General features: G+C 34.0%; 4 protein-coding genes across 4 annotated transcripts; 2 read left to right on the forward strand and 2 right to left on the reverse strand.

Moving 5' to 3' along the window:
• Positions 1–14,126: 14,126 nt before the first annotated feature.
• On the forward strand, positions 14,127–16,369 carry LOC115978724 (expansin-A1-like). The gene is made up of 4 exons (XM_031100569.1): positions 14,127–14,263; positions 14,422–14,555; positions 14,653–14,965; positions 15,533–16,369. Coding segments are annotated over exons 1-4 (753 nt in total). The 5' UTR covers positions 14,127–14,261; the 3' UTR covers positions 15,837–16,369.
• Positions 16,370–37,765: 21,396 nt separating this feature from the next.
• Positions 37,766–39,944, reverse strand: LOC115981334 (protein FAR1-RELATED SEQUENCE 5-like). Its single transcript, XM_031103484.1, has 2 exons — positions 39,101–39,944; positions 37,766–37,842 (listed from the first exon to the last, which is right to left on the reverse strand). The coding sequence occupies exons 1-2, from the start codon at positions 39,942–39,944 to the stop codon at positions 37,766–37,768; spliced, it is 921 nt and encodes a 306-aa protein (XP_030959344.1).
• Positions 39,945–41,306: 1,362 nt separating this feature from the next.
• LOC115978667 (histone H1-like) lies at positions 41,307–42,111 on the forward strand. The gene is made up of 2 exons (XM_031100505.1): positions 41,307–41,326; positions 41,495–42,111. The coding sequence occupies exon 2, from the start codon at positions 41,495–41,497 to the stop codon at positions 41,816–41,818; it is 324 nt and encodes a 107-aa protein (XP_030956365.1). The 5' UTR covers positions 41,307–41,326; the 3' UTR covers positions 41,819–42,111.
• Positions 42,112–44,001: 1,890 nt separating this feature from the next.
• LOC115981335 (protein FAR1-RELATED SEQUENCE 5-like) lies at positions 44,002–45,529 on the reverse strand. Its single transcript, XM_031103486.1, has 2 exons — positions 44,120–45,529; positions 44,002–44,022 (listed from the first exon to the last, which is right to left on the reverse strand). Exons 1-2 carry the CDS (start codon positions 45,527–45,529, stop codon positions 44,002–44,004), a joined length of 1,431 nt encoding a protein of 476 aa, XP_030959346.1.
• Between the last annotated feature and the right edge of the window lie 26,560 nt (positions 45,530–72,089).

Genomic DNA, 72,089 nt, shown 5'->3' on the forward strand with positions numbered 1-72,089 from the left:
ACCACCTATTGTCAGTATTCTGAGAATGATTAAGTTTCTAAACATGGAGCATGGTGCACGTGGATAATGGATTCATGGTATTAATGTGTGTATGTTATGGTTGTTTCTTGGGATGTACGAGTTCTTAGCACATGTAACTCATGCCATGAATGAAAGAAGCACGCACATGTAGTTGAATCTAGTTTTAGACAACCTCTTGTGCTATATAATACTACACGTAATGGCACCTTTGTTGTTGCTTCTTGTGGATGAAACTTTGAGATACTTCCAATGGAACTCAGTTATGCGTCATGATAGAGGAAAAAAATTAGCTTTTTCCCCTTTCAAAAAAACAATCCAGCATTTTTCCCTATTTCCCAAATTAATTAGGGAAATGCCCCTTTTTTGAAACTCAATTTTCTCAAAATTGAGTTAAACCCTATAGTGACATTTTTAAGGATCCTATAGTGACGTTTTAAAGACTTATAGTGGCGTTTTGTAATCCGATTTCTATTAAGTCGAGTTATAGGTAAAAAAAAGAAAAAAAAATTGCATGTAACTCGACTTCATGGAAATCAGATTACAAAACGCCACAATAGGGCTCTAGAATTTTTTTTTTTTATAACTCGATTTTGAAAAAATCGAGTTTCAAAAGAGGGGCATCTCCCTAATTAGTTTGGAAAATGGAGCAAAATGATAGTTTTTTTTTTTTGAAAGGAGTATTTGCCCATTTTCTCCCATGATATATATTAGTTTATTATGGTGTACATATAGTGAAATATTTCATGCCCGACTGAGAGTGTTAGATTTTTACGCAAATAGAGCAAAGGGGCAATCACAATATTACATTTGGGGTATGTTTGATTGCCCATAAGATGGAGGGATAAGAAGAACACCCTTAAGTCGCTCTCAAAATTGAAACAATTTCATGGCTTATATATGTCATGAACTGTTTGACCTAATAGTTTATGATCATGAAGCTAGATTAAGAATCATTTTGGATTGAATTACTTTTCAGAGCACATTTTCGTTACTCAAAAAGTGATCGAAGAAATTCAAACTCTGAAATTCGGTTTTTGGTTATAATTAATGTGGGTAAAGAATTAAGAATAATTTTAGATCCTTTCAGAATTCATTTTCATTACTCAAAGAAATTCAAACTCTTGAAAATTGGTTTTGGTAATAGATAATGTGGTTAAGGAATTAAGTAAACATTTGGATTGAATTGCTTTTCAGAACTGATTTCCTTACTTGGAAAGTGATTGAAAAGCGATCAAACTCTGAAAATTGAATATTGCTTATAACTAATGTGGTTGAAGGTCACATCGATTAGGTCCTGTTATAAAATATGAACAAGTTTTTTTCTTTTGTAGCAAACGCTTTCATGAAAATGATGGCTAATGCTACAAGATCAACGTTTCCAACTCAATGTCTATGCAAAGTACTCCAATTTTGTGATTTATTTATTATGATATATGATAAAAGGAGTTGAAAAACAAATCCAAATTGAACACAATACTTTATCACATTCTTTACGATATATAAAAGTACAATTGCAGCATCCAAAAAATGTAGCCAGCTTCAGCAATTTCCTCTCATGTGAGCCCTAGGAGAGTGAATTGCTCAAGCAAAATTATGGGGAGAAAATGACATTTACCAATGTTTATTGGTTAAAGACTTAAGATCAATAGGGAGCCTTTAGCTAGTAGTAAATAGATAGTGAGAAATTAAATGTTACCCTAACTAAAAGCTACTCCTATTTCCTCTTCTATGCGAGTGACCCCAAAGGGAAGACACCAAAAGAAATCAATGAAACAAAATCATAATTAAGCTAAAGGTTGTGTGTCATTGATGGATTCCAAAACTTTTAGTTGAATCCAATTTGAAAATTAAAAAAACAAGATCCAATTTAAAATCAAACTACCGATGATTATAGGAAACAATGAAAGAAGTAAGAATCCATGAAAATCATGTAGTAGAGCATGAGTGTCGGCAACATTACTTCTTAATTAGTACTAGTTCTTACTAACCTCCACATTCCCCTAAAGAATATGAATAATCATGACCCAAATCAAGGGTCCTCCTAAAACAATCATTTTTAATCCTCAATTATGCTTTATTCTTTACCCTCTTGATGAATTAATGACAATTTATGCTCCTTTGGAAGATCCTTCACCAAATCAAAACCAAACCCTACAGGTTTTTTTAAAAGCTCCTCACCAAATCCAAAAATAGGTAGTTGGAAGTGCTTTTAGAACATTACTTTTACTGTTTTAGTATTATTCAATTCTGTAAGAAAAAGCATCCAAGAGGTAGTTGCTAGTTAGGTTAGCCACCTAAGGCAGTTAAGGCACAACAAAATCTATCTAAAGATAGAGCTTCACTCCCTTTACTAGGCAACTCTCCTTTGATCACGGGCTTGGATTATATGTTACAGCCACACTCTTTCATGGCGAGTGATACAATCTTTTTATGTATCCTAGAAACAAAAAAACTGTCAAAATTACTTTGAATAACTTATAAATAAATTGATATGACTTAGGTGTTGAGTTAATTGGTCTAAAATGTGATATAAATTTGAAAGTCTAAGATTCAATTCACCATATTATCAGTCTATGGAATTTTCAAAGTGTCTCACTTTTTTTGTAAAATAGAAAGATTGAGTTTTTTTTTTTGGTTCTCCACGATATTTCTTTAAAACTTTCAACTAGAGACTAATTATTGTTTGTAACTGGTAGGCCCATAGCGGAATAAATCGCTGGCTTAGAGAATTTTTTTCAAAGTATTGATGCCTGAATTTGAAATGGGGAGCACCCAATTAAACTTAAGATAGCCACTTTGATACTAAGTACCCAACCACTCAACCAACTCCACTAAGATAAAAATTTCATATTCAATTCATCATATTATCAATCTACCAAATTTTCAAAGCGTCTGACCTTTTCTATTCTTTTTTGGGTAAAATAAGGAGATTGAGTTTCACGCATGGGGGAAAGACTGGTGGGGGTTTAGGATTGGATTTTGAGTTAGTTCTGATACAGGAGGAGGCCAGCTTTGCCTACGCCAAAGAATTCTATGACTTTAATTCTGTGTGTAAAACTAAAAAACTCAGTTTCTGATGGGCTGAAAGGACAGCATCAAAAATCACAACTAATAATATTGTCCTGTGGGTTATTCTTTATGTTGAAAAATGTTGCATGGTGTGGTCAACTTTGTGCCATCCAATTAGGAAGATTTCATGTGTGCTTAAAAGTCATTAGAAGATATAAGCAGGCAATGATGACCACTTTTAACAAAAAAATGGCAATTCACATGGAGGAACAGAGAGAAAAGGAGATAGCTAGAGTGATGGGAAATGTGGGTATGTGACTTATTGATGTTCTAGTAGCTCGTGGGGGTCACAGTAAATTTTCCCTATAATTTCAAGGAGGCAAGGGTTGGACCACAAAATAAAGCTCATAAAACTATGTTGATAATATTGTCATTTCAGTGAGAGTGAAATATTCTTAAATCAAAGGTTAAGATGGTTAATTGAGGACAGCAAATTTTGTCATTTCTAATGTCTTTTTCCTGTCAAATATGGTTGCAAATCTCCCACAACTCTTTTTAAAATTTCCATTATCAACTTTAAGTGCTTGATTATACCCTGCTTTTTAGAGTCATTCTCTTCTTTCTCACCTTGAATTGACATCATGATTTCTCTCCATGTTATTTTGCCAAGGGATTCAAGCCCCTGAGCCCCCCATTAATTTGGAGACTTTGTCACATAAACAAATTAGTAATAATGTTTGTTTGGGATGAATTATTTTCTTTAGTAGGTTAAAATGTTATTTGGAAAATGTAAAGTTAAAAAAAAATTATATAAACTAAATAAATTAGAAATAAGCTATAATTAAGCATTTGTGTAAACATGATTTTTTGTTTACACTAACTAAATTTGAAGAACAAAAGGAGTGCCATTACCCATTAAATATGCTAATATTAATAGTAAAATCCTATCTTTTAGATTTAGCCTTTACATTTTCAAAAAAAAACTATCTAAAAGTTTAGTAAACATAGTGACCGTTTGGATAGAGCTGAAACGCAAGTTTCAGCTCTACGTTTTCCTGCCTTATTTTATTTTTTTTTTTTTCTCTGCACGTGAACAGTAAAAGCACTGTACAGGAGACAAAAAATACTATTTACACACTGTTCACGTACTGTTCACATACTATTCATGGGTCCCACGATACTATTCACACATTTAAAAATTATTTTGCTACAGTGTTTTCAGTTTTCAGTTTCAGCAACAATAAGCTCAATCCAAACGGACCCATAGTAAAAAAAGACCCAATTATTTGCTTAAAATCACTTTTTAATAGTTTTATCTCACTTTTACACAAATAAGTTAGACAAACAATATTTTAAGACAGATTTGATTTTGAGAGGGAAAGAGAGTCCAATGTTTTAAGAGGGAGCTAAAATAAACATGATTAACAACTAATCAAATATAGGACAAGGAGTACTGTCCAAATGAAAGTAGTAATTATTATCAATCTGATTACTACACTAATATATATATATATTTTTATCAAATGTTCAAAGGGGTACAGTGTTCTTTATTCAAAAAGTTACAGTTACCCTAGTGCCTTTCCAATGAAAATTTACCACCAGGCTAAACTCGTATAGGGAGTAGGGACTAGCATTTTCAACCTTCAACTCAAGTACCCAAGAATCCGATTCTCAAAAAAAGTATATTTTTTTTAATATTTACCCAAAGAATCCGAAGAATATATAAATAGAAATATTTTTTTTTTTTTAAAGAAAAGAAAAAGTTGATAATGCAGTCAACAATGGATGTGATTTATCAAAGAGAGAAAATCGACTTTTAGTTACAGAGAATCAAAATCCTGAACATGGGCAGGCCAGTGAATCCCTTGAAACAGTGAAAGGAGGAGACAGAAAAGCTAGGAAAATCAAAAACGGCAATAGCAAAAATTTGGAGAAAAAATTGGCGGTGTAGATTGAATCTTTAAAAAAGTAGGGTACTGACAAAAAAAAAAACACTAGCAAAGAGGAAAGGAACAGTCAACAAAAGCAGTTATGAACTTGGGATGTTTCAAACGACTTGATGGTTATTGGCCGTTAAAGTTGTCACTTGTCAAAGAGGATATATTTGCTAACTAAAAATCATTTCTTTTTAACGTAGAGTCGTAGACTTCATCCCGGTTCTATATTGGAGAATAATATAAGAGGGATGCTTTATCTACAATATTTTTATAATAAATTATGGGTGGTTAGTTGTTATTGATTTAAATTTAAAACTAACACTAAGATTACCTTTTTACCCCAATAATAACAACCAGTAACAACTTGCCATTTAGGATTTGTTGTAAAAATGTTGTAGAAATGTTGTAGACATAGTATTTCTCATAATATAAAGGTTTAACAGTTAAGTAGAAAATTTTGAATCCACACACACTTGTTAAGGATAAGGTTGATAAGATTATACATATAAAAAAGGATAAGGTTGATAAAAAAAGAAAAAAAAAAAAGATAAGGTCGAAATAAAATGATCTATTATAAAGATAAAGATCTCAAAAAAAAAAAAAAAAAATAGGAGCTAGAACAACACGATTACAGATCTCAACTTTAAATGAAAAGGTTAAGACTTTGTAATTCAATAGTCACTTTTTAGTTTTTTCAATAGAACGACATGATTATAAATCTCAACTTTAACCAAGAGAGCTAGGAGTTTGGAGTTTTTTTTTCTGCTTTTACTTGGGTCAGGAGTGCTTGTAATAGTGCTGCTCACCATGTCGCTAGATTTGTTTTAAGTTCTATGTCTTCTGTTTTCTTCAATAAGGATAATCTTTGCCCTGCTGTTTTCTTCAATAAGGATAATCTTTCTCCCGCCTTGTCGGCTCTTTGTAAGGAAGATTATCCCCTTTGCTCCACGTTTTTTTCTTAAATGACTATTTACGTATTCTTGATAAATTATTAATTCAATAGTTATAATGATAAAGAGAGATGATTCAAATTTTAATTCTTCTCATGTAAGAGCTAGAACAATATCATTAAAAAACAATACTTTTTTTGGGATACAATATAGAAATTCTACTATGTGTGTGTGTGAAACTTTCTCCTAAAAACTTGAACTCTGGCTCTTAACGTCTCACCACACAAACACTTATACTTGTAGAGTAGTCAAGGGTCTTCTAGTTGAATTGACACCTCTTCATACATAAAGTATTTCAAGGTTTTAGGAAAAAAATGGTTCAAGCTGCGAGATTAGTAGTATATTGTAATTATCTTTAAAAAAAAAATAATAAATAGTCTTTGACGGCAAAGACTTCTACCATAATATAGTTAATTCATGATTTGTTTTGTATACGTTCATATTTCTTTGTTTAATGATTACACCATCTTACACGGCCCTAATTTCAGGGTTCAATCTTCATTTTAAACAAAGCCAAAAATAATATAGTAGAAATTCTATTATATATGTCTGTGTGTGTGAAACTTTCTCCTAAATACTTAAACTTTGGCTCTTACCGCCACACCACACAAACACTTATATTTGTAAAAAAAGTCAAGAATATTGTAGCTGAATTGACATCTCCTTATACACAAAGTGCTTCAGGATCTTGAGGGGAAAATAGTTTAAGCTGTGAAATTAGTAACATATTTAAATCATCTCTAAAAAAAAAAAAATAGTCTTTGACGGCAAAGACTTCTACTATAATATAGTTAATTCATGATTTGTTTTTGTATACGTTCATATTTCTTTGTTTAATGATTATACCACCTTACGCGGCCGTAATTTCAGGGTTCAATCTTCATTTTAAAATTTAAACAAAGCCAAAAAAAAAAATAATAATAATAAAATTGTTCGTATCCCTTATGCTAGTCAAGTCACCCCACGTGTACTATATCAACAAACTAAGAACGACCTGTAAAATGATAATCATTCATTCATTTGGAAGATAAACTCAAATCATATATGCTCATTTTCAAAGTCTTAATCAAACGCTTGAAATTCCGATTTGAGTGAGAATTTTTTTACAATATTTTTATGTGAGAATTCGCTGGCGAATTGAACTGTAATTTCTAGATGGTCAATTTTTGGAGGTCACTCTCGAGTATCAAGAACTGAATTGACCAATCAGAGAATAAATCAAACCCCGACTTGGAATGAAAGAAATAGCAAAGTATTATCCTCAATCTGATTTGCTTTTTGAAATTTTTGTTGTCTTCTTTGGCTCTGTTTCTATCTTCAGTGTTTAGCTGATGGGTATATATGTTACGAAAGAATCTGTCGCCAAAGAAAAATTCCAAAAGCAAAATCTTATGAGAAGCCAAATGGGTTTTGATTTTTTGAAGTAAAAAGAGAGAAATGCCAAATGGATTGCATGTGCAGCTTGCTACTATAGCCGTCTCTGCCGCTGGTAAAGGGCTTTAAAATCGTTTTTAATTGGCGCACATACATTCAAATTGCTTTTCTTTTCCTTTTTTTTTTAATTTTTTGGTTCAAAAATATATTTGTTTTCAATAAAGTTGACATCTTTACCATAATAAGACAGACATAGCCTTCAATTCCTGTCATTACCATTCAATTCTGCCAAGCCGTTCCTTATTTGTCGACGTAGCACCAAAAATAACCCCATGTAAATTGGTCAAGCAATAACCAAATGTTTGGGAGGTTGATTCATCATTCAATTGGACTATTTATTAAGGAGAAAATATCTGCAAAAAAGAAGAAGAAGAATTAAGTCTTCAATTTGCCCATGTAATTTTTTCCTTCATTTTTTTTTTTTTTTTTGAGACAAAACTTAAGTATAGTTATTGGTTAATTATAATTGGAAAAATTTAGTTACAAAATTGGTTATAAATATTCTACATATTTTGAAAATCTAACCGTTGAATTGAATGTTCTTTACGCTCTTAATACATATGTCAAATTTCGTGTTAATCGGATATTATTTAGTATATGATCTATAAACTTATATTTTATTTATAATTTTAAACTATAAAAATTTGCAATTTAAACAATTTATTGATGACATAGTTATTGATCTTTAATTTTCTAAAATTTTTGCAAGCATGGAAGATATTAAAAAAAAAAATATATATATATATATATATATAAAATCCAATGGTGAATTTGTCAAAATTTACTTCCAATAAAAAATATGTTGGTGTAGCCTTAGTCTATAAACTAAGTTTGTTTTCAAACGTTGCTCTTATATATTTGAAAATATTGACTTGCTAATAGCATGACAACTGGCAAGTGGCAATCATAAGGAGAGAAGTAATTGCGAAGGTTTCGAACAAAGCCTATATCGAAGCAAGACAATCCATTGAGGCAAATATTAAGATTTTCAACAACAATTGGAAGCAAGACAATTGGCATCAAAGTATAAGAAAAAGAATGCCACGTGAAAGTTAATTACCAAGGATCTGCGATAACCGTTAGAGGCCTCAAGTATAAATAGAATACTCAAGAAAAAAATACGACTCTAATATCTCGAATTGCTTAGACAGAAATAGTACACAACTCTACTGTTTGCAAATTGCTTAAATAGAAATAGTATTAAGTATATTGTATTTCCTTTTAGTTTTTAGGATCAATATTGTAAGGCATTTATGCAAGTAGATTGTTTTTACTTTATACTTTATGATGTTTATGAATTTCCATTAGATTCATAGCAAGTTATTAGTTATGCTCTATTTGTTTTGATATAAAATATTTTTTTTTGAATATATTTTTTCATTTTCAGGTGTTTATTTGTAGGAAAAAGTAAAACTAGTAAAATATTTTCCGTTGATCGAAAATTCTTTATAAAAAGTTGTAAAATATTTTATTTTAAAAAATTTGGTAAAACATTTTTTAAAAACACATAGTGGCTTACCCTCCCCATCTGGTCACTAGGTCACCTATCCAATGGCCAGAGATACCTCTCTTGTGACCAGTGCCTCCATTCCACGATCGGTGTCGACGGTTTGGTGTTTGGTGACTCCACTCCACAACTAGTACTAATGATCCGATGTTTGGTGACTCTGCTCTACGACTAGTGTTGATGGTTTAGTGGTCGGTGACTGCTTCGCAATTGGTGCTAGTGGTCGGAGACTCTGCCCTAGCGATAGGTTCTGGAGGTTCAATGGCAAGAGACATCGCATCAGCAATTGCTGCCAGTGGTTCGATGGTCGAAGATATTGCATCGACGACCAATGCTGGAGGTCTAGTAATTGAAGGCGTCTTTTGTCAAATAGTGTTGGCGGTCTGGTCACAGGAAAATACTGCTCAAACAATAATCAGTTTGGTTGTTGGAGCCATCGCTCTGATTGTTGGTTCTAACAGTCCAATCAACGAATCTCTTACACTAATAACTTCAGTGTTAAGCCATCAGTTTTGGTGGTTCATTTGAAAAATTTTACTTATCATACCAAACATTTGAAAATATTTTATTTCAAAACAAATGGAGCGTTAGTAACATATTATTTTACTTTCATAGTTCCATGTACTGCTTGCACCGATTTGCTTTATTAACATCGTCTTTTCGATCTACTCTATTAACATTGTCTTTTAATGTGGCTTTGAATCCTTTCTTGCAACTTAATAATCCAGTAGTTCACTAATTAGGCAATGGTCATCGATATGCTTTCCATCAATAACTATTGCTTGCATTGTCTTTTCAATAATCAATGTACTACAATCTACATTAATAGGTTAGAGTCCTCCTAACTCAAGCATCACTAAACCACATCCCTCTAAAAATTGAAATCAAGTAACTAAAAGCAAGGTCTTGACACTCAAAGCATTCATATTGGGAATGACATATGTCATATGTAGGGAAAATTTAGCATAAAAGCCCAAAACTCCCCACACATCCGGACTTGTAAAAATCAACTATTGCAAAAAAATTTGCAATAGTGCTACAGTGCAATTTTAAAGTAGAATTGCATTGTAGCTCAATTCTTAAAAAAAAAAATATATATATATATATATATTATTCACTTACTTTATCAATTCCCCTCTCTCTCTCACTGAGTTTTTGGGATTTCATTTTTATTTGGGTTTTGGGATATATTATTTTATTGTATAGAAATATTATTTTAATATGTTGTATTATAAAATAAAAGTTGGAATGCTAAATGCTCTTATAAGTTGAAATCTTCATCAAATCAAACAGAGACACCTAGAATAATGGTATCAACCTTACAAAACATCTAGGATGACTTTTGGGGCTTGGTAGCAGTATAAGGGCCGATACTATTTATTTTGCTTAAAACTGAAAATTTATTACTGAAAACACCGTATCAAAATAATTTTTAAGTTATGAATAGTGTCGTGAGACCCAAGATTTATCTAGAAATCTGCGTTTTCATAAGTTTGGCTGGGTTGTGAACAATACCGTGGGACCCAGCCAAAAACTCAAAACACAATATAATTCCTAGGCAAACGCATGCTAAGCCGCATAATTTAGCTTTCTCCTAACTCAACTAAAATTAAAACTAGATAATGACTTTAAGTTCAAGTGAATTACAAATAATAGTGATAATGGACTAGTCAACTCGTTCTCCTTTTCCTTTCTCAAAAAAAAAAAAAAAAAAAAACTCGCTCTCCTTTTGCATTCAGACCGTCAATCTGCATCCGGTTCTCTGCAGCAGCAACTTGTAAGGCTTATAGAAAGGCAGATGCCCCTTTCTAGAGATAGACGCATCGACATCAAGCTTGACAATGCATGTAGGTGGGGTTTGTCGATTTTTAGGTTCATGAACTCTATTCAGTACTCTAGAATCCTCACTAGCAAAAACCAACACATATTCCTTGCCGCTTGAAATTTAGAATGGAGATCGACACCTGAGATAGGTCATCCATATGTCTGCAGCATCCACATTGATATTTTGAAAATGAAAATCATATCAAACAACAATTCTTTTGGTCAATATATGTTACTTCTTCAATTAAATTCAATGGTGTTAGTTGCATTAGTCCTTTGTCAAAGTTTTGTATTGTTTGTTTGTTTTTTAAATGTTCAACTTGCCTTGTTTGATGTGTGTGCTTATTTATTTATTATAGTTATTGCAAATATACTTTGCTTTTGACCTATGCTTGTTAAATTGGGTAAGCACAAGACTATTTTATTTATTTATTTGAGAAGTTAAGACTACTATTACTAGAATTGTAAGGTTAATTCAAAGTTTTGAATTGAATTGAGTTAGACACACCGACTATCTATCAGGCAATGCTTTAGAAGCAATATTTTTTCCACTTACATAATAGTTAATTTCATTAATTGAATTCATATATCATTTATTTGAAAGGAATAAACATTACTCTTAAAATATTGAATAATTTTGCATCAAATCTCAGTCTTGTTCATCCTAATAAGCAAAAGCACAAGACAGAATAAATTACATGCTGTCAATTCAGATATATCATATATATTACTCGATATGGCCGTAAAAGTATTCTGTCTCACATATATCTAAACAAAACCTGATTAAAAGTTAAAAGTATGCTTCTAGTTTCCACCAAAATGTTACTTCCAAGTTTTCCAAGAACTTGGAAACCTTATTCAGTGGGAAACCTTATTCAGAGGGAGAGAAAAGTACCTGCATGGAGTGTTTAAGACTGTCTTAAGCCAGAGTAGATTCCCTAAAAGTATGAGTATAGTCCAAAGTTTACAAAACCAAAAAAAATTCAACTATTGTGTTCTTAATTTGTGTGTTTTGTTCTTAAGTATTTGGCTGTTAATTAATACGATTGGAACACTAATGCCGAGAATCGCGGTAGTATCATCTCGTCAGTCAATTTTTAGAATCCAGGGTTGTCGTTTTCCATGCAGATCTTATCTTTATTCATTATTAATTCTGATTATCCATCAGTGTTTGTCACTATAATGTGCTTAACCATTAATCACCCATTAAACAACTTACGTAATTAAAGAAGTCGTCAGACACAAAATCCAGCTAAGGTACTAGTACAAATTATTGCTTGATGAATCACACGTAGAACCCACACATGGCTTTGATTCTTTTTTTTCATTTTTTATTTGGCCGATCTTAACGCGTAAGAAGTACTTGAAGCTATGAGACTGCTGCGCAAACGCTTCACATGATGTTTAGCAAGAGTTGAACGGTTTGAATAATAACTCTTTAACGAATGTATTTTGCTCATGATAATAGCTCCACTATTTAGTGACTTGAGGTTAACGAGTCCACCGAAACTTTTTTTTTATTCAACAAAAAAAGGGTACTTGAAGCTTGGGGGGAAATTTCCGAATAAATAAAGGGTTTCATTTCAATGAGATTAAAATTTTAATAGAAATAAGAACATAGATAAAAATGTCATCACCCACGTGAAGCAACCTCAACTTTCTCTGTGATTCACTTTCATAGTGTCATTTCCCTGATAAGTGAACGTGTTCAGTTGCATTTGGACCGTTCAGGATAAGAAAATGGACCCACAGAAACAGAGAAGGTTAAGGCTGCCTTGTAGGGTAGGCTGAGAGTTTAAGTTTTGGAACCATGCACATATGGCATTTAATGGGAGATTTTGAAGAAAGAACAACGAAAATTCTTTCTTTTTATGCAAGTCAGAAAATACTACTACCTATTTAATTTGTTTACCAGAAAAGATTCGGATATTAACTATGAACTCTACCCACCATCCTTCCCCAAAGTCCTATCAGACGGCTGTATCATTTTCTCATTTATCACACAAGGTACTATAATGTGGAAATATTGTGCCTCTATAGTCAAATATTTATAGCTTATTCAAATGCTAAACAATTATGCAGAAAATAATTATGTTTCAGAAGCTCAATTATATAAAAGGATTGATAGAGAAAAAAAAAAAAAAAAAAAAAAACTCAAACTCATTTCAAAATTTCGAAGAATAACACTAGAAACTAAAAAGAGTTTCATTCAGTATCCCTGTACACTGGACATGATAACAAATCGATGCATTTTATGTACTTATTTTATTACATTAGACACGATACTCGACCGACACGTAGTCAATTTAAGAACCGTCAATATCTAACATTCGATTCAAGCCATTCTAAGCCCTTTAAAGAGTCTTCAAAATTCTTTAAATAAAATAATGAAAAAGAAAAAAAAGTTAAAGGGGAGATAGAACAAAACTACAAGAGAGGGAAAAGGGTATTTGCGGCAAATGGGGGATGCTTGCATGTGCGTATGGAAGTATATTAGCCATCATAGCCAAAAACCACTATACCCCACTTGGATTTTTTGGATTTAAAAAAAAAAAAAAAAAATTCCCACAGTGAAAGCTACAAATCCACGCGTTTTCGAGCCAGAAAAACTGCCTTTCAAGTGCAACCCCCCAACAAAACCCAAAAGTCACTTGAAAATTTCACTATTACAAAACGGATAATAGCTTAAGACTTAAGAGTATTCACAACATCTCTTTGTTTGTTTGTGTATAATAGGAAAAAAAGAAAAAAAAGGAGAAGAATGGTCGATTGGAATTGATTCAGTTGGTATGGCTCGAACGTTTTGTCTAAAATGTCTAGATTCGAGTCCAGTTGTCAATAGTCCTTCTTACCAAACGATCTATAAGTCCAATGTAAATTCTCTTTGAAGCCTATGATAATTGTATAAATTTACACTGACCTTATTCATTTTACAATTAGTTATTTATGAAGATGATAATTATTTTTTGACTGAATGAAGATGATAATTATTATTTGTGGAGAAAAAAACAATTAAAAAAATTTAAGAAAATTAGGTGGTGTTTGGTAAAGGAGTTTAAGTAATATTATTTGAGTGTTTTTGATATACATGTGGATGAAAAAAATGTGTGAAAAATTGAAAAAATGTGTAAGTGTGTTTAAAATGCTCAAAAAGTTACTCAAAATAGGCTACCAAATAAGCCCTTAATATTTTAATAAAATAATGTAAAATAAACAAAATATATATAAGTGTGTTTGAAATACTCAAAAAGTTGCTCAAAATAAGCTAAGGCCTTTAATATCTTTATAAAATAATATAAAATAAATAATCGCATTTTGAAAAAAAAATGGAAAAAGATTATTATGTTAAAAGTGACAAATTTCTTAAATTCTTTTTTGTGCAAATGCTTTAATATGAAGCGGTTTTTTGTTCCAACACTCTTAAAAGTTGGAGTTAGTTGTGACAGTGGCAAAAATGGTCCCTACCTACCTCCATCCCAAAGTTCTATATAATGGCTGCTACCCATGTCTAATTTCCTTCACTCAACTGCCTAGCATTTCCTCTCTCGCTTGTCTTTCCTCTCAAAGATTCAATTTTTAATGTAATCATCTTGACTCTCTTTAGTCCATTTCATTTCTAACTAAAAGGCTCACTTGAGCTAAAACAACAAACAAAAGCAATGTTGCAGTTTTTTTTTAATATGGTTGTTACAAAGAAAGTTAGTACTAAATGGTTCACTTATTATTACTTTGTTTGTAGGAAAATGGCTTTCACCGGGTTTTTCTTGGTGGGTTTTCTAGCAATGGTCTCATCTGTTCATGGGTATAGTGGTGGAGGTTGGACTAATGCTCATGCTACCTTCTATGGAGGTGGTGATGCTTCTGGGACAATGGGTATGCATTATGTAACCAATAAAGTTCATTTCTTTTAGTACTTAAAAATTTGTGAGGCCAAGTTTTGCTGATGCATTTGTTGGTGAAATTTCTGCAGGTGGAGCTTGTGGCTATGGGAACTTGTATAGCCAAGGGTATGGGACAAACACTGCAGCTTTGAGCACAGCTCTGTTCAACAATGGGTTGAGCTGTGGGTCTTGCTATGAGATCAAGTGTGTGAGTGACCCCAGGTGGTGTTTGCCTGGCTCCATTATGGTTACAGCCACCAACTTCTGCCCACCAAACAATGCTCTTCCTAACAACAATGGGGGTTGGTGCAACCCTCCCCAGCACCACTTTGATCTCTCTCAGCCTGTCTTCCAGCACATTGCCCAATACAAAGCTGGAATAGTGCCTGTGGCTTACAAAAGGTAAGGCTTTTATGATGATTTTAAGCTTAAAAACTTTACCTTTTTCTAAGGAAATGGCAGATCTCTGTCTCTCTGGGGTTTTCAATTGAAAATGACTTTCACACCTCATAGTTATTCCTTGTTTTATGGTCAAGGTTCTGCCTTTGTTTGATTTTGAAAGGGTTTTGCGCCCTTCATAATTTAAACTCAGAAAATACTGTAGTGTTTTTTGTTTTGCTTTGTTTTTTGGAATAAGACTCAGAAAAGAAAGTGTAGCAGCATTTTCCTTGATTTTTTGAGGCAGTAAAAGTTGTTTTTACCCCCCTTGACACAAGTAAAAGTTCAATTTTGGGCACCTTGATGGCCCTAGGGGTTTTGGTAATTTTCTAATTTCCAAAGCAACAAACTATTTTTTTTTTAATTGAAGATATAAGTATAGAACTCAAAGCAACAAGATTTATTTTTTTTATTTTTTGACTTTTTGAGTTTTGGCCTCTTGTGCTTTCATTTTATCATTTATGTAGGTACTGTAATTCTGTAAAATGTTACCTAACAACATTTTTTCTGGTTGGGTTTTTATTTTTGTAGGGTACCCTGTAGTAGAAAGGGAGGCATAAGGTTCACCATCAATGGCCACTCTTACTTCAACCTTGTCCTAGTCACAAACGTTGGTGGTGCTGGTGATGTCCATGCTGTTTCCATCAAAGGGTCCAGAACTGGTTGGCAAGCAATGTCAAGGAACTGGGGTCAGAACTGGCAGAGCAACACTTACCTCAATGGCCAAGCCCTCTCATTCAAGGTCACCACCAGTGATGGCCGTACTGTGGTCTCTAACAATGTTGCTCCAGGTGGTTGGTCCTTTGGGCAGACCTACAGTGGTGCACAATTCTAGACACAGCAAACCCGTTTGTGTCTTTCCTCTTAAGTTTTAGCCTAATAGTTTGCTAAGGATTATATTTATGATTATATAATATTTTACTAAGTACTACCAAATTAGTATACTAGGATATTAGATTTAGTATACTAAATTTGTGGGGTCAGCATATATTGGCCTCTCTTTGGGTCAGAAATGTGAAGGGCTAATTTTAAATGGCTTTTCATCATTTTAATTGGACGAAATTGTTCTTAAGGGTACCCATGGGGGACCCTTTTTGTTCTTGGGGTCTTTTTTTTTTGCTTCTGTTATATGTAGCAGAAGATGGCAGAGGTGGTCTTTTACCACCCGCCAGTACCAGTAGTATTTGAAATAGTTATATCTTTAGGATCAATTTTTGCTTTTTTTGTTCGAAGGTCATTGTAACAGCTTCTGCTGACTAAAAATGTTGTCCTGTGGTTGTTATGTTTGAACCGTATTGGAGATTATTATAAGTGTAAATTTCCATTTTCTACTAGTAATGAGAAGGGTTGCTAGTTTATTTTAATTGATATCTACCATTCTTCTCTTTCTTCTTTGCTTTATTACTTTGAGAAAAATAATTATCTGAAAGTGAATTCAATTTTATAATGCTCTCTCAAGCCACCTAACTAATAATAATAATAAATGATTGTTGGTAGAAGTTCACTTTAATTTTGGGGTACTGTGTCTTCTCAAAAAAAAAAAAAAGGTACCGTACCCCAAGGTAGAAAATCACTTTAAAATTGGGGTATTTGTAAACTTAACCATTCTAGTAAAAAATTCACAATTGTGACCCCAATTGTAACAAACTTTGTAATTTAACTTATGCAAGTAACATGAGCATAAAATTTTAGTTTATTAATTTTATTAGTCAATTGGGTTATGGAATGTAATTTACAAACTTTGTTACACGTATGATGCCAAGTCCAAGTACAAAAGAGAGAGAATAGTATTAGGCTAATATTGTGGAAGGCAAAGAATTTCTGCAAGTTTTCTATTGGGCCAGCCAAAGCCCACAGGCCGAATTTTTCATTTTTTGAGATTCAAATTTAGTGAAGCCTCCCTTCAAAATATGTATTGAGGCCTACTTCAATTTGATTTATACTCTACATAATAACTCATGAATAGATTAAGCAAAGTGAAAATGTCCTCTTTCTTTCATGTTTCTGCTTAAGCATATAACCCAATTACGAGTCCTTAATTCAAAAAAAAAAAATAAATTATAGCTTCTTAATTAGTGGGAAAAACTAGTGGATTAGGAAATGTTGGGCTGGCATATAAAACCAAATTTTTTGTCTATTGGGCCAGCCAAGAAAAGCTTGGGGAAAAGCTCATGGGTTGGAGAAGCAAATGTCTGTCCTAGGCTAGTAGAAGCACCCTTATTAAATCAGTAGCTCAAGCTATTCCAAATTATATCATGTATTCTTTTAGCATGTTAAACAAAGTTTTTGTGACAAGCTTGATGCTCTGTCTAGAAGATTCTGGTTGAAGTCTAAGGAAACAGAAGGCAGATTTCTTACCTAGAGAATAGAGATTATGGGAAAAACTGTGTCATCCCAAATGCACAGGAGGTATAGGCTCTAGAAAAGCTGAAGGTTTCAATAACACTCTGTTAGCCAAGCTTGCTTGGATGATTGCTTCCAAGAGAGACAGCTTATGCTTTAAGTTGCTGAGGGCCGAAATACAAAATTATGCATGAATGGTTTCACAAAGATCCACCCAAGTAATTGGGTTGGGTTGCATGTTTGAAAAAACCCATCTTGATAGTGAATTGGGCTTTACTGGGTTGGTCTTGGGCTCATATTTTAAACAAAATGACTTGACATTTGAGTGTTTTTGGGCCTTCCTTTTGTTTCAGCTATGGGCCCTATTTGAGAGCTTTTTAAGTTTCTTTTTGGATTAGTAATGTTTTCATTTTTTTAAAGCACATCAGAAAAATATGAAAATACAAATAAAAACAATAAAACAAACCTTATAAAACCAAGATCTAAATCCATGATCATCAAACATTGCAATCAACCATCTATGGTTAAAAAAAACCATCAATCATCTCAAACAACCATCAATCGTCTCAAACATACACAAATTGAAAGGGACAAAATCCATCGGATAAAGTGGAATAAGGTGATTTCAGTGGTCAATAGAAAGCACTTTGGTGTAAAAAGGTGCCACGTGTAATAAAAAAGGGTTGGATTAGGTATTATTTTCAGGTGAGATTTTCTCACATCTAACACTTCACCAACCTGAATTTTTTAATTTAGAACGTCAAAATTGATCAACCTCGACTTGGGGTGGGTTTTTTTAGTCATTTTGAATAGCCCTTGAACCTGCATGGTTCATAATTGATTCAAGTTTGGATGGTGTTCAGAATTATGTTCCATTGAAATGCACTGTTTAGGTGGTTTTTTTACCACAAAATTACTTAAGGGTTTTTTGTTTTTATATTTTTTATAATAGTTAAGTTGGAAAGCTTTTATTAATTTTTATTTGGACTTACTGTTGACGTCATTTTTTTACTTATCTATTAACAATTTGCTATGTTAACAAGTGCGAAAAGTTTGGTAAAATTTTTTGTAATAAACTTAAATTTTTTGTATTTATAAACTTTCTATTAGGTTGGGTGGTCTCAAGAGGTGCGGGTGATTATCTGAAGAGGAGAGCATCTAAGATAATTTCTCCAAGAAAACAAGAGAAAGTCTTAAGTACACAAAGAATTTGACAACAAAATTTACATTTGCCGAGGTAGCAGTCTGTAATTGGTGTACCATAAAGTGAAAATGATGTTGACATCGATTATATTTTGCTAACTCAACAAATTGCGAAAAAAAAATTCTAGATTTGCTGTGTTTGTGGCGATGCTGGGAAAACAAAAGAGAGAGACAAAGTATCATCTCGTTGGTAGTATTTGAATAGTTTTGTAGCAGAAGATGGCAGAGGTGGATTTTTACCAGTAGTTTTTGAATTGTTCTTCATTTTTAGGATCATTTTTACTTTTTTTAAGGCCATTGATTCATTGTAACAGCTTCTGCTGTCAAGGAAAGCCTTTTTTGTCCCCAAATCTTGTGCTTTCTGCCTTTCTTCTTACACTGATTTTATTAGTTTCTAATTTTCTATGCAACACAAACACACGAATATATTCTGTTGTCTGTATATATTCTTTCTGATGTACAATGAATTCATAATCGGAGAGTACATAAATCTCCTCTCTAAGATTACTGGAATTAATGAACAGTGTCACTAGCAACTTGCCATCAATCGCATCTCTATAAATTTTAACCTTCTGTGATTCATGTTTGTTCTCTTTGTTGTCCAATTCTATCAGCTGGAATTGTTTCTAACCACTTAGTGCCCCTTAAATACTCATTAAGAACATATGATGCAAAATAAGGCGGCCTTTTCTTTATATGCTCCCAAACTCACATAATTAAAACAGTGCACTAATCTTGAGTAATCCAATTTGCTTATATGACACATAATGAGTCTCAATTTAGTTTGTTTTAAGTTCTCTTTCTTCTTTGCTGATCTTTGACCAGTGCCAGCTCAACTTTTTATTGAATTGTCTTTGCATGTTTTCAGATTTTTGTATCCAACAAGTGGTTTGGTGCTATTATTTTCAGTGGAGTAATGTTAGGGACATATAAAATAACACAATTTTTAGGTTCATAGATGGTAGGATCTTATTTGGAAATAATCATAGTGGTATGGTTACCTTTTCTATAAAAGACGATGTCTGATATAAAGTTCAAATCTAAAGTACTCCCTGGTCATATCACCTTGATTACATGATTTTTTGATTGATGAATATCCCATTTGGGCATTATTTATATATGCATCTTTGTTTTTTTGCCTCATCCAAGACACGTGTGTGCACACACCACACACACATGAATATCAAGGTCGTCAAAATTGGGGTTCTACGTAGAATCGTGAGAGGTAGGTGGGATCGTTGATTGTAAGATCCTACATTATTTGAGAAAAAAATACACATTGATATGTTAAATAATCACATAAATTATACATTTATTGATATAATTACCATACATTACTACATCCATTTGTAAGCATCATTTAAAGAGGCTAAAAACCTCAAAACGTGACACTCTATTGAGATATTTTTTATTTGGGTCCAACTGACACTTTCTCTGCATTAGATTGAAAAACTTGGTCTATTAGGATTTTATTTTTCATTTGGCTCCAACTAAACCTTTTGTCAAGTTAAAGAAGATTACAAGAAACCAAGGTTGTTTGGGATTGTTAGAATCGTACAATTCTACTAATCTTGAATGATCGCAAAGATCCTTGAAAGATCCGAATCATTTTAGGCATGTGGGATCGTAAAATTGTAGGATTGTAGAATCCAGATTGGAATTTTGACAACTATAATGAATATACACTGAATTGATAGTTTTGAGTGAGTGTACATGGGTGAATTTGGGGTGCTCTCATATTAATTTGCGGGTTTGGCTTATCTTTAATATTTTTTTAATTGGAATCTCTTCTATATCACTTACTAACTAATTAAAATGGGAGATTAAAACCCATTACTACTTGTCATTGTATACTTAAAACAAAAAGAAATGTCTAATTAAAAAAATACTCGGTTATCCAAAAAAAAAAAAATACTTGAGATAAGCCGAATTCACCTGCCACTGAACCTGGAATTGACTGACGGTATGGTGAAACCGCCCACCTAATGGGATATTGGGTTGGGTTGCATGTTTAGAAAAAACTAATCTTATAGTGAATTGGGTTTGCTGGGTTGGTTTGGGCCCATTATTTTAAAATAAAATTACTGGCATTTGAGAGTTTTTGGGCCTTTTGTTGACTATGGGTACTAATTTGAGAGCCTTTTAAGTTTCCTGGGCTTAGTAATGTTTTCATTTTTTAAATCACAAGATAGAATATGAAGATACAAATTATTCTATTAACCGGTGTCTTTAGACAACTGTTGTTATACTATCTTAGAAAATTTTTAGTACTACATTTATGGGAAATATAAAAAAATTTCAAAAAAAGTTAGTTTCTATTTTTGAGTAGTTAGTTGCTTTTTAATTTTTTCCAAATTAAAAAAAAAAAAAAAAAAAATTCCAGCCTTGGAAATCTGGGGTGATTATTAAGTGGGCTTTTAAAACTTCCAGCCTTGGAAATTTTGTGGTCGCAGGTTGAGAGACAGCATTTGATTCACAGGCTTAAGTATAGGATCAATCTTTGTAATATCCTCTATTTTAAATTATTTTTTAGAGAGTTGGATGGATACTGTTGTAAGATTTATTTCTTCTCTTTTTCCCTTTTATTTATTTATTTTAATTTTTGGGAGAGAGAGAGAGAGCTGTATGGACTATGGAAACTGTTGTAAGATTCATTTTATGGAGAAATATAGATGGGATGAAAATGATATACGTACCTTTAACATTATTTTTTCTAATATATGGTATGTGACTTGCCTTTAAACAAGCTGAAATTGTGCATATGTTTAGACTTTAGACTGTATCACAAATGTAGTAGCAGTTTTTAGGGACAAAAATTATGTGAGGCAGGGTTTTGTAGTCATCTTTTTCTTCAAAATTCCCATAAGCATTGAAAAATTGAGGAAATTTTATCACCGGATTGAAGATGTGGACTTCCAATACTAAGATCTGGCTCTATTTCTCTAGAGCTAGAAATAAATGTGGAAATGCAATTACCGGCATTCGAGTTTACATTTCCGTAATAATTGTGTCCTATTTGTAAAATTAGTGTTCATTGGATGGTAATTAGATTTTGGAGGGATTTTTGTGCCACATTGTCCCGGTTGGCTTCTCAACAATGGGAGTTGAGCCACATAGGTAGAGGGAAAATGACTACAATCTAATACAGTATTGTTTTTAGTTTTGATGCAGCTCAAATAGTCCCAGAGATGATTCAAGCCAGCAACTTTTCTCTTCCTTCATGTGATAGAACAAGGGTTGCGAGTCCTCAAAGAACATCCTGAAGTCTCCCAACTCTTGGTCGAAACCAAGCGTTGATGCAACACGGCAAGATGGTAGAACTTGTGTATTTGTTATCGCGAGGATGAGAGAGATGAAGTCTTGACAGCTTGGGTCCAGCATATGGCTGCCAATTCCGTAGAAGTTGCTGAGACTTTTTGTTAGTTTTGTTAGACCACACACTTCACTGTAACTTTTGTCACAATTTGATGAATTGATCGATTGTGAATAGTGAATTATTACTTTCACATAAACATATAACTTTTTCTCTAGCACTCACAATTGACTATATTAAAGTTATAGCACAAAAATCAGTTGTTCTAGTACCATAAACTTAGCCACAACTTTTGCCATAAATTTCCTACGTGGCTGATTGTAATTAGTTGTATATCATTTTTATATGGCCTCACCACTCTTTTTTCATCACTCATGGTCAACCAAGTAGAAGAGTTGTGGCTAAGTTTGTGGTACTAGATTTTTTTGTACAAAACTTGTGTGTCCACTTTCTTGGTTTTTACAATTCGTCTTGCGATAGAACGCACATTGAAGGGAAATGGAGATCAGAACCTTAATTCAAGAGTTACAAGGGGTAGTGGGATTTAGACCTTTGATGTCTTTGTTAAAAATACTAAGAGATGCCAACCAGTTAAATTACATGCCATGTGTTTTTCTTAGCAGTAGAGATTCTTACTTCCAGAGATTGGGGATGATGTTCAATGGTTATTAAAAGCCAACCCAAATGTTTCCTGTGAGTTCAATTGGATCCCAAGGTTGTCTTTTAGAGTAAATTATTTATTGGCCTAATGGGGTTTTTCATTTTGCTGGGAGTCTCACCGTTTTGCCTCGGGCTCTTGAGCGTAATTTGCTCAATCTTCAATAGTGCTTTTGTGCCCTGTGTGGACTCTTAGATGTAATCTTTTATGTTCCTACTATTTAATTGAGATATACATATTCTTTTTCTTTTTCTTTTTTTTGATAGGAAGATATTCATATTCTTTGAGCGAAGAAAAGAGAGGTAAGTGTGGAGTTACTTTAGAGGATTGTTTTTTTGTTTCTTTGGTAAAATGTAATTGACTGAAGAGAAGCTCAAAGTGTGATCGAAGAAAACGTATGAGAAAAATCAAAATTTGCAAACTAGAAACTACATCAGGATTATCTACAAACATCGAAAAAACAATTTTTTTTAGTATAATTAATTTTTTTTCCAAATCATTTAAACAACGATCGTGACGTTTTTGTTTGACCAATAGCACTATATCAAACTTAAATCTACAAAGAGCCTTTATATAGAACTCGATTCTCAAGAGTCAAGAGTCGAGTTTCAATTAGAACATGACTCCCCAAAGGTAAGTTTCATGTCAAATCCACTAAAGGTGGAGTGAAACTCAACTCTTAAAGTGTCCAGTCCAGTTCTAAAAAGAGGCTATTTTTCGATGGGTAATTGCTCTTGCACACAACCATAAGCACAAGCAAAATTTGTACTAATATATATATATATATATATATATTTCACGATGTAGGGATAGATATTCCTATTTCTTTGTTACTAAGAGACCATAGACCAATTTCCTCTTATATTTTGGAAGTATTAAATATATCCATAATTCTGAGCTTCGTGTTCTTCCTACCAAGGGACATGTCTCAAATTTCTCAATTACACAAGGCACTTATTAGATCTAATAAGTACATTAAATCTAATAGAATTATTTTGCTAACTAATACAATTATTTTGCTAACTAATACCAATCCAACCCATCTCATGAGTAAAATGTGACCAATTAAGCAACCAACTAAACCAATTGTTGTTATCAAAAAATAAAACAAAACCATCTGTTACAAATAATATTTTGTTGTTGCATTGAAACATATAAATGTTGACTAATTTGACTAACATTGAACTTGATAAAATGAAATGGTTGAATAATTGAAAAATGAGATTATTCTGAAATACAGAAGTAGGTCTATATTTCTTAGTCTCCACATTGGATCAAGAACAGATTCAAAGGGATCAAAATTTAAATTTAAATAGATACTTGAAGTAAAATTAGACTACAATTAGAAAGCCATTTGCATTGACTACTAGAAATGGGTTACTCAGTACCAAAATTTGAAAAAAAAAATTTAAAATAAATACTTGGAGTAAAATTAGACTACAGTTAGAAACTAAGTTAGATTACAATTTAAATTCTAATTATGCTTCAGTTTAATATATTATATATAACAAATTGGTAGGTAAAATTTTCGTTTTGTGTTTATTAATCTATGGTTTAAACTTTGATCCTCAACCTACGACCCATATTCAAAATAGTTCCCAACCTTTTGTCCTGGTGTCAAAATAATCTTTAACCTTGGGTCATGAAAGAAAAAAATTCGAGATGGCAAAAAGAGATTAAACAGTATTTCTTCAATCCCAAATTGTTGGTTATTTTTTAAAAACCCAACTTTTTAAAGAAATACATCATTTAAAGATGGAAGTTCCCAGATTTACCTGTAAACAAAGTTATAAAAAACTTCTACCTTTTAAATAAATAAATAAAAAAGGTTATAAAAGTTTGGATTCCAGCAACAAGTGAATGTTTCACAATTAATGTTGGAATATTCTTTTCAATATATAAAATAAAATCAAGCTAAAAACCATTCTCCTAAAAGCGTTAGCATTAGGGGGTGTAAAACCCAACAAATTGCTATTTTATAACTCAAACCACTAAAAACATGCTTCATCTGGGTTGTTATATGTAAAAAATTATACCATCTAGTTACAATAAGTGTCTACATATACAATTCACTATTCACAGATGTAAGCTTAAAGTCTAATATTTTATTATTCTCACTCTCTCTCTCCCTCTCTCCTCTCTTCTTTGACTCTCCCTCTTCTCTTTATATTCGCTTTTTCTCTCGCTTCTTTGTCTCTTTCTCGGCTATTTTTGGTTGGGTTGAATCATTGGTTGCTAGGTTTAAGTGGTGGGTTGTTTTGGTGGTTGTTGGGATGGGATTGGTGGTGGGTTTCAGTGGTGGTCGTTTGGGTGGTGGCTAGGTTTCAGTTTCAGTATTGAAGTTGAATTGGTGGTTGGATTTTAGAGGTGGGTCCTTTTGGTGGTGACTAGGTTGGCTTTGGTGATGGGTTTCAGTGGTGGGTTTTTCAATGTTTGCTTGGTTGGTTTTGGTGGTGGTTGGGTTGGCTTCGGTGGTGGGTTTTGGTGGTGATTTTTTTAGTGGGTGCTATGTTGGTTTAGGAGGTGGGTTTCTCTAGTGGTTTTTTGTTTTCTCAGTCCGATGGTGGTGGTGATGGATGGCTTTTGGTGGTTGGGTTGAGTTTTAGGTGGTAGGTGGTTACTAACGGTGGTAGGATTGCTAGATTTGGTGGTGATTGCTGGCCGTATGCATTTGATGAAAGAAGAGTGGGAAGAGAGAGAAGTGAGTTGTTTATATTATTTGATGGTGTAATATATATTATTTTAATGAGTTGTATGTAAAAATAAAAATTGAGATGTTAGGTGAGTTGTAAATTAAGATGGTAAAATAGGTAAAATAAGTTTTAAGGGTGTAAAATAGATGTTTTTTAACATCTCCGGATGCAAATGCTTTAATACAATACAAATTCAATTGACTTGCTGTCAAACTTAAATTTATCATTTAAATCAAATCTTAAAAAAAAAAAAAAAAAAAAAAAACCTGACTTTTAGGTGCAATGCATTTATGGTTTTTATTTTCATTTTTTTTTATTTTTTTTATAAATATACTCAACAGGCATGATAGGAAAGTTAGTAAACTTATTATTTATGATTTTGTTGTGAAAGTAAATATTGTGGACATAACAATTCTTTTAAGAAATATTAGCCTCTGAGCACGCGCTCACATGAAGCAAGAGATCAAAACAGAAATTACACAAAGCAAGAGATTAAAACAGAAACCACACGAAGCAAGAGATCAAAACGGAAACCATGAACACCTAGAGAGATCATAAATAGAAACATGAAGCAACAAACCCATGAACCCAATGGTGAACTCATGAGCCTAACCACTAACCCACTAACCCACGAACCCAAGCAACAAACCCATGGACCCAGGCGACAAACCCGCAAGTTTCCAGGTTTGAGTGTTTGACTGTTTTAGTGTTTGTGTTTGAGTGTGTAGGGCTCGATGAGGAAGAAGCTAGGACTAATGGGTAAGGGGTTTCAGTGAGGAAGGGTGGTCGGAGTTTTTGGGTGAGGGTGTGGATTTCGGTGAGGAAGAAGCTTGAAGTGTGTGGGTTTTCGGTGAGGAAGAACTGAGGAAGAAGAAGCTTGTGTTTGGTTGAGGAAGAGGAAGATACTACAAGAAAAAAGATATAATACAACAAGTATTATTGCAAAAAAATAATAATAATAATAATGGAGGTAATATATATACTATTGCATCTCTATGTTGTTTTTTGTTGTAATAGTAACTTAAATTTATTACATCAAAATGAGATTATAGCAATAATTACTATGTTATATCGAAATGTGTTGTTGTAATAGGTAACCCTTATTTTACATTGAGATATGTTGTTGCAATAGATAATCTTTTATTTCACATCGAACTATATTGTTGTAATAGGTTAAATCTTTATTTCACATCAAATTTTGTTGATGTAATAGAGGTGAGTAATTGAGTAGCAAGAAAATTTAGGAAATTGGTGTTTTTTTTTTTTTTTTCATTAATTTCCTCTCTCTCACCCATGTTTATCCTTTTTTTTTTTCTCATCTCAATATTTCTCTCTCATCCACGCATGTCTTTTTTTTTTTTTTTCCTCATCTCAATTTCCCACTTTCTCTCACCACATCTATCTTCCTAATTTTTCTCATCTCAAATTTAACTCACACCCTGTCACACACGCCTATCTCTCTTCTTCTTCTTTTCATCTTAGTTTTCCTCTTTATCTCACCCACCTCTATCTCCTATTTTTTTGCTTTTTTTTTTTTTTTTTAATTTAAAATCTCAAATTCTCTCTCTCTCTCTATCTCATGCCTACCTCTTTTTTTTTTCTCTTTTTTTTCATCTTAGTTTCCCTCTTTCTCTTACCACATTTATCCCCATGTTTTTCTCATCTCAATCTCTCTCTCTCTCTTTTCTTTTTCTTTTTTTTTTTTTCTTTTTTTTTTTTCTCATTTCACTTTCCCTCTTTCTGTTAAGTGTATCTCAAAATTCAAATTTATCTACTAACTACAAAACTTATCTCTCAATTTTCCATCTCACTCTCATATCTACTAACTCTAAATTTTCTCTCTCAAATTTCAGTCCCTCTTAATTCATATTCTCCTTAGAGAGACTCTTTTTCAGTTTAAAAATTCTCTCTAACTTTTAGGTAATCTTTTAGTTCACTTTAAATTTTAATTTGATTTTTCTTTGTTTAATTGCACAGTCTTCAAGTAGTATTGTTGTGTATGTGTTTTTTTTTTTAGAATCACTGATTGTGTATATTGGTGTCATTATGTTGTACATATGATGTTTTTTTAACTTTACACTTATTTTCTTTTCTTTTTTTTCCCCCAAAAATAGGTGGTAAGTTAGTGAAATGGTCGTGAAGCATGCTTGGATAACACCTTCAAGAAGAAACTTTTCTTTCATGTTGTATTAATTTTTTCATACTTTTAGAAACAATGTGTTTGAATGTAAACAAGTTGTGTACATATTTGTATTCTTTGACATATGTATTGAAATGAAGTATTTTGAATTTCATATTTTATGTGTATCTTTAATTTGTTAGTATAGTTCCTAGGTATGATTTTTGAATTGCAAAATAGGTTAATGAAAAAATTATTATTTAAAAATGATTTATTTATTTTTAATTTTTTTTTTTAAATTTGTAATTTTTTAAAAAAAATAAAAAAATCAACCTATTGCAACAAGATTTTCAAAGTAAATTATTGCAATATGTGAAATTTTTTGCAACGAAAATCTAGTGCTGCATAAACCTATTGCCTCAAAGTTTATTACAACGGCTTGCATCGACTTTTTTGTCATTGCAATAACACCTATTACAATGACATTAATTGTTATTGCAACGACTTTGTTCGTTGTATTAAGTCTTTTTTTTTCTTGTAGTATGTGAGGAAATAGTATCAGAGTGTGGTTGTGGATTTGCTTTATGGAACTCGAGCCTCTAAGGCTCAAGTTCCATGTGGATTCTTTCGAGTCTCTTAGGCTTGAGTTCCTACATTGAACTCGAGTCTAAAAGACTTGATATACTAGTTTCCTAAATAGTTTGCAAAAAAAATCCTTTAAAAACTTTTATCTATTAGTTCCCATTGAGCCTCCATGACTATTGGTCGGTGTGAGATGGTCTCAAGGGCGAAGATGGTGACTCCGACAGCTTGGCTTGGATTGGATTTCATGAGGTACTGTGTTGATCTGGGTGTTGCTTAAGGGTGGCTGTTTAGTGTTGGGTATTTGAGATTTCAGTCATGGTGGGTTCTAATATAGGTTCTTTACTGCTGGACCCACATGGAAGAGGATTCGGCAGTGCTTGAGAGACCTGTAGGGAATTGGCATCTAGTGCATATTCAATTACTATCTCATGTAAGAGCATTCACATAGGTTTTTGTACAATTTTTTTTTTAATCTATTTTAATGAGACTATTTTTTTTATGACAAAGTTTAGGTACAAAATTAGTTGTAGTCTAAAATTATAACCTTATTTAATAAAATAAACATTATTACATATTTTGAAAATCTAAGTATTGAATTGCATGTTCTTTACCCTCTTAATACGTATGTCAAATTTTGTTTCAATTAGATATTATTTACCATATGATCTATAAGCTTATATTTTATACATAATTTTAAACTACAAAAACTTACAATTTAAACAATTTATTGATAACATAGCTATTAATTTTTAATTTTCTAGAAATTTTGCAAGTATGGAGAATATAAAAAGAAAATGTAATCCAATAATGGATTTGTCAAAATTCACCTCCAATAAAAAGATATTGAATAAGATTGTAGCGTTAAGTTACAACCAATTTTGTAACTAAATTTTGTCATTTTTTCTATTTTATATACTCACATTTCAAAACATCAACATCATATTATCTATTTTACACTATATTTCATTACAATATTAATTTTTTTGATTTTTTTATTGTTTATCTTTCTTCGCATACAATAACTACCTTCCTTTCTTTCCTTTTTTCATCTCGAGATATGTAAAAAAAGAATAAACAACTTAATACAAAATGAATAATGTCAATGAAAATTACACGGTTACTGTATTGAACTTATAAATTTACACAATTGTACAACGACTGATGTGAGTCATTTTTAGGCAAATATGTATAAATTTTACACAATTTTTTTTATCATACACGAACTGATGTGAATGCTCTAAGGAGCAAAAAATGATAGGCTAATTTTTTTTTTTTTACTTTTTATTTTCTATATTATTAACTCGTACATTTTTTGGTAAATAACTTTTACATCTCATAAGATAAAAACAGGCTTTTTAATTTTTGCTTTTTATTTTTCGCATAAATGTAGTGTGAATTCTCTCTCAAAAGGTTTTTTTTTTTTTTTTTTTTTGTTTGTTGTTGTTGTAACTATTCAAAAAGGAATACGCCTACAATATTTTCACAATAAATCATATATGGCATGTTATTATTGGTTCTAATTTAAACTTACCATTAAAATGACTTTTTTCCACCAATAAGAACGCCAAACAACATTTCACTTATAATCTATTGTAAAAATGTTGTACACGTAACACTAACATTTCCCTTACTTGAAAAGAGGCACGATTCTTCAATCCATGGGTCCTACAATGTGTCTCACACTAGGTGTAATTCTGTAGATTGCAATAATTTCTCCACGTGGAGGGAGAATGTGGTTGAATTGACCGGAATGACCTAGGATTTAGTTGAAGGTGGAACAAGGGCTTCTTGTTCTAGATTGCATGCCAGAAGAGCATTTTCCAGCCATTCCAGCTGGAATAGAACGAAATTCAGAACATTGATCTATATTGGTTTGCAGGTGAGGTTAGTCATTAAATTTGAGGGGATTCCATTTCTCCTAAAATCTACATTATTCTATGATATTTAATTATTTTATTACCATGATTAGAACAGGATACATGAATTCTTCATTGCTAAAGCCATATGGGAAAATCACATACTTTTATCTTTTATAAGCACGAAAAAAAATGTGAATAGTTATAAAGAAATGGCAATAGATTCCAAAATGAAAGCTTGATAGTAAAACTATTAGAGCTAATTAAGACCCCTAATTTTAAAATTACAACTTAATTGTTTTTAATCTACTCAATTAGATGCGGAATAAGAGTAATCAATGCACAATTAACCAGAAATACTACCTAGTGCATGGACATACATAATTAACAATTAAGTATAAAACACAAGGAGGAAGGGAAGAAAGATGCAAACACAAGAAAACACCGTGATGTGTCATCAAAGAGGAAAAATGAAATGCTCGATATAAAAACCTCTCTGTGACCCTCTAAGTTGAATCAATCCACTAGTGAATAAACTGGAGTACAAGGATTACAATTTAGACCCACCAAGCCTAAACTACCCTTTGTACTTAGACCCTTCAAGTCCTAGCTACCAACAAGCTTCACCGAGCCTCTCTTTGATGAGATTTCACCTGAAAAAAATGTATCTGGACCCATTTTGTAGTTTGTGCCAATTAGCATTGTTGAAGTGCCGATTGGCATTTCCCAATTGCCGATCAGCACTTCGAGTTGGGGATTGTACTTAGACGCGTTTTGGACTTCTATTCTTGATGATGATGCAAAAAAATCGTTAGTAAGTCACACAGTCCTCACGTGCCCTAGACAAGACCTACACAACAAAGAAGAAGAAAACCTCACAAAGAATACTGGTGTGGTACCGGCCAAATAGCCTTCGAAGGATACAACTCTAGAGTACCAGAGCTGGACTAAATTATTTGTACCTTGATTTTTAAGGGTTTTGGGTTTTTATAGTAGTGTATAACCGACATTTGTTTCTTGGTGAAGAATATGTTTCCTTGTTGGGAAGATTCTCATAGTGTAGAACCGACCTTTGTTTCTTGGTGAAGAATATGTTTCTTTGTAAGGAAGATTCTCATAAATACACGTATTTTACGGGATCCTTTCCATATAGAGAGATTTTGTTGATTAGGGTTAATCGTAGGGTACAAGATATTTCCATTTGAAGTTTCTTGGAGACCACTTAGGCCACATGGATGCCATGTGGCTTTGCTACCTATCTACCTTGTGCCTGTCTACTTGGAATCCGTCCACCATGGAGAGTCCATCCATCTTCTCTTCCTCTCCGTCTGGGGCGCGATCTTTATTCCGCCCATTGTTTGTCAATACATTTAGACCGTCCCTCTCCTTAGCATCGTTGCTTTCGGTTAGCTTTCTTGAATGGATCCGTCTACCTCAAATTCTATCCCCTTCAGCTGATAAAATTTATCTTTAAAATAATTATTTTAGAGATAAATACCCTAAAAACCTTTATTATCAGTCTAATTTTAACATTATTAGCTTATTTCTTTTATTCCCATGCAAACAATCTTATTTTAACAAAAATAAACCACCAATCACAGAAATTCATTTAATTAATTTTAATTGTTAACCAATCAAAATCAATTTCAATCAAACATATGTGATTAGTGCCACCCAAATGAATGAAAGGAGATCGTTAAAACTTGATCTTATAATACTTTCGATTTGACCGTTTGATTTAAAAACAGAACGTATCATTGTGATCATTAGAACATCAAGATTATTCTCATGATATGTGATGAATGACTAATGAATGAAATGCAATCATCTGTTTTGGGTACCTAGAATGTTTATTTGGTCATCTTCCAAGATTAAATTATGGGTGCAAAATTAAGTGTCTACAACAAGAACACGAGGGTTACGTGGTCAACCTAACGGCCTACATCTATGGAGGAAACCCTAAAAGGCTGCATCTTTAATATATTAAAGTGTAGTACAAATCTTGTGTTACAATGAACATAACATGGGTATATATAGTTGGTTAAACCCTAAACTAGAAGGATTGGGCTTGAGCCTATTACATTGGGCTAACATATCTCTACACCCCCTCTCAAACTCAATGTAGTAGCCCGATGAAACCTTGAGGTTGGATAAGCTTGAAAAGATCTCTTGAAAAAAAAAATGCCTTGAAGAATAGCTTTGAAGAAACCACGAAGATGACCATGAAAAATGCCTTGAAGAAAGCCTTGAAAACCAAAAGGATCGAGCACTATGGAAAAAAAAAAAACCATGCACAATGAAGGAGACATCTAAAAAATGCCGAAGAATGGCTACATAAATGACCAAGAAAGCCTAATAGGGTTGAAGAATGGCTACATTGAAGGTCTAAAGAAGATCAGCGAAGAGAACGTTGTCATGAAGCATGGTTTGCGAGTCTTTGTGCGAAAGTGGGTTAAAAATATATATGAGAAATGGGCCATTTGGGTGATTTAGTAGTTTCAAATAAAGAAACAGAGCCCAAAATTGGAATCTATGCAAAAAACTAAGCAAGATAGTCCCTATTGAAAATTTTCACGCTTGGTCATAGTCAATTAAAAAAGTCAACAATCAAACTCGGTCAAAGTCAATGGTTAGAGTAGTCAAAGGCACCAATTAGATGCTGATGTGATGCTGACTAAGGATTTACATGGCTAATTTAGGGCGTGTGCAGTGTGCTGACGTGAGCATGCATGATGATGTCATTTTGAAGTCAATGAAGGTAGTTGGGGCATGAAGCCAAATGGCACGTGACAGTGCATGTGATACCTAGAAAGCGTGTGAGAATATCGCCAAACTGGAGGTGGTGCGTGTTGAGGCTATGGGCAACCTTATTTTTGGGTGTTGGTCGCCGGAGTCTGTTTAGTACTGCTATGTGGTCAGTTTTGTGAGACAAGGTTTGGATTTGCACATATTTGAGAAGGAGAGGCACAACTTGCTTGAGAGGATCAGGGACACAAAGGCGCTATGGAGGCGATGACATAGCGATGATGGCTGCTATGATAGGCTTGCGAGGTCCTAATATAAAGTCTTCAATCAAAGATTGAGATTGCAAGCAAACAATGCCTAATCTATGAATTTGAAGGCTGAGAGAGCAAGCTTGATTGAGAGATTAGAGACAGACTTTGCTAGATGCCAAGAACAAAGTTTGGCTCTGATACCATGTTAAATATTAGTATTGATACACCGTGTTGAATATACTAGTATAGATACGGAAGGGAAAGCATAGAACACAAAAACACGAGAGTTACGTGATTCAGCCTAATGGCTTACGTCCATAGAGGAAACCCTAAAGGGCTACTTCTTTAATATATTAGAGTGTAGTGCAAATCCTGTGTTACAATTAATATAACATGGCTATATATAGTAGGCTAAACTCTAGACTAGAAGGAATGAGCTTGAGCCTATTACATTAGGCTAATATATCTCAAACAGGTGGGACTTTAATAAGAAATATTGAATCAATTAATCCAATGGTTTATACAAAAGTAGTTTCCATACCTTAGTTTTGTTAGTTAGTAGGAAAGAAAATGATTTTAGTTAGTAGGTTTCTAATGATGAGATTTCATGCTTACTGATTAAAGCATTATTTTGTTAAGAACTAACGGAAGACTAAAATATTTGGCTGTGTTCAAATATATTAGTATGAGAGGTAAGTAATTATGCATAATAGCACAAGTTTTGTTCAGTAGTTTCTTAGAAGTCAAAGTTTTTAATAGTTATATTTTTAAACTTACGTTTCTAAAGTTTATCAAAAGCATTTTTATTTTATCGAAAGATAAAATTTGACTTTTAGATAACATTTTGAACATCTTTATTTTATTTAAAAGATGATTTCTAAACTAAATTATTTTTAGAAAAGAATTGAGTTTCAACATAAGTTTTCTAAAATGGTTCTTATTCTTTAAATTTGTTTAAAACCATCTGATTTCAAATTCATATTCCGACTTTCCGAATGGTATTTGAAAACATTCCTTTTAACAAATTAGGATTTCAGACTTACTCAAGAATTGTAAAATATTTTAAACTCCTCAATTCCTATTCATTTCCTAAGAGAGTCAAGCATCCTCTGATTTATGTTCAATTTGATACTATAATCTTCAATATGCCTCTGTATTTGGAATGATTGTTACAATTAAGTAAATTATTCTACTTGTGTATAAACTTTTCTTTTATGATATGTGACCCATTAAATGTTTTTAAAATTGATTGCATATATGTGTAAGACTGCGCTCACAGGGTTGTATGTGAGACTAAATGTTGAACCCTCGTCAACAAGTGTTAGATGCTAGTATCCGCTCATAGGATTTGTATGTGAGAATATGGGATATGTGTGTATGTGACACTTGATAAATTATTTGTATGAGTTTTTTAATGATTTTGAGATTTAATTACATATGTATTAAGTGGTTCATTATACACTTTTGAAAACTGTTTTTGATATCATTGAGTGGATTTTTGAATTCAAACTACTCATGATCTGCTTAATTTTCTTCCATTGTGTATTGTGTATAATTGCTTACTAAATGTGAGGCTCACCCCCTTAGGCAATAGTACTTTTTAAGCGCTTTGTAAGGTGCATGATAGAGTTTGGGACTTTTTAGGCAACTTTAGTAATGATTGGAATCTTATAATATCTTAATTATTTTTACTTTGCTTTAGATTTTATAGTGTTTGGAATTATTTTTAATTGCAGATATTTAGAAATTATAAGAGATTTATTAAAAGTATTGTTTGTTTGGAGTTTAATATAAATTTATAAATTAATTACATTTATTGAGATTGGGCAGATCGACAAGTCAGTCATTTGGTTACTGACAAGCAGTATGACTTGTGAAAGAAAAAAAAAAAAAAAAAAAAACACAAAAGAAAAAGAAGTCAAAGAAGATGAGAATAAGAGGAGAACCTATATAGAATCGAGAGCACAGAGACAAAGGAAATAAAATAATAATTGCAGTAGGTGATTTGATATGGATTAGGGTCGGTGCAATACCCTATTATTTCTTATAAAAAATTTTATTTTTTCACTTTTTAAATTTATACCTTTAAATTCTTTTCACTTTTTTTTTTTAAAATTTTTTAATCAATAGTTGAAATTAAAAATTATTTTTTGCAATTACCAATATCAACCGTTCAAAGGAATTGCATTGGTTGATATTTGATAGATATGCTTCCAAGTGGGTGGAATGGGAGAAATTATTGGTTCCTCTGGGAGGACCATTGATGTGGTCCTCCTTGCTTCTGCCAACCAATTAAAAAGTGCCATGTGGCCATTTTTCTGATTCAGCTCCACATTAGCAGCAACCCATTTCCTTAACTCTTGTTAACAAAACCAAACCAAGGTTAAAACTAAAACAAACTTACCCACAACCGAAAACCCAAAATCAAACACATCTGCCTCTTTCTTTCTCACTCGCTCTAGCTCTATTTCCCCAATATCTCTCTAGAGAAGAAATTCCCATCTCTTTCTGTATGAAATTGAAATTCAAAGCCGTGGCTACTACAATAGCAACAGCAAAAGATAAAAATAGTGCGATGTCGTTCACGGAGGCGAGGAGGCTGATGAGATTGGTGAACGTGGAAGCGTGCGAGAGCATGGGCATCGCTAGATCCACCGCTTTCACTCAGGTTCTCGATGAAGCCAGCATCATTCTTCTCTTTCGCGATAAGGTCTACCTTCATCCCGATAAGGTCGAAATCTCTCTCAACCAGCATCTTTGCCGAGAAGCAAAGTTAGGACCCAAAGCCCACAAGCTCCAATCGGTTTTGGTATTAGATTTGGTGGTCATGGGAATTTTGGGTTTTGGTTTTAAGACTCATGCCCATTCGATCTTAACAGGGATGTGGTTTATGAGATGAAGGCATACTGATTTTTTTTTTGGATGGGAATTTGAATGTTGTTGTTGATGCTGTGAAATTGATGTCCCAAAATTTTGAAGAAAGATTGTATCAGTGGCTTTGAAGGATTGGTTCTGATGTGATACAAGGCCAAAATACTGAGGCATGTGCTAAGGCAATGGTGTGCATTAAGGTGTGTTGGGTGATGCACAGCTGTGTGCATTGAGGTGTGCACTGGGATGCGCGGGCTACTGTTGTATTGTGCATGGGCTATTGCTGTGAGGTGTGTGGGCTGCTACTGTGTTGTACCAAAAAGTTGAGCAGTTGGTTGGGATGGTTAGGGGTAGTTAGTTAGTTAGGCAGTTAGAGTAGGGTTGTTAATTATTGGGTAGTAAATTAGTTACTTAATGTTAATGCATTGATTAGTGAGATGTAATCATTGATTAGGGGATTAGTTAATTAGTTAACATGGATTCTGTTACATAAATAAGCTGGATTGTATTGATGAGGCTCATAAGGAATAACACATTTGATTTCACTTGCTTCCTTTATTGCTCTGTTTTTGGTGTTTGGATCTCACTGTAAATTTTGTTCATTTTGGCAATAAAATTTCTCAATTGTTGGGTAGCTTGTTGTTGAGTTTGAGCTTATTCCCAATTATATGAACTGATTCATCTTTAAAAAGGGATATGGAAGAAAGAATTCTAAAACATCATTTCCCTCCCAAAACTAGGCCCCATACAATATCTAATAAGAGGATCATAAGTATATTAAAATAACCACATCTATGAGCAAATATTTTTTTTAAAACAAATTTAACCGTGCCTTATCTCTTCCAGCAGTGAGCAAGATCCAGCCGTCCCTAATATAATTAATGTACTATTTCTTTTCGTTAGTGCATTCATAGAAATTGCATAGCTGCATAAACTTGGAAATAAAAAAAGGGCATACAGATCACATGCTACTTGCATGCAATTAAAACACTGGGTAACAGATAGAAGTTACAAGTAATATAGAAGATACAAATATATCAAATTAAAATTAAAGTCTCTCTCATACAGGCATGTAAGCAAAAACATAAGTACATGACAGTTTCACACCAGATTCATTACATGCATCAAAGACTTGTAAAGTCCACTCCAATAAGAAATCATCCAATTTCTCAATATCACATTTTTAGAGTACATGGATAAATCTACGCAATAGGAACATTCCGAAACTAAAAATGTCATAATAAGTGGATAGGAATTTCCATGGCGGCTGTTCAAGAAATCACTTTCCATAACTTTTATTTCATGTTGCAGTGACTCTATCTTACAAATACCATCTGCCATGCACATAAGGCACCTACTAAAACACCATTTCACTCCCATCAAATTCCTGACCATGAATAAACTAGCAAACCTTTTTTTTTTTCTTTTCCTTGAGAAGGAACCGACTAGCAAACTAAGATAAATTCTCCTTGAAAAGGGAGAAATAAAAAATAAACATAAATTCTCCTTGAAGAGGGGTATGGCTGACAGCCACAACTACTTGAAACTTGTTAAGGATGAGATTAGGGTATCAAAATCTCAATTTTAGTTTGATGCAGGACAATAAGGGGGGGAACTTGTGTTTAGGTAGTTTTCAAGCTTGTGGGTGGCTGTTTTGATGGATGAACTCTTCAAAAAAATAAGGTGTTGATTCATCTTTTTTGATACCATTCAAAGGGAAATATACACAAAAGTTATACAAATGCTGGGTTGCAATTGACTTGAAAGGCATGTAAGCAAATAAATTCTTTGGAAAATGGTGAATATTGCAATTGACTTGAAAGGCACTGTTTCCACAAAAGTAGCATGGTACTCCTCAGGGACTCTACAGGAAAGAAATTCATTTTATCTTAGAGATAGTGAAGAAAGGAAAATATAAATAAGCTAAGGGAAAGGATTTAAAGTTGTTACTTGTATCTTCTGCTAGGTGTTGTGAAGAGCAATAAGATTCTTTCCTAGCATTAAGGGCATGGCTGCAACAAGCTTAACTATCATCAAGCTTAATGATCATCTGCAAAGTTGACCACTTCCTTTTACTCCTTCTTAACATTGCACCTGCTATCTTAATGATCATCTGCTAGGTATCACCTAATCCTTGTTAAGTGTTTTTCTGCCTTGTAGGCTGGTGTTAAGAAGTGTTTTGGTTGTTGAAAGCCACCTGATACCTGCAAATCAAAGATTGAATAGTTAGACTAGCCTCCATACTAAGAGTGCTGGTGTAGGCTTTTTCCACTTCGTACTTACCAGACTTGGAATGTTTCCACAACAATTTGTCTTGGCTAGCACCTACCTTGGAGATGGGGGTTTTAAGAATTTTAGCACTAATAGTATGAGGGTATAGGGAACAGATTAAATCAGGTTTCCAGGTGTGTGTAGAATGGTCAATAAAGTTAGACACAATGCCAAGTTTAGATTATGATGCTGAAGAAGCTGATCACTGCTGAAATGAAAATACTTTTAATTTATATTAGTTATATTCAATTGGATGAAGAACAGTGTTGAATAATACAATTTTTTTCTAGAGGATGAGAAGGCATAACAAAAGAAAATATACAAAAAGGAATGTATTCTAACATATCCTAAAAATCAGCCAATTTTCATTGCCTTCAATATACAAAAATAACATTTCCTACAGCTTTCACTTCTCTCATCATCAATCTATACTTGTTAGTTGCATACTTGTCAAGAATCTTCTGAGTTGAATACTCATCAAAAATCTTTCAAGTCAAATCACTTTTGTCCTGGATTTAGTTGTGTAAAACCATTTAAGAAAGAATTTTGCAAAATTAGATATAGACATTTTCAGTTATTGGTAACAAAGTGATAACTATTGATACAAATAAATAAACATAACTAATGAGGAATAAAAATAGCAAGTATATTTACCTAACTTAAATGATTTAAGCAATTGTTACTTTGAAGCATGCTTGTTAAGCTAACATTTGGAGAAGCACCGCTCCAATAAGAAAAAGGAATCTACATTCAAATTATCTCAACACCAAATTGTAGATATTTATAAAAATGAAATACTAGTGCATAAATCATTTTATTTTATTTTTTACTTGTACCTGATTTGATAGTTGAAAATGGTTTGAGCTACTAGTCATTGGCATGCCCAGAGAATGGAATACCTATAAAATACTATAAGAGATTAAAATGTATGATCATTTAAAAATAAATAAAAAAGAGGATGCAAAGGGCTTAGATTATACTTGATTATTGTAGTTCTCATCCATGGGTACATTAGATGGGTGTATCGGTTGGCATAGTTTGCTGGAAGTCCTCTCTTAGGCAGACTTTGTTGGAAGTCCTCTCTTGGGCAATTGTTCTAAAAAAAGAGATGAAATATTGGGCATTATTCACAACAAATAAATAATTGAATCATTGAACTAACATTTAAAATTTAAAAAGAAAAAGAGTTACTTGATCTTGTAATATCTTTTAATGCCTTCCTTTTACGCTTCTCCATGTTGCTTTTCATTCTCGCATTTGTGACTCCTTTTGGTCGCACACATGGGGGATCTAATATGGGCAAATTATTAAGTGAGCAATTAGTCTTCTCAACATCACCAGAGACGTTATTATCCACAAAACTATTTTCTCTTTCACCATCATCTCTTGCCACACTTAACATCTCGATATCTTTCTCAACAAATTCTATCATCTCTCTAATTTTTCTTTTGCACATTTTAGTATGCCGAGTTGTTGTTGCACTTCTTGTGAAAAATTCATAAACTGAGCACATTAATTCATTACAGCGTGATGTCACTGACAACTCATCATTTGCATCTGCTAATTTTGTGTGATCACATACAACATTATCTTTCTTTGCATTTTTTGTCCATTGTTTCAAAATATACAAAACAGGAAGCTCTGTTACATTTTTCACAATAAGTATTCGCAAAGCATGTCGACATAGTAACCCCAATGTTTCAAACATTTTACAGCTGCACGTGATTTCATTATTTGAGGAGTTAAAATGGACAACATGAACCCTCCGACCACCTCCTTCAATGACTTCGTAGGTGAAAGACACTCCATCAGAATTAACATCTTGGTGTGTGACCCCCAAGGTAGAAGTAATTTCTAACTCAAATCTTTTAAACATTGTACGAGTATAAACAAATGATGCATGTTGCAAAAGTCCACAATTTTGGACTATTTGAAAAGACGTACCTTGTTTGCAACGAAAATCTTCTTCTAACTCTTCTGTGCGCATATTTTTTGAAGCTTTCTCATACTCATGTACAAATTCTGTTAGTCTCATTGTTTTGCATGCCATATGTTGAAAAACATTATTTGTACTCTCGCTCCTAGATGAAGCTTTCATTCGGCAAGAGAAAATGTTATTACTAAGGGCAAAACTTAGATACAGTACCTTAGGTACAATACCTTAGGTACCCCGTTTATAATTAAAACACCTGTCCACTTACTTAACAGTAACACTGCCGTTTTCTTCCCGTTTATTTCTTTTCCTTCTTTTATTTTTCCCCTGTTCCAGACTAAGCCTTCCCATGGGAAAACCCCAAAACTGTTTTCTTCTCTTTCCTCTCTCTAATCCCTTCTCTCTTGCTTAAATTGGATGAAATGGACGAATCTAGCTTTCTGAATTCTCTATCTTGCTCTGTTTTTATAGATTGGTTGGCTGGCACTAGGAAATTCGTTGGTAAGTATTTGCTCCTACCATCCTCTCTTTTCCTCTCTGTTCTTTTCTTTCTCTCTTTCTTTCCTTCTCTCTCACTCAGATTAGATGAAATAGATGAATCAAGCTCTCTGAATTCTCTATCTCGCTCTGTTTTCACAAATTGGTTGGTTGGCACTAGGAAATTCGTTGGTAAGTATTAGCTAAATCTCATTATAGGTTTTCGATTCTAGCTGTTGGGTTTGTGTTATTTTGAGGTTTTATAGAGTTTTTCTTTGTTGATTATGATCTGGGTATCAATTTTTGTTATTGGGTTTGTGTTATTACTGCTTTGGTTTGTTTTGATTTGGGTTTTCAATTCTAGCTGCTAGGTTTGTGTTATTTTGAGGTTTGGTAGAGTTTTACTTTTGCTATTTCTAATAAAGGTTTCAATTTTGGTTAATGGGGCTGTCTTAGTATTGCTTTGGTTAATTTTGATTTGGGTTTTCAATTATAGTTGCTAAGTTTGTGTTATTTTGAGGTTTAGAAGAGTTTTTCTTTGGCTATTTCTGATGAAGATTTCAATTTTGGTTAATGGGTCTGTCTTAGTATTGCTTTGGTTAATTTTAATTTGGGTTTCAATTCTAGTTGTTGGGTTTTTGTTATTTTGAGGTTTGGAAGAGGTTTCCAATGGCTGAGTTCACCTTGATGAAGCTGAGTTCTAATTTATTTTTTTAATGTGTGATGTTTGTCTTTGGTGTTTCATTGATAGTTCAAATCAGAAATTTGAAATTGGAAAGGCAAAAGATTCTTAGAACAGCAATCATACACTAATCTTAGAGAATTAAATACAAATATCTTGATTTGCATATTTTGGAAGTTGCTGGGTTGATATTTTAGCAATACCTCGAGATGTATTGCATGGCTAGTGAATTCTTTTGGTTTATTTTCCATATCTTCTAAGACTGCTATGGTGACTGGTCATTAACATTGTAGCTTGATTTTTAAATGTGGTGCGGCATTGGTTGGTAACTTTACGTCTTGAGACATAAAGTGAATTTTGTTTTTACTTTAGTGAATTCTCTATTGCAATATGCCATGTGATATTTGTATTGTGAGTTCACAATTTAATAAAACACTGTTTACTTCATTTTAACAAAACATGATGATTTTGAATTTTTTATGGGATTATGCAGATGATCAAGGAAGCTCTGTTGGCTTTGAATGAAAGAAGTGGGTCGAGTCCATACGCTATAGCAAAGTACATGGAAGAGAAGAACAAGGATGTGCTTCCTCTGAATTGCAAGAAGATTTTGGGCCTCCAATTGAAGAACTCTGCTGTAAGAGGAAAGCTTATCAAAATCAAGGCTTCGTATAAGCTATCTGAAATGGCTAAAGAGGAGAAGGTTACAACTATAATAACCAAGGCTGTGAAGAAACCTGATGCTACTAAAAAGGCTACGAAGAAGGTCACGAAGAAAGTTGGGCCTAAGAAGACGAAGAAATTGACTCCTGCTTAGCCTAAACAGCCCAAATTGATTAAGTCTCCTGCTGCTAAGAGAGCCAAGAGGACTGTTGCTTGAGTCTGTAGAAATTGGATAAAAATAAGTGGTGTTTGTTTTTTTGAAAAAAGTTTAGGTCTGTTTATATGAAGTCTATGGTTTTAATGAAGGAAGTGTTCGGGTTTACTTAGTCTTTTTTGTTTGTTTGTTTAGACATCAATGCTGAATGGAACTGACTTTTCTTTGCTTCCTCTGTGAAATGGGTTGCTAATTTTTTGAACTTTTATCTTGTTCAGTCATTCATTGGCTTAATCAATTGTTGGTTACTGCTGCTAAGTTCATTTTTTTTTTTTTTTGAGTTATAAGTGGGGCATTTACGCCATTTCATTTGAATTTATTGTGAGTCTTGGCTCTATGTTCACTGCAGGTTGTCTCAATCCTTTATAAAAAGTGTCCGCTAGCCTTCATTTGCCCACACTTAAAGATAATAGTGGGAACTAAGAGCTATGTGTATAGATATGCAATGCATTTGTGTGGAAGTGCATATTTGTGTATATGAGAATAATTTTCTGTGGTGTGAAATGATATTGTTAGTTTAGTATTGGCTGGACATGTTGTTAAGCTGAGAAGTATATCATTTTTTAATGTAGTTCATAAACACACTTCCAAGCTGGGTTTCTGACATCCAAAGTACAAAGTAGGTACTATTTTTCCAAGCGGGTCTTGCATGAAGTGGAGATATGATCTTGAAGGCAAAGCATATAACTAGAACAACAATTGGCTACATTCATTTATGATCCAATAAGTACAACCCTCATCCAAAAGGGTCAAAACTAAGAAGACCCTAAGATTCAAGTACACTAATCAAATAATCCACACAAAAAAATTGTTCACATACAACAATTGGCAATATTCAGCTCAAAAGAAATGAATGATGCAATCTATAATATTATGACCACATTTATTTATTACCACTTTCACCACCAGATACATAAGCAAACTTGGCAATTGCATCAATGAGTGAAATTGATGCAATTGCATTGAGCAAAACAGCAGCCCACACACTGCAAGCAGCAGCTATTCAGTGCAGAAATCCAGCAGCTACCCAGTGCAGAGAAACCAATGCAGAGGGAAAAAATAGCAATATCCCACTGCATGCAGCAGCAGGACCCGACAATGTGTATGAAGAAAAATATGGTAGTGCTTGAAGTGTGGGCAAAAACAGTTCAAGTTTGAGATGATTGTAATAAATAAACGCAAAAATAGTTCAATTAATCAAAAGGCCAATAGTGAATTTGGACCATAAAAAGTATCCAATATTAAAGAAGTTACACTTGATAAGTTATAACAATAAAAGTACCCAAAACACGCATTGGTAAATAAACTGATACGCGACAACAAAACAAAGTAATGTCACTTGTAGCAATTAGTAAACAAATTATTGATCACATGCTAAAGAACAAAGTGGTCTGCCAAGAAAACTCCTTGTCCATGCTACAAAACACAGTGATCTGCCACACTAAACTCCTTGCTCTTGCCAAAAAATTATTGATTCATCCAAAGCCACACTAAACTTCTTGCACGCTAAACTCCTTGCCCATGCTACAGAACACAATGGTCTGCCAAAAAAAAAAAATCATGATTTATTAATCACATCAATAGATAGTCTATAGCCTAATTCTTGAAATTTTCATTTATACTAAAAAATATATATATGCACAAAATACCTTGTTAATGGTAAGCTGTAGATACTACCACCACACTAAGTACACATCCATGGAATCTAATGAATACCAGCACTACCATCACTTGTAGAATAATCAGACGCAATGCTTGATGCCTACCATTTTCAAGTAAAATTGAAATAGAATAAGCACTAAGTGGAAACAAAATAAGAGTTACTTCCAAAAGAAATAAGCACCACTTATATTCTTTCCTTCAATAAAGCAAAATATAAGACACCTCCAAGTATGAAAATAACATTTAAAGGTCTAAAACAGAATATATATGCAAGAAAATTACCTGTGTTACTTGTGTATAGTCAACAGATAAAGAAGCTGGGATGTTGACAGTAGTACTTGTCACAGGAGTTTCTCCACAAGCATGTTTCCTTTTCCTTGATCCTTTTTCAATAAAACTTTTAGGCCGACCTTTAACACAAGATGTGCCTAACTTTTTCTTAATCCCAGTTGCTTTATAAGCTAATATGACAGATGCAACATCTACATGTTCATTATGAGAAGGATCTATCCCAATTTCATTGGAAGGTAAATCTGTTTTTTTTTTCAAAATCCTTTCCACATCAAGATTTAATCCAACCATCTTCTTAGCTAAAAACACAGATGCTTCTTCAGTTTTAGCAACCTTACTTGCAATGTTAACTGCATTACGACACAAATCTTTGTACCGATTTGTTATATCCAACTTAGGATCTTCTTTCACAATGCAACCATAGCTATCTAGTACACATCCAACTCTCGCTTGCTTAGTCCACCGCTTCAAAATGTATCGAGAAGGAAGTAGTTTTATATTTTGAATATCTAGCACCTTTAATGCATGACTACATAAAAACCCAGCAAACTCAAATTTGTTACAGCTGCAAACAACTGTTTGGTCTGTAGAATTGAAGATAACCTTATGTTCTCGAGTACACCCATACATGCAAACCTTGTACTCAAACAATGGTGAAATATCATAGCATGTATTAACAACCATGTCCAAAGACTTCTTATACTCTTCTTGAAAGAAATTAAAGATTTTGGGTGTGTAAACATCCCTTGAGTTCTTCAACAAAAGCACTTCCACTCTCAAAACTGGCAAACGTTGGCTCATGTCATAATTGGAATCCAACTCATTGTGGCGTAAGTCTTCAAGTAACCTTTCAAAATGACTAAAAAATTCCAGCACATTATTAGTTGACTTTAGATAATGTCTCAAGCGACTATTGAAGCTTTCACTCAATTGTGTGGTCGTCATATTTGTGCAAAAATGATTTCTACCATATACCATCGCCCATTTTTCTCTAACTTCAAAAATGAATTTCAGCCAGCTATTTTCTTGAAGACCATGTTTATCTAACATTGATTCCCATGCTTGAAAAAAATCATCCTCATACTCATGATTACACATACAACTTTTAAATTCTGCAGCAAATGAATTTGAACTCTGAAAATACCTGTTGAGTTTTTTGAGAGCATTTTGATATATATGCCATCGGCATAAACGATGATGAGATTCTGGTAACTCTTCTGCAATTGCTTTAGCCATTGCTGGATCTTGATCAGTAAAAATTGTAATCGACTTCTTTCCATACATCACTTTTAAGAGGGTTCGAAATAACCATGAAAAAGTTTCAGCTGTTTCATCATACAACAATGCAACACCAAAGACCACAGTTTGTCTATGATGATTCACTCCAATTATAGGTGCCAATGGACGACGATTTTTATTGGTTCGATACGTAGTATCAAAACAAAATACATCACCAAATAAATCATAATCCACAACCATTTTAGGATCTGCCCAAAATATATTAGTTATTTGATCATCAACATCCAACTGTATCTCATAGAAAAATGAAGCATTTTCAGACTTTCTCATCTCAAAATAATGAATAAGGGTAAATGCTTCTCCCTCTTTCATTTCCCTCATCCGTTTAAATTGTAAATGATTACTAATATCTTTAAGAGTAAAACCAAGATTTTCCCTATCTCCAGCTTGTTTACTCATGAACTCAAAAACTAATTTTGCCTAATCCCAGAGCGATTTGCTAATTCAACTTCAGCTGCTTGGGCAGCTGATATCTTCCTTTGTGATGGTAATTTATGTTTACTCTGTGGAGTTACAACTTCATGATTGTGTTTTGCTTCAAAAAGGGTAATACGATATTTACCATTTTTTTTACGACTGATAACCATTTGGGCTTCACAACCACATCTTAATTCCATTCTAGATTTCTTTCCATCATATGCAACTTCCTTCTTGTAACCAGCTTTAAAGCAACAAAACTTGCGGGATATGATAGTTGTTTTATCTGTCTTACTTCTGTTCAGCCAATCTCTACGAATACTGAATCCAACATATCCAACGTATATATTGTAATATAGAAATGCCTCATCCTCTGAATCAAACTCCATTCCAATTTTTGGAGTTATATCTTCTTTAGTGTCTGCATATTCTCCAATTTTTGGAGTTGTATCTTCCTCTGAATCAATAGACACAACTTCTTCAAGGTTGCTATTCCCATCTTTCTCCATAACCTGTAAATTTACAAACATAATTTATTGCTTTTGATGAACTAAGTTCACTAAAAATATACAAAATTACTACAATATATGATGGAATTGTTGAAAGAAGTGTAAAAAAAAATGTTTTGCAATGTATATGCATGAAGAAAGAATCAATAGTATATCAATCCAGCAATGTTTATGTTTTGCAATGTTTTGCTAATATCAACCCAGCAACTTCCAAAAATATGCAAATCAAGATATTTGTATTTAATTCTCTAAGATTAGTGTATGGTTGTTGTTCTAAGAATCTTTTGCCTTTCCAATTTCAAAATTTTGATTTGAACTATCAATCAGACACCAAAGACAAACATCATACATTGAAAAAAAAAAAAAAAAACTCAGCTTCATCAAGGTGAACTCAGCCATTGGAAAACTCTTTCAAACCTCAAAATAACACAAACCCAGAAACTAGAATTGAAACCCCAAATTAAAATTAACCAAAGCAATACTAAGACAAACCCATTAACCAAAATTGAAACCTTCATCAGAAATAGCAAAAGGAAAACTCTACCAAACCTCAAAATAACACAAACCTAGCAGCTAGAATTGAAAACCCAAATCAAAACAAACCAAAGCAATAATAACACAAACCCAATAACAAAAATTGATACCCAGATCATAATCAACAAAGAAAAACTCTATAAAACCTCAAAATAACACAAACCCAACAGCTAGAATTGAAAACCTATAATGAGATTCAGCTAATACTTACCAACGAATTTCCTAGTGCCAGCCAACCAATTTGTGAAAACAGAGCGAGATAGAGAATTCAAAGAGCTTGATTCATCTATTTCATCTAATCTGAGTGAGAGAGAAGGAAAGAAAGAGAGAAAGAAAAGAATAGAGAGGAAAAGAGAGGATGGTAGGAGCAAAGATGTTTGGCAGGAGTTCAAGAGTCAGAATGTCTTCTGGAACAGGGGAAAAATAAAAGAAGGAAAAGAAATAAACGGGAAGAAAACGGCAGTGTTACTGTTAAGTAAGTGGACAGGTGTTTTAATTTTAAAAGGGGTACCTAAGGTACTGTATCTAAGGTACTGTATCTAAATTTTGCCCTATTACTAAAAGCTAAACACCACTTTTCACGATTTTCATATAAGGTGCTAAGCCACTTATTGCCCATTAAATTGTAATCTCTAAGCAAGGCATCCCAACAAGATTGAAACTCTATTTCTATCTCACAATTATAAAGAATCTTATTAAATCTACTCTTAAATTCAGGATTCCCATAATGCCTTGGTAAATTTTCTGCAGCATTTTTTGAGATATGCCATAAGCATAGGCGATGACAAGTATCAGGAAGCACAACTCTTATGGCATTCTTCAGTGCTTGACATTGGTCAGTAAAATTGTCTTTGGTTTTTGAGTTCCCATTGATTCCAAGAATGTTTCAAACAACCAAGTAAACGAAGCAATTGTTTCATCCAATAGAAATGCACAACCAAAAAGTACATTCTTCCAATGATGGTTGAAACCTACGAATGGGGCACATATCATATTATACTTGTTAGTTCAATATGTAGTGTCAACGCATATTACATCTCCAAAAGAGTTATAATCAATTCTTGATCTACCATCTCTCCAAAAAAAATTTGTCATTCGATTTTCTTGATCAACTTGAATTGCATAAAAAAACATAGGATCTTTTGCTTGCTTCTGTTTAAAATGGTTTACTAAACTTTGAGCATCTCCAACCTCAACATTAATTAACTTCTGCTTGCTCACCGCATTATAGCAATCTCGTTTTATAAACCCAACATTTTCAAATCCCCCAGCTTCCTCAACTAAATAGGAATATGTACTTACTGTTCTTATGCCCGCTTCTTTGAAAGTTCTTATCACACCTAACTGAGCATTAGTTATTTTTCGATTCGACCTTAAAAACGGTCTTTCTTCAAGCTTTGCATGCTTGTGATTATGATTAGGATTGAAATGAGTAACCTTCCACTCACCATTTGTCACTGTAAACTGGATACTAGCTTCACAACCAGTCCTAGTTTGTAATCTTTTGAATTTCTTATCATCCAAATGGTCACCGTCTCATGGAAATCCTTCTTTTGAACACACATACTCTCTCTGTCTTACACCATTTTTTGCACATCTGAGTTTTTCTTTTCGAACACTAAACCCAATTTGTATAGCATAATCATTATACAATTTATATGCTTCCTCCTCATTGTGCACCCCCATTCCAAGCAAATTTTCAACATCTTGTAGTTCTTCATCGGCTTTAATATCTATAATTAAAAACATCACAAAACACATTTCTAAGGAAACTCAAATCAAAAGGATAATAAAAAAAGAAAAAAGAATGGTTAGAATGGTGTGCGTATAAACTATTAACTGTAAGAAAAAAAAAATTGAACTATTTTTACATTTTGGACTTAAGGTTCGTTTAGAACTTGTGCTCTGTTTCAAAAACAAAGAAACAGAGTGGCATCTAATAAACCCAAAAACAAAAAGTAGGCAGGGGTATGGAATGGGTCCTAAACAATTCACACCACAGGCTCATAAAAATTTAATTTTTAATATCTATAAACTAGATAGAAAGAAAACAACACATAAAAATTTCATTATTTTAATTATTTCTTATCTTGGGCTTTTATCAAACACGTAGAAGAAACCATATTTGTAAACTACATAAAAACAAAACAAAGCTAAGAGAATGATACATTGAAGAGTGAAATGAGTCTTTGTAACATACATACCTTGATCAATATTGGTTAGTTGCAATGGTGGTGTGTGGATTCCAGGAACCACTTCAGCCATAGCTTACAGTCAATCGTACTCACTATTCATCCAAGGGAGAAGAAAGAAAGCCCAGCATAAGATTGTTTGAAAGGCTCGTCCAATGATGCGGGAAGGGAGAGGGAAGAGGATTAAGCGGGTAAAATAAAATTTTGGGTTTCAGAAATTGGGTGAGAAGTGGCTAACACAATGGGTTAACACGGTTTGATTTTGGCTAATTGATTTTGGGTTTCCAGCTGTGGGTAAGTGAGTAAGTCTGTAAGTAGAGTTGAGAGTTAACCTTGATTTGATTTTTTAATTATAGTTAACTTAATGGGTAAGGCTGATGTGGAGCTGAGTAAGAAAAGATGGTTATGTGGCCTTTTTTTATTGGATGTTGGGACTTGGGAGAGATAAGGCACGGTTCAATTTGTTTTTAAAAAAATATTTGCTCATAGATGTGGTTATTTTAATATACTTATGATCCTCTTATTAGATATTGTATGTGGCCTGGTTTTGGGAGGGAAATGATGTTTTAGAATTCTTTCTTCCATGTCCCTTTTTAAAGATGAATCAACACCTTATTTTTTTGAAGAGTTCATCCATCAAAGCAAAATACTTACACTTCTTAATGAGAAATTGCCCTTTTAACAACATTACCAATAATTTGCCCTGATACTCAATGAGAGAGGCACTATTCAAAAACAGTTCATATAATTGGGAACAAGCTCAAACTCAACAACAAGCTGCCCAACAATTGAGAAATTTTATTGCCAAAATGAACAAAATTTATAGTGAGATCCAAACACCAAAAACAGAGCAATAAAGGAAGCAAGTGAAATCAAATGTGTTATTCCTTATGACCCTCATCAATACAATCCAGCTTATTTATATAACAGAATCCATGTTAACTAACTAATCCCCTAATCAATGATTACATCTCACTAATCAATGCATTAACAGTAAGTAACTAATTTATTACCCAATGATTAACAACCCTGCTCTAATTGCCTAACTAACTAACTACCCCTGACCATCCCAATCAACTGCTCAACTTTTTGGTACAACATAGCAGCAACCCATGCACAATACAACAATAGCCCACGCACCCCAGTGCACACCTCAATGCACACAGTTGTGCATCACCTAACACACCTTAATGCACACCATTGCCTTGGCACGTGCCTCAGTATTTTGGCCTTGTATCACATCAGAACCAATTCTTCAAAGCCACTGATACAATCTTTCTTCAAAACTTTGGGACATCAATTTCATAGCATCAACAACAACATTCAAATTCCCATATATTTAAAAAAAAAAAAAAAAAATTGTATGCCTTCATCTCATAAACCACATCCCTGTTAAGATCAAATGAGCATAAGTCTTAAAACCAAAACCCAAAATTCCCATGACCACCAAATCCGATACCAAAACCGATCGGAGCTTGTGGGCTTTGGGTCCTATCTTTGCTTCTCAGCAAAGATGCTGGTTGAGAGAGATTTCGACCTTATCGAGATGAAGGTAGACCTTGTCGCAAAAGAGAAGAATGACACCGGCTTCGTTGAGAACCTGAGCAAAAGTGGCGGACCTAGCGACGCCCTTGCTCTCGCATGCTTCCACGTTCACCAATCTCATCAGCCTTCTTGCCTCCGCGAATGACATCGCACTATTTTTATCTTTTGCTATCACTGTCGCTATTGTAGTAGCCACGGCTTTGAATTTCAATTTCATACAAAAAGAGATGGGAATTTCTTCTCTAGAGAGATATTGGGGAAATAGAGCTAAAGGGAGTGAGAAAGAAAGAGGCAGACGTGTTTGATTTTGGGTTTCCGGTTATGGGTAAGTTTGTTTTAGTTTTAACCTTGGTTTGGTTTTGTTAACAAGAGTTAAGGAAATGGGTTGCTGCTGATGTGGAGCTAAATCAAAAAAATGGCCACATGGCACTTTTTAATTGGTTGGCAGGAGTAGGGAGGACCACATCAGTGGTCTTCCCGGAGGAACCAATAATTTCTCATGGGAAATGGGAAATGGGAAAAGTAGGCATCAGAAATTTCTAGGAAAGTTACTTAAAAACCATAAATATATTTTAAAATTTTATTTTTAATGAAAAACCATAAATAAATATTTTATAAGGAGACTTCACTTCTTTTCACATTTTTTTTCTTTTAACTTTTTTAATCAATGGTTGAAATTTTCAACCGTTCAAAGGAATTGCGTCGGTTGATATTTGATATATGCTTCCAGGTGGGTGCATGGGAAGTGGGACATGGAGGCAACAAAGATTTTAGGAAGGTTACTTAAAAGGTAAGGCAACCTTAACAAATCTATTTTTGAAAAAGTTTTATTAAGAATAAACTTATCTTACTTAAAAACCATAAATAAATATTTTATAAAGAGACTTGTTATCTCTGCACTTTGCACGTCCGATTAGACTCAGACTTCCACTTTTCTAGATTTACTTTGCCCACCCCGTTCCTCAACCATGGTTTTGGCAGAGATTGGCACTGCCGGCGTCATTTCTGCTTATTTCTATAGGCATATGACTTCCGGTTATAGTTTAAATGTATCAGATCCAATCGAGGGGCAACCGGTGCAACTTTCGTATTATCTGTGCGTTTTCGGATGTGGCCTTGTCTTTTGGCTTTTAGTACTGTTATGGGCAAAGCTCCATGATTCTGGTGATCGTCAAGCAGATATCCGTGAAGTAGCAAAACTAGCAAAACTGATTGCTCCGATCACGACCCTCAACCTGTGTGGTTGTTTGCTAGCGCCCTTCATGAAGCTACCTTTGCTGGTTCGTTTTCTCTTGCTCTTTCAGGTGAGTAGTAACCTGTCACTACTACTCATCTGGGCATTTTTGTCACTAAAAGAATGTATGATTTTACTGGATGCGCACACCCAACAACAACAAAAATCGTCACCAGAACCTCACACTCAACAACAACATAAATCGTCACCAGAAACTCAAGCTGTACATGTCTGTGACAGAGACCTTCGATGTCCACCTCCTCGAGGTCGTATAAAAAGAAGAATGTTTCGAGATATAGTTATATTTTTGCCCAGAATGTTGTCATCAGGAAAACAAGTATCACCCCCAAAAGGGAAATGGAAAAGCCACGCTACAAGTCGTTTTGAAGGTGCGGAGGAGGGAAGTGTAGCTAGATTTGGAGTAAAGCGAGTGGCTGTTCACAATGATGATGGTGTAGGTGGCAAGGTTGATGAGGCCGGGGGAAGTGGAAGCGGACACGGCAGTGGAGCTAGTGGAAGAGACGAAAATAGAGGCAGGTATGGGGGTAACGATGGAGGCGGAGGCGAGGGCGGGGGTGGGGACAGAGGGGCAAGTGGAAGCGGACATGGCAGTGGAGCTAGTGGAAGTGGAGGCGGGAGCGAGGGCGGAGACAGAGACAGGGGCGGGGGTGGGGCCGACCCCGAATGTGGAGGAAGAGGAACGAACACGGATCAGGCTTTCAAAAGTTCTAAGATAACTAAGATGTCCCTTATGCTCACTGCCCAGACAACTGCCACTCTCATGGGCTTCCATACTACACCCACTCCATCTTCCTCTTCTAAGGCTCTGCTGGTTGTTGCGTTGATGGATCAGTTGGTGGCTTACCTTTGTGGCGTGACTAGCATATTGCTTAGTTCAAATAAACCTGAAGATTCAAAGGCTGCCAAGATTTTTGCAGACATTGGATTTGTTTGTACTGCGTTGGGTTTCATACTAATGGTAGCTATGTACGTGCCATGGTATTTTGTTTTGATTGCCGTACTTCTTTTTGGTGTTGTCTGGCTTATCTTCTTTCGGAACGGATTGAAAACCCGTGCCACAGAGGTATGGAATTACCTAAAGAATAGCACGCAAAATCTATAAAGAATTGCATCGGGATGCTATTTGAGAGTGGGAGTTGAAAATTTTTCTGATTCAATAATGGAAATTGAAAGTAAATTTGAACTCTTAATGGTGTAGCTGGAGATCTAGATCTAGATGTTTTTGTTGTTTCCATTGAGTTTTTTTTTGTTGTGTACAGAAATTACTAAGAAATAAGAGTAACCGAGGAAGACCAAGGGTCCGTTTGGATTGAGCTTATTGTTACTAAAACTGAAAACTGAAACTGAAAACACTGTAACAAAATAATTTTTAAATGTGTGAATACTGTCGCGGGACCCATTTTTAATGAAAAAGTTGTTGAAAAGTAAAATTTATGGGTACATGAACAGTGCACGAATGCATTGTTCACGGAAGACTGAGTCAAATGTTGTGGCTGAATAAAAAAAAAAAAGGCAAAACGTGAAAGGTAAAACGCACCGCAACTTTTAGTGCTCTCCAAACGAGCACCAAATATATGCTATAAAAGAAAAGATAGTTTAAGTTTGAATTGATTTTGGTTTTTATACGGTTTATCTAATTGGAAATTCACTTTTTCCTCAAAAGAAAAAAAAAATGGTAATTCACTGTCTACATCATTTGGTTTTTCATGTTTATAGATTTTAATTGTATCTTAGGCTGCGTTTGATTCGACTTCAAACGAATTCCGGAAATAAATTTTCGGAAAATGGAGCGTTTGGCTGTGACGGAAAACGTTATTTTCCGGAAATCGAATTCCTGTTGACCAAAATTTGAAGCCTTGACCACGGAAATGAATTTCTGTCTTGATTTTCACTTCAATTCATTTCCGTGGCTTGCAAAACGCAGAGAGAGGGAGAGAAAAAACAGGAAACACAACACGCGAGCGAGAGAGAAAGAACAAACCGCGATCGAACCTCACACCCAGAGCTCCGATCGGCGAACGAGCGAGAGAGAGTCGATTCAAACGCACCCCAAACCGCGATCGAACCTCACACCCAGAGCTCCGATCCGGCGAACGAGCGAGAGAAAGTCGATTCAAACGCACCTGCGCGAAGATCGCGCCGTCGCGAGATCGCGCAGTTGATCGCGATCTCGCCTTCGACCGAGATCGTGATCGACGGCGCGATCTCGCGACGCGTCGATCGCGATCTCGCGACGCGTCGATCGCGATCTCGCGAAGCGTCGATCGCGAGATCGCGCCGTCGCCATTCGAATCGCACCCTTCGTCGTCCCCGATCGCGAACCCAGATTCGTCGTCCCTGATCGCCGCAGTCGCAGCACCGATTCGTCGTCCCCGATCGCGATGGTCGCACCCCAAAACCGATCGTCCTCCCTCTCTTCCTTCTTCTCTCAATTTGACCGGAATATGATTTTTTTTTTTTCTGGGTTTTATTTGTGTTTTGGTGTTCTGTATGATTTTGATTTTTGGTGTTGTTGGGGAGGCGGTGTTTTGGTGGTTGTGGCTTTTAATTGCCGGAGTTTGCTGCCGTGAGTTTGGCGGAGTTTGTAGGAAAATAACATTTTCATCCATACAATCAAACACCAGAAAATATTTTTCACAACATTTTCCGTAATGCAACCAAACACTTAAAAATATTTTCCTTTCCGGAAAATAGCATTTCCGGAAAATAAGTATTTTCCGGAAAATCACTTACATGAAACAAACACAGCCTTAGTGTATTGTAAATTCTTTTTCTATTTGTAAAGTCTCTCCGTAACTTCTTTCATAGTTAAGGTGTTTTATGTAATCAAACAATTGGAGGACCGTGCTCTGTTATGTAACTTATGTTACTCATGCCATTTTTATCTCTTTACTCCGCGAAACCCATCGTGGCCATGTCAATATTTTGTCCAACTCTTCCTGTTCCACTATATACTCTGCAAATAAAAATATGCCACATGTCCATCTAATTTATTAAATGTTAAATTTATGTCTTCTATTATTTCAATTTCCTAAAATAAATAAATAAATAACCCATCATATTTAGGAAATTAAAATAATAGAAAACATAAATTTAGCATTTAATAAATTAGATAGACATGTAGCATGTTTTTATTTGTGGATTATATAGTGGAGCAGGAAGAGTGAGATAGAAGATTTGGACTCATTTCCAAGCGTGTGCTAAAGAGGTTAAAGACTCAAGCTGTGTTTGGCTGCAATTAGGGGAAGAGAAAACAAAAGAAAAAAAAAGAAAGAAAAAGAAAATGTTTCTCTCCTAGCAAAATAGCTAGGTTCAGGGTGGGGAAAGAATGGTGGGGGTTTAGGATTGGATTTTGAGTTAGTTCTGATACAGGAGGAGGCCAGCTTTGCTTATGCTAAAGAATTCTATGACTTTAATTCTCTGTGTAAAACTAAAAAAATCAGCTTGGAGACTTTGCACGTAATCAAATTACTAATAATGTTTGTTTGGGATGAATTATTTTCTTTAGTAGGTTAAAATTTTATTTGGAAAATGTAAATTTTTAAAAAAAAAATTTATATAAACTAAATAAACTAGAAATAAGCTATAATTAAGCATTTGTGTAAAAATGATTTTTTGTTTACACTAACTAAATTTGAAGAACAAAAGGAGTACCATTACCCATTCAACATGCTATATTGATGGCAGCTTATTCTTTTGTTAATCTTGTTTATAAATTTCAATTTTTAAGGAAAAATAAAATAATTTCTTATCTTTTAGATTTAGCCTTTACATTTTCAAAAAAATCTATCAAAAAATCCTTTCAAATACTTTTTGACGGCAAAGACTTCTACTATAATATAGTCAATTCATGATTTGTTTTGTATACGTTCTTATTTCTTTGTTTAATGATTACACCACCTTACACGGCCTTAATTTCGGGGTTCAATCTTCACTTTAAACAAAGCCAAAGACAATGACAGTAATAATAATAATAATAAAATTGTTCATATCCCTTATGTCAGTAAATTTGAACTCTCAATTCAGTGACCCTTTTTTGTTCTTGGGGTCGTTTTTTGCTTCTGATATACGTATCAGAAGATGGCAGAGGTGGTCTTTTACCACCCGCCAGTACCAGTAGTATTTGAAATAGTTCTATATCTTTAGGATCAATTTTTGCTTTTTTTTTTTCGAAGGTCATTGTAACAGCTTCTGCTGACTAAAAATGTTATGTCCTGTGGTTGTTATGTTTGAACCGTATTGAGAAAAATTAATTATCTGAAAGTGAATTCATTTTATAAAGCTTTCTCATGCCACCTAACTCTAATAATAATAATAAATGATTATTGGTAGAAGTTCACCTTAAATTTGGGGTACTGTAACTTCTCAACCAAAAAAAAAAAAGGTAGTGTACCCCATGGTAGAAAATCAATTTAAAATTGGGGTATTGAAAAGTAACATGAGCATAAATTCAAAATTATGATCTCAATTGTAACAAATTTTGTAATTTAACTCATGCAAGTAACATGAGCATAAAATTTTAGTTTATTAATTTTAATAGTCAATTGGGTTATGGAATGTAATTTATAAGGACAAAATGGGCTTCTGCCCTTTTCCACAAAATTAATTAGCCTTTTGCCCTTCTTCCCAAACTAAATAGGGAAATACCCCTCTTTTGAAACTCGACTTTTTTAAAATCGAGTTAAACCTTATAGTGACGTTTTTAAGAACCTATAGTGACGTTTTTAAGGACCTATAGTGGCGTTTCGTAACTTGATATCCATGAAATCGAGTTATAGGCAATTTTATTGCCTATAACTCGATTTCATGGATATCAAGTTATAAAACGTCACTATAGGTTCTTAAAACGTCACTATAGGTCCTTAAAAACGTCACTATAGGGCTTTAGAATTTTTTTTTTTTTTTTTTAACTTGATTTTGAGAAAGTCGAGTTTCAAAAGAGGGGCATTTCCCTATTTAGTTTGGGAAGAAGGGCAAAAGGCTAATTAATTTTGTAGAAAAGGGCAGAAGCCCATTTTGTCCTAATTTATAAACTTTGTTACACATATGGGATGCCAAGTCCAAGTAGAAAAGAGAGAGAATAGTAATAGGCTAATATTGTGGAAGGCAAAGAGTTTCTGCAAGTTTTCTATTGGGCCAGCCAAAGCCCACGGGCCGAATTTTTCATTTTCTGAGATCCAAATTTAGGGAAGCCTCCCTTCAAAAAATGTATTGAGACCTACTTCAATGTGATTTATACGCTACATATTAACTCATGAACAAATTAAGCAAAGTGAAAATGTCCTTCATTCATGTTGCTGCTTAAGCATATAACCCAACTATGATTCCTTAATTCAAAAAAAAAAAAAATATATATATATATATATATTTATAGCTTCTTAATTAGTGGGAAAAATTAGTAGATTAGGAAATGTTGGGCTAGCATATAAAACCAAATTTTTTGTCTATTGGGCCAACAGGAAAAGCTTGAGGTAAAGTTTATGGGTTGGAGAAGCAAATGTCTATCCTAGGCTAGTAGAAGCACCCTTATTAACTCAGTAGCTCAAGCTATTCCAAATTATATAATGTATTCTTTTAGCATGTTAAACAAAGTTTGTGACAAGCTTGATGCTCTGTCTAGAAGATTTTTGTTGAAGTCTAAGGAACCAGAAGGCAAATTTCTTGCCTGGAGAATAGAGATCATGGGAAAAACTAAAGTTTGTGACAAGCTTGATGCTTTGTCTAGGAGATTCTGGTGGAAGTCTAAGGAACCAGAAGGCAGATTTCTTGCCTAGAGAATAGAGATCATGGGAAAAACTGTGTCATCCCAAATGCACAGGAGGTATAGGCTCTAGAAAAGCTGAAGGTTTCAATAACACTCTGTTAGCCAAGCTTGCTTGGATGATTGCTTCCAAGAGATATAGCTTTTTTTTTTTTTTTTTGATTGACCAAGAGAGATAGCTTATGCTTTAAGTTGCTGAGGGCCTAATACAAAATTAGGCATGAATGGTTTCACAAAGATCCACCCAAGTCATTGGGTTGGGTTGCATGCTTAGAAAAAACCAATCTTGATAGGGAATTGGGCTCATATTTTAAACAAAATGACTTGCATTTGAGAGTTTTTGGGCCTTCCTTTTGTTTTAAGTTTCTTTTTTTAGGCTTAGTAATGTTTTCATTTTTTAAATCACATCAAATAAAATATGAAATTACAAATAAAACAATTAAAAAAAAAAAAAAAAACCTTATAAAACCAAAACCTAAATCCTTGATCAACAAACAATGCAGTCAACCACCAATTGTCTCAAACATACACAAATTGAAAGAGACAGAAGCCATCAAATAGGGTGGGAGAAGGTAATTTCAATGGTCAATAGGAAGCACCTAGGTGTAAAAAAATGCCATGTATATTATATAATGGATGGATTGGGTTTTGTCAAGTGAGATTTTCTCACATCCAACACTTCACCAACCTGCGTTTTTTTTGTTTTTGTTTTTGTTTTTTTTTAATAATTTAGAACGTCAAAATTGATCAAACTTGACCTTGGGTGGTTTAGTCGTTTGAATAGCCTTTGAACGAGCTGATACGAATGCTCTGAAATACACAGTTTTGGTGAACTGTTTACTACAAATTACTTAAGGGTTTTTTGTAATTTTATTATGAGATTTCAAAGTAGTACGTTTACGAGGAATTTGAAAATTCTAAACATTGCGAAATATCTGGACCATTCAGCTATATCAAAGATGGAAGACAGTGCTGCAATATGTACCTTCTGTTACTAAAAGTGATTGGTTCTGAGTCCATTGTTTTTCAGATTTTTTTTTATTGATTATGTTTGTTATTTGAATCAAGTGTGGGCTGCTTTTTCAGACAATTGGTGTTGAAGATAAATGGTTGGAAATGGATCTTTGGGAAAGTTTGGAGGAAAATTGGGAGAGAAAAGAAGGGAACGGGGTATGAAAGTAAGCTGTAAAGCCCAATTGATTCTAAAATGGAGTTTTTAAAAGTCCAGCTTTGGAAATTTTGGGTCGTAGGTTGAGAGACAGCATTTGATTTACAGGCTTGAGTAGAGTTGTATAGATACAGTTGTAAGATTCATTTCTTTCTTTCCTTTTTTTTTTTTTTTCTTAAATGATTTTTTAGAGAACTGGTACGTATGCTGTTGTAAGATTCATTTTTATGAATACCGGATTTGTGTGTGTGTTTTTTTTAATTATTAATTTTTGGAGAGCTGTGTAGATACTGATGTAAGATTCATTTTTATGGAGAAATGTAGATGGGATGAAAATGTTATACTTTAAAATTATTTTTTTCTAATATTTGGAAGTTCATAAGGGAATAAAATGGAATGAAAATGAGCGGAATTAAATTGAATGTATTTAAATAATGGAATTGAATGGAAAAAAAAAAGTGAATAAAATGAAATTAAGTAATCTTGTTTGGATTTTTTTTTTTTTTAGATGCAATTTTTATAGAATTTCAACCTATGGCGTTCGCTTCTGATGATTGTGCTCTTTATCATCAGACCAAAATAAAAATTGGTTTTTTTTTTTGTATAGGTAGAGATGGAAGGTAAGTAACATTGTTTGGAAGTAATGTAGAGGAAAATGAATGAAATCAATTTTTGATAATATTACTATTAGACCTCTATTTTAAAATAAATGGCTAAATATATAGGGATATTTTGGGAGTTTTAGTAAAAAAATTCATTAAATCTAATTTCATTCCCTTCAATTCCTCCTAATTTTTGGAGAAATGAAAATTTGAAGTTTTGAGAAAATAAAAAGGAATGAGTGTTCCCTCCTATGCATTTCATTCCCTCCCACTTAAACATTCTAAAATGATATTTTTATTCCTTTCCATTCCATTGATTTTCCTCTTCCTAAACTAGTTATTAGGAAGGTTATCCCCATTCAACAAGCCGGGATTTAGTTATTTTACTCTCAAAAGTGCATACGTTTAAATTGTATCACTATGATAAAAAATAAAAAATAAAAAGGTTGAATCAAGTTTAGGGATTAGGGTTTAGGGTTTAGAGATTTAGTTATTTTACTCTCAAAAGTGCACATGTTTAAATTGTATATCACTATGATTAAAAAAAAAAAAAAGATTGAATCACGAATGTATTAGCAGTTGTTAAGGACACACAATTATGTGAGTTTGGTAGTCATCTCTTTTCTTTAAAGGTCACATTTCAATATGTATTGAAAAATCGTAGACACCAGATTGAAGATTGTGAACTAAATTTACAATATTAAGAGCCGACTCTATTTCTCTGGTGCAAAAAATAAATGTGGACATGCAATTACCAGCATTCAAGAAACCAATATTATTTAAGTGTTAAAATGCATTTCAAGAAACCAAGGTTCTTAGTTTGACACTTCAAAACTCGAAAATGAGTGCCAAAACCAATATTATTTAAGTATCAACGCTAATTTAGTAATTTTCTGTTTTGTAGGATGTTCTATACAATAGTCCAATGGTTTTCTTTTCTTAATAGTTTTATTTAAGTTTACTTATTTAGTTTGGGCTTAATAGTAAACCTAGGAAGTCCAAGTCCAAGTCTTACTAGGTTTTAAAAAATCATATTTCAACTAGAAATAGGTATTAAATTTCTATTTAAAGGGTTGTAATGCTTTTTATTGAATATTAAAGTTTCTGATTTTGAGGAAGTTTTGAAGGTAGCAAACATTTCCGAGGTATGATTCCGATTAACCTAAGTGTGATACTTGGAAAGTTGTCTTTTCCTTCGTTGTATTATTAACTTTGTTTCATTCTCAAACCTTATTACTGTTTATTCCTTTAAGAAACCTTATAATTTCTATTATTTTCTAGCTTTTTCTCCACCAAAACCTAATCCTAAACCCTCAAAACCCAAGTGCTACTAGATCTCCATAGAAGTTTTAAATATGATTTTGTAGTCCCTTTGTCTACGTCAGTCCACAAATAAGTCAAAAGCTAAAAAAACGGACGTTTGCTGTTAATTCCTCATTTCAGCATCATTTCTTATTTTACTTCCTATTTTAAGAATATTCCCTCTTTGGTGCAACACAAGGCAACTACTCAATAATTCAAACAAAGAACCAACATAGGATACACACACTTTCCCCACCATTACAGTGCAGGGTTTAAAACCATGCACAATATGGGTTTTGATTAGGGCCGGCTCAATACATTTTGTCACCTAAGGCGGCAATTTAAAGTGAGGCCTTTAATAAGGAGTTATTAGTTTCTTCCAATATCTCAACGGTGATACTCATTGAACACTTCTTTGCAAAATTATCAATTTGATATTTATTTTTCTTTTCTTTTTCTTTTTAACAACTTTAACCTCGGTTGAATTGGTTTATTTTTACTAATACCACTATGATCATGCCAAAATCATGAAATATTAACTATGATTTTGACATGTTAAATAAAATTCATGCAAAATATGGTCATATTGCTATGAAATTTTTTCATATGTTTAGAATATTTTAAATATAAAATAAAAAGTTTTAAAAATTTGTAAATTTTAAATGGTGTTATTTCTATTGAAATTCAATTTTAAGCAGATTTTTTTCAAACCTCACTTTGTCCTATAAAATAAAGCTTAGTCTAGGACCAACTCGACACATTTTGGGGCCAGATGCAAATATAAAATGTCTTATTACTAGGGCTATACAAAAAATTGCTCTAACCGCACCTAAACCCATTGCAAAATTTGCACCGCAACTGCAAGTGCGGTGCAGTTTGTGGTTATATTTTCAGAAAATCACAAAAAACTACACCGCATCGCACCTAGTAGTTGCAGTTGCAGTTGCAGCAAGGAGTGGAGGATCAAGAGCAAGATTGAGAGTTTGTTGAGTGGTGCGGTTATAGGTGAGAATAGGGGGTTTGATAGTTAGGGCCGTGAAAGCAAAACAAGGGGTTGAGATATTGGGAAAAAGGGAGACGCATGGGATGGGAATGGAGCGTGAAGAGTGGGGTGGGGGATCCTAGAGAGAATGAATCATGGATGATTGTGATGGTGAAAAAGTGTTGGTGGGTGTTTTTGTTGAGGGCAGACAAAAGGAGGTGGGTGCAAATATTGTCAAGCTCTTCTGAAAGTTACCAAGGACACGGATGCTACTGCTGCTCTCTCTCTCTGAGATTTGAGTGAGTTGCGAACTAATCTCATGTTCTATCAATTTTGTATTACTGAATCTATCAGTAACTACAATGGGAAGGAAGACCCAAACCTTGGAGGTCTTGAAAACACCAAGAGGTTCTTGGTTGAACCCATCTATCTAATTTTGTTAACTATAATATAACTAACATAAAATGTTCACATAGTATGCATGTGACTATTTTATTATTAAATTTGTTCTAATATAATATGTGCTTAACACATGACCATTATATGTCAAATATATATTTATGAAAAAAATTTTAAAAAAAATGTCAAATATATATAGTTAACAAAATTGAGGTCGAGGGATGAATTTGGACAATTCTCAAACCTCAAGCTCTTCAAAATTGATAGCATAAGGGTTAGTTTGCAACTAACCCAAATGAGTGGGAGTCTTTTCCCAATGGGGATTGGATGGGAGATACCAAATATGAGTGAGTATGAGTTGGTTTGAGTCAAAGTTTGAGGTATCTTCATTCAACCTAATGCAAACTCCTAGGTTGCTTACCAAAGTCAACCCATAAGTGTGATTATTTCGCCGGGTTTTTATTTAGCATAACTGCTATAATAACACTTGGCATTTATGGATAGCTCAAAACAAAGTTTTTTTTTTTTTTTTTTCCAACAAGAAGTTACTCAAATATCTCAACGTGTTTACTATATAAATCACTGTGCAATTGAATACTATTATTGTGCTTTTCTTTTCTTTTTCTTTTTTTTTTTCTTTTTTTGAGAAACTATTTTTGTGCCTTTAACAATGCTGAATCTAACCACCACACACCTTTGGTGCAGTGACCACTCCACAAGTATAAATGCTTATGGGGTGTGGGAGACAATGGCCAATGTTTAAGTTTTCAGGAGGGAGTTTCACACACATATACACTTAGATTAGACTAGAATATAATTTTTATATTGTATAAAAAATAAAATAAAATAAAAAAACAATGGTGAATCTATATATAAAGTTATCCAATGGATATAGAAAGGTTTTTAAAATTAAACACAAATGAGAGTTCTCGTGGCCATCTGGGACAATTTGGGAAAGACATAATTTTGATGATTATGGAAGTTGGATAAAGGTTTTTTTTTTTTTTTGGGTAAAAACTATAAGCCTAGAAGTTGTAATTTATTAATTAATTGCTATTTCACATATTGTTTCTTCCCTTGAAGCCTTTTTTTTATTTATTTATTGCAATAAGACATCCTCTCGAGTGCTTGGCAGGTGTCTATCTGGCATCTATATGTGAAGCTAATAAATGTGTCGACAATCTAGCTAACTTGCGAAGTATTCTTTCTAAAATAATTTTGTTTATACTAAACCTAACAAGATATATTTGCTAGATATATATATATATATATATATATATATATAGAGACCATTTTTTAGGTTCCTTAAAATGGAGATATATATCTTGTTAAGTTTTGAGTTCCTTAAAATAAAGATAGACCATTTCATGGTTACAATTTATTTATTGGATATTCCAATAGTCATGCCATTTAAAATTTTAATGTAGCACTAAATACATCTTTAAATTTGCATTCCATTTTAAAGTTAAAGCAATCTTTTTCTCCCATCTTTTGATATTGTCTTTTTTTTTTCTTTTCTCCATACTTTTGACAATGTCTTGAGACTTGTAAATTGTACTTTTTTAATGCAATTAAAAAAAAAAAAAAAATCTGCATAGGCAAAGCAGGCTATGTTAGTGATGGAATAGAATGGAAATATTTTGTTATCCCTAATAAGGTTATTTTGACAGTAATGAAATAGAGATAAAAGAGAAAGTGGAGGAGCATGCTCATTTTGACATAAGGCAAATGGAAGATAACTAAGAGATGGGGGAAATAGCTTATGTAACACTGTCAAAATTGGGAGTAAGAGTATTTGCTAGGTGCCATAACATGTTAGATGTAGTCTAAATCTTCCTCATGATCTCTTCTTCTTCTTTTTTAAGTAATTTTTTTTTTTTTGGTGCTAAATTTAAAAAAAATAATTGAAATCTCACTAGATATGCTATCTTATTGACTCCCTCACAAACTTGTCAAGTTATTTAAGTAAAAGTCAATTCAAAACTATCTGAATGTCTCCAATGCAATGTCTTGATATTTTGAAGCTACACAAGTTTGGACATAATCTATTTAACTCGAGTTCAAGTTTCTAGAACCTAGCTAAATAATAATAGATCATGAAGATTACCTACTTCACTAACTAAAACTTTGTATAGCTAAAAAGAGAATAACAAAATTTAAAATATAAAATAAAATCATTTATGCACTAAATAAAGAAATGGGTCATCTGCCTGCAAATCTCTGATTCCATCAATCATGCAACTAAATAAAGCAATGGGTCATCTGAAATTTGTCTTTGAGGGTTCACTTAAATTTGTTAGACCACCTTGATCAAGTTCAAGTGAGATCACTGTTGGAACTAGCGGCAATATGTTATACAAACTTAGTGTATAAGATATCATCACAATGTGCTTCTAACAACAAATCTCGGGTTGAAATGTCCTCAACCACTTGGGTGTACCTACACCTAAAACAAAAATTAAAAAAAATTTAAAAAAAAAAAAACCCTATTCACTACATGTTCGTTTGAATAGCTTGAGTTTATTAGTTATTTGCCTTAAAATATAAGGCGAATAGTTTCTCCACAAAAAAAAAAAAAATATATATATATATATATATATATAAGGTGAATAAAAGTATATTGTACTTAAAAAAAAAAAAATGTGAAACTTTAAAAGCCATACATAAACTACCATAATAAAACAAAGTTTTCTTCCAAAATGCATTGGAGGAATCCAACCTATAATGAGGTAGCTCAGAAGGCTGTCTCTTGTATTTTGTACAGTATGTATTTTTTGCGTGGATAATTCAATAGATACAATAGAGAAAACAATAAATATTAGAAAATGTCTAAAGTTCTTAGTAGTCATTTGCTTGTACTTGAATCATATGACTTATTGAAATATTTAAACAAGTTACATGACAATTAAATAAATTATATAATATATAATATTTCAAATAAGTACATATAGATGCTCATTTAACATGTATTGAGTTGGAAGAAATTTTGTTGAAACTAGTTGGAAAAAAAATTTCCAAAAAATAAACCAATTTTATACAGTATTAATTTTTAACAAACAAGTCGCAAGCCACAATATCTATGTGATCATTTGCAATGGATTTCACTTCTACTACCTTTTTATGGCGTACTTGTGTATGCATAGTGCTAACAAGGGAACATGATCCATTTCATTTCATGGCTAAAATTTATTATTCTTAATTGATGGTGTATAAATGTTATAAAATTTTAATTTACTTTGTACTAAATATATTTTTAGATTTACAATATTTAATTTGAACTATGAAAATTTTCAAATGGAGAAATTCCTTATATGCTAAGATTTCCTATGGGAGGAAAAAAAGAATACAATTAAGACTTAGGCTGTTTGGCAGCTTTTTGAACCATTAAACTTAAATGATAACTATGAAAAATCTTATAGTTGAGCGGGTTGGCACCTTTTAGTATTTTTAACTGTCAAATTATCAACCAAGAAAAAAAAAGTTTAAATGGTTGCTAAAGTTTAAAGTGAAGGCTAGGATCATGAGGTTGTTTTGGATTAATCCATTTTGATAGAGAAAGAAAGGAAGAATAAAATTTTTAGGAGATTGAAAATTTTACACTTTTAAACTACCACAAACATAGTAAAATATATTAATAAAATGTTGAACATTTGAAAAGAGTATAATATTTTTTAAAATATTTTTTTATTTATTAAATTTTTGGACTTTAATTAAAATTTTTACTTTGCAAGAGAGATAGACAAGGCATTCTATCGGTCAAGAAAAGATTTTTTTTTATTTTTTAAATTCTAATTGGTAAGAGGCCTTAGTTTTTTATTACAGTATTATTTTTGTGCAATACTATAAGACAAATTCTAATGGTTGAGCCAAGTAGTTGCAGTTGTAGCAGGGAGTGGAGGATCAAGAGGAAGAGTGAGAGTTTGTTGAGTGGTGGGGGTTATAGGTGAGAATAGGGGGTTTTATAGTTAAGGCCATGAAAGCAGAACAAGGGGTTGAGGTATTGGGAAGAAGTGAGACGCATGGGATGGGAAGGGAGTGTGAAGAGTGGGGTGGGGGATCCTAGAGAGAATGAATCATGGATTATTGTGATGGAGAAAGTGTTGGTGGAATGTGCCTTTGTTGAGGGTAGACAAAAGGAGGTGGGTGTAAATATTGCCAAGCTCTTTTGAAACACATCAAGGACATGGCTGCTGCTACTTTCCCCTCTCTCTCTCTCTCATTTATCTAAAATGCAAAAAGACCCTAAGGTTTGATTGAGTAGCAAACTAATCCCATGTTCTATCAATTTTGTATTGTTGAGTAGCAAACTATTATTATTATTATTATATATTCAGTAATTATAATGGGAGGGGGACTCAAATCTTGGAGGTCTTAAAAATACCAAGAGGTTCTTTGTTGAACCCATCTATTTAATGTGCTCGACACATGACCATTATATGTCAAATAAACATATATATATATATATATATATATTTAAAACCGCCAAAATGTATATATAGTTAACAAAATTAAGGTCGAGGGGTGAATTTGGACAAATCTCAAAGCTCAAGGCTCTTATTGATAGCATAAGGGTCAGTTTGCAACCAACCCAAACAAGAGGGAGTCTTCCCCAATGGTGATTGGATGGGAGATACCAAAAATGAGTGAGTTATTTTTACACTCTGTTTGTTTTGCTGGAAAACCTTCTATAAAGATAGTTTTCCAGTGTTTGATAACATAAAAAAAAAATTGGTCAACGAAACACTATTTTTGGTCAACAGAAAACTCTTATAAAAATAAGGCTTATTTTCTATAGATTGTTTTCCAAAAAAAAAAAAAAATTGGAAAACAATCTCTCTCTCATGCGGTGCACAATTCCTATAAATGTTATCCTCTTCTGACTCAGGAAACAATATTTTCTTTCGCTCATTCAGTCTTTCTCACAATAAACTCTCTCATTTCTTCTCTTCCGCTCTGTTTGTTTCAGTATTAACGTTTTCTGAAAAATGATTTATTTTCCAAAGAGCATTTTCTAGAAAACTGTTTCATTTTCCAATGTTTGGTAACGACCTTGAAAATGTTTTCTAGTGTTTGGTATGAAATTTTTTTTAAAATATTTCCTATATAATTTAAAACATGTGTATTATGTAAACCAACTAATGCAATCATTATAAATAAACAAACCAAGAATGAATTTGGTTTTCGTACTAAAATTTTGACAATAGATACAATCAAAATTAATTAGTTGCCAAATTTTCATGATCTCTATCACTCATCTTGCTCATATATATGGACAATAATGTATGTACGTATATACGTACACACACATATATATCAATCATTTCTCTCTCTCTCTCTCTCTCTCTCTCTCTCTCTCTCTCTCTCTCTCTCTATATATATATATATTTTGACAGGGGAATACATTTTCAATAAGTATAAATAACAATAACTTTTAATTGTCTACTCTTTTTGTTGGTATATAAATTGTCTACTATGATTAACCACAAGTCTTCAATATTACTCTAAATTATGTATTTACAAAATGTATTTGCATATTATATCATCACTGCATATTATCTGCCAACAAATGCAATTCTCCTAAACAATTATTATTCATTATATAATAATATTATTAGTTCATGGTAAAAATTGTCCATGTAAAAGCAATTTAGAGCCATATAGGTACTATGTTTAAAATTTTCATCTTTTACTTCATTCATTCTTTCTTCTTCTTCTTCTTTTATTTATTTATTTTGTACTTTATGTACAAAAAAGAAGTAACTTCTGCCTGGAATCCATCAAACCCAAAAATTCTTAGAGAAAAAGAAAAATCAAGCTTGAAATTCAAAGCAAAGAATTGGGATTTTGGTAGAGAGGAATGAAATAATTATCGCTGCAAAGGGAAGATAGAAAAAGCAAAGGGAAGAGAGAAAAAAAGTGAGAAAGCTTATTGTGGGGCCCAATAATTCATGGACCAGGCCCATTTGCCCTTAGAGAGTCCAAAGGCCCGAGCCGAGGAGAACTGTGGCCCAAGCTCTACAATACAGAGCACAAAACAATTTTGGGAGGCAGCCGAGGACAGTTCAATCCTCGGCAGATCCTGAATCCCACCGGAATAAAGGGGTAAAACTGGTATAGGGACGAATTTGTAAGGAGATCCAAAATATCTTGGGGAAGTTATCCTTACTACCCTTTCAGATAAGACCCAACACGTGACAGAGCCGTACTCTGCAGCTTTATCAACCATCCCCAACAATTCTGGGATTAGACTGATGAGACAAATATCAGTCTTGTAAAGATTGACCCTACACGTGGATGAAGGACAGTTAACGCAGACGAGTATAAAAGAAGAAAGTAAGTAACTCTAAAAGGGGCTCTCGATCCCACCTCCAAGAAAAAGGAGACGATCTGGGTGAGAATATCTCAACAACACCTGAGATTACAGAAAAAAACCCATCGTCGGGTAACCGGGGTAAGACCCCGATGGTCCTCGGATCACCTCCGAGGAGGCCCATCCACGAATTCCTCTAAAACCAGGACCGGGCACCGCCCCGTGTCCAACGGCTAGCTTTTCAAGCCCACTCTCTACAAATCATATTGTGAGGGATCTTTCACGCACGAGCCCAACATCCTTATTGGGCCGCCAGAGAATTGTGTCCTTACAATTGGCGCCGTCTGTGGGAAAGCTTGCGTGTTGGCGCAGGTGGCGGCGGAGTCAGCTCTCTAGTAAGCAGAAATTCCTGGGGCTTCCTCCGACTCCGGCGACATGCAGTTGTTGCTCCGGCATAAGCTTCTGCTAGGGGCTACGCCTTACAGTGCCAAGGGCGCGGGCATCTCTAGGGGCTTCCGGCCTCAAGCCAACTTTCCCCGCCCTGGTATAGGGGCTTATGGTCAAAAAGTAAACCGAATAAAAGAAATTTTACAAGTTTTGGACAGAACCAAGGCCTTGCATGGTCCTCGGACTCAAGCCTATGGGGAAACCAAGTACAAAAAAGAAATCTTATAAGTTTTGGACAGAACCAAGGCCTTGCATGGTCCTCGGACTCAAGCCTATGGGGAAACCAAGTACAAAAAAGAAATCTTATAAGTTTTGGACAGAACCAAGGCCTTGCATGGTCCTCGGACTCAAGCCTATGGGGAAACCAAGTACAAAAAAGAAAATCTTATAAGTTTTGGGACAGAACCAAGGCCTTGCATGGTCCTCGAACTCAAGCCTATGGGGAAACCAAGTACAAAAAAGAAATCTTATAAGTTTTGGACAGAACCAAGGCCTTGCATGGTCCTCGGACTCAAGCCTATGGGGAAACTAAGTACATAAAAGAAAAACTGTTACGTGAACATTTAAATCCATCCGAAGGGAACTCCCCGTTAACAGTAGGGATGATCCCTAAAACTGCACGGATCCCCCAATCTACCCTCGGATCCCCAACACCAAAGGGATCGATGTGATATAGTGCAATATATTGCCCAAAAAACACAATCAAGGTCCCTCGCTACTCGGCCGCAGTCTCGGACGAATTATTTCGAGTTTATCGTTCTCAGACGTTGGTCTAGACTGCATCGCGCAACACTCAGCGGTTATCCCGGTTAGTTCCAAGAATTTAATTTATTGAGGCTTACCTTTGTTATACTTGATAATATTTGTGAGTTTAAACTGGTAGGAATATCATTAAGGGCAAGCTTACATTTAATATTCATGCGCAAAGTAGTTGTTGCAGAGAAGAAAAGCATGTATAAAAGAAATAAACTTATCTTTTATTAAGACAAAGAAACAATACAGTGTACAGTGAAAAGCTAAAACAAGCTTACATTACAACTAACTATGCAAGTGAAAAGAGAAAAAATACAATAGATTGAAGAAAAGCCGAAGAAAAAAGGCGCAGATGAGAGGTTGGCTACTGTTCCAAGATGTCGTCTAAGGAAACTATTCCTTGACGCTTCTACATGCCCATAACTCAGGCAGCCAAAGAACCCAACTTGGGGCCTGCACCGGTGAAGAAAAGGTGCAGGGAACATGACCTCAGGCTAACACCATCTACAGAAAAGGTGCAGGGAGCCAGAAGTTGGGGAGCCCCCGCAAAAATTTGCCTGCTACAAGGCAGACGGCGCTGATGGCGGAAATTCCTTCTTCTGACATACCAAAAATCTGGCATGACCAGAACCTGCTTCGGATTTTGACTAAAAGAGGAAGGAATACCATCTTTCTCCCGTCAAGACGGAGGACTGGCTTGAATCTGTGCCATCCTTGTCCATACCGTATCACCTTGAGGGTTCGGTGCCTCTGAAGCGTGCGGAGACCTTTCATCCCCATCCACGCCTCTAACATCTTGCTTTGAGACAGTGGCACTAGAAAGAGAGATAGTGGGTATGGAAGAAATATGGTTCTGAAGGGAACAGGGGAGTTCATGTGCAAGTGAAGTGATCCCCTATCCTATTTGTACCCCGAAGTGAACTGGTGGCATTTAATTCATGCAAGTTCCCAAGGAACGCTACGGATGAAGCGGACTTGGCTCAATTTCCAACTTCATCCTCAGCCGTAGGATTTGAAGATCCTCGAGAAGGCGCACCTTGAACACTGGGACATCAAAAAGTACCGCGTGACCCAAGAGTACGGAAATGCCTCTTAATTTGTGGGCCTAGTAAATTCGCGGCCCAGGCCCGTACAGCATAGGGGCCCAGGGACAGAACCAAGGCCTTGCACGGTCCTCGGACCCAAGCCTATGGGGAAACCAAGTACAAAAAATTATTATTATTACAAGTTTTGGACAGAACCAAGGCCTTGTACGGTCCTCGGACTCAAGCCTATGGGGAAACCAAGTACAAAAAATTATTATTATTACAAGTTTTGGACAGAACCAAGGCCTTGCATGGTCCTCGGACTCAAGCCTATGGGGAAACCAAGTACAAAAAATTATTATTATTACAAGTTTTGGACAGAACCAAGGCCTTGCATGGTCCTCGGACTCAAGCCTATGGGGAAACCAAGTACAAAAAATTATTATTATTACGAGTTCTGGACATAACCAAGGCCTTGCACGGTCCTCGGACCCAAGCCAAGGAGGTAATTATTACTTTTCACTGGTCGGCCTTATTATGCCAAGCATTTTTATTAGAGTTATGGCGACATCTTTTTTATTATCAAGTATTTTGGTCTTGGTTGACATTGATCTAGATGCTATATTATTGTGCCGAGCGGCGCTTGCAAATTTATAAAACAGAGACAAAACATGCAAAATGAAATAGAAACAATTTTTATTAATATGAAAAATTATTACAATGTACAAAAAGGGGCTTCAACAAGCTTATACAAAAGAGGGGCTGCCGAAGCAGCACTAACATCCACAGTACAGATAAGCAAACGGTTAAGCGCCTTTTAAACTTGTCTTCAAAGTCTCTCCAATCTCTGCCTCATTGTTGCTCATACTAAGAGAAGAACTCGCTTCAAAAAAAAAAGAATGAAGAAGAAGGAAATAGTAAGGAAGAAATCAATGAAGAAGATGGAGGACATGAGTAAGAGAAGGAGGAGAAGAAGAGGGGGAGAGATGAAGAGACAAAGAAAGGAGCAAAAGAGGGAGAAGGACAGCACCAGGGCGGAACCGGTGCTGGGAAGACTATAAGAGGAAGGCGGAGGAGGGCACCAGTGAGCAAAGAGAGGGAGAAGCAGAAGCACTTCGCCCCTGCCTCAGCCATGACTCCTAACACACTGGTGCCATGTTAGGTACGCTCGTGAGGAGCCGGGTAGTACTGATATTGGGTGTTCTCGACTCAGTCACGCCGAGAATTCGACGTGACGAGCCCCTGCTTCGGATTTTGGCTGAAAGAGAGGCGGGACAGATCTTAAGTCTGCGCCACCCTTGCCCTGATCGAGCCATTACAAGCTTTATCAGAACATGGTGTTTTGAGGAGGGGCATAGCTCCTTCATCATTCGTTATGGTAGGCGTATACTGATATGGTGTATAACAAACGGGCTAAGCAGACGCTAAAGGAGGCTACGAGTTTCAGATCTCAGAAGGAAGGAAAGGGGTCTGCACGAAAGTGATGGCCTCCTACTTGCCTTCTTATAGGAAGGGCAAAACGGAGGGTATTAAATGCATTCTAGTTTCCTAAAGAATCTGAAGAAAAAAGAGGAGTCCGTTCCATTTCCCCACCTTATCAAATGAGCCGCCGGACATAAATGAGCCTCGTAAAGGGGATTCATTAAGGGCGCATCTGGGACAGCCAAGCGGCAGGAGTAGATCACGAGCAGATTAAACGGAATCCCCTGAAAACCGGCTAACTTCCCGGACAGGTGGAAAACCGCTCACATAAATGCG

This window comes from Quercus lobata, chromosome 3 (assembly GCF_001633185.2).
Source record: "Quercus lobata isolate SW786 chromosome 3, ValleyOak3.0 Primary Assembly, whole genome shotgun sequence".
Taxonomy (NCBI): domain Eukaryota; kingdom Viridiplantae; phylum Streptophyta; class Magnoliopsida; order Fagales; family Fagaceae; genus Quercus; species Quercus lobata.

Bases quoted from the DNA above. Each gene is read 5' to 3' on its own strand.
- LOC115981335 (XM_031103486.1), bottom strand. From the start codon at position 45,529: ATGAGTAAACAAGCTGGAGATAGGGAAAATCTTGGTTTTACTCTTAAA. The intron at 44,023-44,119 runs GTTGGATTAAAT...ATGAACATGTAG, and splicing joins TGTTTTTAGCTAAGAAGATG to ATGTTGCATCTGTCATATTA.
- LOC115978667 (XM_031100505.1), top strand. From the start codon at position 41,495: ATGATCAAGGAAGCTCTGTTGGCTTTGAATGAAAGAAGTGGGTCGAGT.
- LOC115978724 (XM_031100569.1), top strand. The intron at 14,556-14,652 runs GTATGCATTATG...AAATTTCTGCAG, and splicing joins TGATGCTTCTGGGACAATGG to GTGGAGCTTGTGGCTATGGG. The intron at 14,966-15,532 runs GTAAGGCTTTTA...TTATTTTTGTAG, and splicing joins GTGCCTGTGGCTTACAAAAG to GGTACCCTGTAGTAGAAAGG.
- LOC115981334 (XM_031103484.1), bottom strand. From the start codon at position 39,944: ATGAGACTAACAGAATTTGTACATGAGTATGAGAAAGCTTCAAAAAAT. The intron at 37,843-39,100 runs GTAACTCTTTTT...TTTGATTTGCAG, and splicing joins AAAAGATATTACAAGATCAA to GTATCAGGTGGCTTTCAACA.